A 72,089-nucleotide genomic window follows, 5' to 3' on the forward strand; every position below is an offset into this window, starting at 1 on the left:
GCCATGGGGCATAGTGTTTGGTTGGGGTGAGGGGGCCATGGGGCATAGTGTTTGGTTGCGGGTGAGGGGGCCATGGGGCATAGTGTTTGGTTGGGGGTGGGAGCCATGGGGCATAGTGTTTGGTTGGTGGTGAGGGACATGGGGCATAGTGTTTGGTTGGGGGTGAAGGGGCCATGGGGCATAGTGTTTGGTTGGGGGTGGGTGACATGGACATGGGGCATAGTGTTTGGTTGGGGGTGAGGGGGCCATGGGGCATAGTGTTTGGTTGGGGGTGAAGGGACCATGGGGCATAGTGTTTGGTTGGGGTGAGGGGGCCATGGGGCATAGTGTTTGGTTGGGGGTGAGGGGGCTATGGGGCATACTGTTTGGTTGGGGGTAGGAGCCATGGGGCATAGTGTTTGGTTGGGGGTGGGGGCATGGGTATGGGTCATAGTGTTTGGTTGGGGTTGGGGGTGGGAGCCATGGGGCATAGTGTTGCACTCCAAGAGTGAACCCAATAATAAAGCTTAAACAGGCACAGTTAGGAGATGTACATCCTTTGCTTTTTTGAGGAAACCTGACTCAACGAAGGCCATACTCCTCTTGGGCAACCCAAACAGCAAACTATAGCAGTCCAAAATAACGGAATGTCCAATCAAGTGTCAATAAAATATATATAATTTAATTAAACAGACCATATACACTAACTAAATCAAAATAAATTATAACAATGGAAAATGTGTAGTACAAAATGTAAGTTTGAAATGCAATAAAAATCGTTACCCCTCAAAAACATATTCTTTTTCCATTTGTTTGATATAAATTGGGGGTTGAAAAAGCCTCCTGCCACGCCCCGCCTACCGCCCTGCCCACATTTACTTTTCGGCCCACTGTAGCCCTCATGTAAGGTACTTTCGGCCCTCTGTCAAAATTAGTTGTGCACCCCTGTAGAGGATGTGTTTGTGTATAAATAGGCCAGGGCTCTTGCCCAACGTGTAATTAGGTCACATAAAAGAGATTATTGGAGGGAATACTACAGTACTCTTTCTGGGGATACAAGTATGGCGCAGGTATGGGTGAGATTTAAATGTATGTTGGATCAGACGAGACGTAGTTATCAGATCCCACTCATTACTGTCGACGGGCGTGAATTGGTAGATGATTGTAGTAAGGTGAATGCTTTAGGGGCACATTTCGTGGCTGTGCACAGTACGTGTAATAATTCCCGACAGCTAGAAAAGAGATGATCAATTTCATGATTGCAAAAGTGAGTGTGTTGAAGAATGCGGGGGAGTGGACGTGCCTTTCTCTAAGTGGGAGTTACAGAAAGCCTTGAAGGGGAGTAGGGACTCGACCCCAGGAGAGGTTGGTGTGTGATGTCTTCCTGCAGAAGTTACCGAATAAGGGCTTGGAGGTAGTTTCGAGACTGTATAATATGGTGTGGGCCAGTGGGACAATGTTGCTTGGGTCGGGAAAGGGCTATTATCCTCCCGATTCTGAAACCAAAGAAACCACCCTATTCCTGTGGGTCCTATCGACCCATAGCTCTGACGTCTGTCCTATGTAAAGTAATGGAGAAAATGGTATGTGAGAGACTGGTGTACTTTCTGGAGTCAGAGAATGAACTGAGTATGTTCCAGCATGGATTTCGGAAACATAGATCAGTTATGGATGCCATGATTGCTCTGACGACGGACATGGAAGTGCCCTTGAACTGCAGTGAAATGGTGGGCGCAATCTTCATAGACATGGAGAAGGCTCATGATATGGTGTGGAGAGGAGGTCTGCTCTATGCATTGCGGGAGAAAGGTGTTCAAGGGAAATTAGTTTCCTGGGTGAAGAACATTTGGAAGATAGTGTTTTGTGTGAAAGTGAGGGATACATTATCCCAGAAATTTCTGATGGAGAATGGGACGCCTCAGGGCAGTGTTATTAGTCCTGTCCTCTTTAATATAGCAGTGAATGGTCACACAGGAAAGGTCCAGGAGTGTGGATTTAAAGTCAGTTCTATGTGGATGGTGCAGTGCTATGGGTGAGAAACAAGTGAGGTGGTAATATTCAGGAGAAGTTGCAAATGACATTGGATGTCATGAAAAGATGGTGCACGAAATGGAGCTTTACAATCTCTAGCTCCAAATCAGTTTGTATGCTGTTTCCTAGACGTAGAGCAGGAGCAAACCTGGACCTGCCACTGCGTGGGATTGTGTTGGAACAAGTGACAGAATGTAGGTACCTGGGAGCGTCTCTGGATGAGCGTTTACATTGGAATACACAGGTGGACAGGACAGTAGCCAAGTGTAAAGGGCGCCTAAATCTGCTAAAGGAGGTTTCTGGGCAAGAGTGGGGGGATGTCAAAAGAGCATGAGACTGCTGTATGTTGGAATGGTTAGCAGTGGGTTGGAGTACGGGGTTCAGTTGCAGCCTAGTTACAGCAGGACTCAGCTTGTTTTGCTCGATAGAGTCCAGGCAAGAGCACTGAGAATTGTGACAGGCACAGTAAGTGTGTTACCTACTGATGCTGTACAGGTGTTGGCAGGGGTGTTGCCCTTGGAAAGTAGGAGGGTGGAATTGTGTGTTAAATACTGGTTTAAATGCCACTCCTTCAGGAGAGGCATCCAGTAAAAAAGTGCCTGGAGGTTAACTGGATGCATGTGCACAAAGGTGAAAGCTGGGAGAGAAGAGGGGGGTACCTTTGGGTTTCATGCTGATAGGTTAGTGAAGCATCTGGGGGTCGAGACGCTGTATATTGTTAAGAATGTCAACAGATAGTCGTTCACCATATGGATGTTGCACACACCAAAGATCTGTTTAGAACTGATGAAGAAAGTGGAGAAAAAGAAGCGTGATAAAGGGGAAATAAAAAAATTGGCGCTTGGGTTTGTGGGGGGTAAAGTAAATGCACAAGTGTATACTGATGGGTCCGGGGACCCCGATAGTCACAAAATAGGAGTGGCCTACTATTTTAAAGAAGAAGAGGAGTTTAAAAAGATGAGGATTTCAGATAATGTTTCCATATGCACGGCAGAGTTGATTGCAGTGGATATGGCAGTGGTTAGAGCTATGGAGAAACGGCTGGCAAAAGTAGTGTTATTTGTCGACTCGCTGAGTGCATTACAAGCTATAAAGGAATGGAGCGCTGATAGAAAAGACATAGGCCCTCATTACGACCCTGGCGGAATTCGGAAAACGATGGCGGAAATGCAATACCGCCATCGAATAGCGCTCGGTGCGACTATGACCCGTCACCGCAAAGTACGATGCCATTAGCGACACCGTAGTAAACGCCAACGCTAACTGCACCAAGCACGCGCGCGCGCGCCATGCCAAACCGTAAACACCACCATGGCGCAACGGTACGCCAATTCCGACCCTAGCGGACATGTACCTAACGCCATCAAGCATGGCGGAATGCACCATTCCGCCATGGTGAGAAGTACGGCATCGCGAATCAACCGTAAACGGCCCCACTGAGTGCCCGTACACCGCTCCCTGCCCACAAAGTACAACTCCCCGTAGGTGCAACGAAGCCACAATGCAACCAGTGAAATGTACAAGTCACCCATGCATGCCAACGAACAATAGAAACACAACAGGGGCCAATGGGAGCTGCAGGGCACAGATGGCACGAATACAGAAGCCATCCCAATGGACATGACCACAGTCCCCCACCAAGAAACGCACGCAAACACAGGCACCTGTGACCAGCAATATTCCGAAAATCACATCATTCCACCAGTCCACCTGGCTGACCGGCATCTGTTACACAAAACCCAATCCCCCGCCCCTGAGCATGACAACATTCAAACTGTCATATTGGCAGCCCCCATCCCTGACCTCACGGGCTTCGTAGGCAAACGCGCCCAGTACAGTACCACACAACTAAACTCCGAAGCTGGAACCCAGTGCAGATCTCCTCACAATACATCGCCCCCCAAATAGGCATATGCCACATCACTTGCAAAGAAGAACGCTACACGGGCCAAATCAGAATAGAATTTTAATGCACATCAAAATCACCAAGCCCATACAGCCATCAGGCCATGAACTCCAAAACACATTTCACCATTGTGGGCTGCATCCATAAGAAATGACCAGCCACTACTTGTGTGACGCCCTGTTCCCTCATGGTACACAGAGCCACATTCACGTACGAAAAGGCAACATGGAAGCGCACAGAACCGCAGGGCCGTCCCAATGGGGAGGCACTAGTCCAGCTGAAAGGCCGAAATGTTGCTCCGAGCCACCAGTACTGCGTAAGGGCATGTGGCCCATTGGCGATCGTCCCATAAGATCGTAATGCTGCTCCACTGATTAACACGAAGCAGCAGGTGTCGGGAGTAAAACCCATCTGCAGGAGTGGCATACAGATGGCAGTGGCAAAAGGGGAGGAGATACCTGTCAACCAAAAGAAAAGAAAAAGAACAGAATGGCCATCAGTACTACATTCCAACAACTCACTGCAATGATCACACTAAATCCACAGCCACATGCATGCTAGCCCACTCCAAAGGTCCATCACCACCCAAAAACCACTTGCGACTCATAACTATCTATATCGAGGTGTAAACACCATCACAAACGAGTGTACCTGTGCATGCGCCTGTGAAAACAGAATCCATCTGATGGGATTGGTAACGTGCATGGACACAAGTGTCTGAGGGCGCGTCGAGACAGGGAGGGCTCAACAAGACCAGATAGACGATGGTCCCACTATGGCAGCCCTGCATCACATAGCGTAGGGGAGGCGGATAGATCCCAAGAAGCCCTGTACATGGCAAACTCTGTATCAAATCACCTGCCCATGCATCCATTCATCATTCCCTCATCCCGGGATTAAAACGCCTGAATATTTACTCACATAACATTAGAAATATCCATTGAGTCTGTGCGTTATGCAGCCTGCAAAATCCACAGTGCCCCAGCCCGTAATTCCAGTGTAGTGAAGTAACATGTATTTGGGAACGTCCTGCCTTATCGTCCACTACGCTATTGCGCATCCCATACTATTCATATCAATCATAGCATTCTCGCCATGGCCCCTGTCCCAAGGACATTGAACAATAGAACGTTATATTTGCAGTCAGACCTGTGGGCATCTCCTCGCCGCTAGCTGAAAACCGAAAGCGCCGCCCTTCGAATTCCTCATTTGCAACATCACGTCGAAGAGGCATCTGTGGCCGTTTGAAAACACTAATTAATCCATCGAGTGCGGCTGTGTGTGAAAATGGCAACTGCCTTCACCCACGAATGGGACGCCCCGCCCGTCGTTGCAACTCGGTACAGTGATGAATGAGGGCCCACCGTTACTCGAGTACTACGTTCCACTGACCCTTCACAACTCTGTTCGCGACTGCACAGATAGTATGTGAAACAATGGGACCACAGCAGAATGAACATATCAACCAATGTTACACGGCCATCGGGTACAAATACATGATTGCAATAGCAAGATGCCATTCCACGAATTGCAGCGTTGTGCGCGGGACGTGCTCGGCCAAAGGGGAGAGCAGTTTGCACAGGTGGAATGAATCACCACAGGTGGAGGCCATTCAGCCTGAAAACACATAAATTGCACAGCCAGTCTCCTCCCACAACCACACCGAAATGCTACCGGCAGGACTCGCGATGTTGGCCCTGGGGGACCTGATAGCACTGCAAGTACTCCAACTCCAAGAAGAAGACGAACACCAACTACAACCGGCCGCACGGAGGAGACGCAGGAGGAGGAGGAGGCCAAGGCAGGGCCAGCAAGGGCCGCCAGCACAGCCACTACCACCACGCAGGCAGCCCGCAATCCCACGCCTCCGAGCACATCCGTTCAACCTCACTGATGAGCAGATCCACACCCTCTACCGTCTGGACCGGGACACCATAGCCGCCATTGTGGACATGACACAGGCTGACCTTGTCAGCATGATAGATAGCCCAACCGCCATCCCACCCCTACTGAAGGTGGTGTCTGTACTACACTTCCTGGCCACAGGCACCTACCAGCACACAGTCGGACAGTTGCATGGCATTTCTCAGCCACTGTTCTCACGGACACTATTGCAAGTGCTCGATGCCCTCCTGCAGCACGCAGACGACTACATCTCCCTACCACGCTCGGAGCAGGAAATTACCAACACAAAAGTGGGATTCCATGCACTTGCCGGCATACCGGGTTGCATTGGTGCCATCGACTGCACCCATGTGGAATTGGTCGTCCCACATGCCATGGAGGCCCAGTACCGCAACCGAAAACAATTTCATTCTCTGAATGTACAAATGGTGTGTGACTCCAACAGGATCATTACACATTGTTGTGCCCGATTCCCTGGATCAACCCATGATTCTATGGTCTTGAGGAACTCTACAATACCACGCTACATGGAGCGACACGCAGGGAACAGATCCTGGCTACTCGGTGAGTCTCATTACATGCATGATAATGTGGGGTATGTGATTCGGCAATGACCTGGCAGGAAGGGGGGGGGTGTGCGTACGTAGCAATGGCATTCCACATCATACGTTTCTCGTCCACATACAGGTGATGCTGGATATCCACTGAAGAGATGGCTCCTCACACCAGTCCGGAACCCACGGGACCAGCATGAGGAGGACTACAACCATGCCCACTCACGTACCCGTGTAGTCATTGAACAGGCATTCGGCCTACTGAAGGGTCGTTTCCGCTGCCTCAGCAGGTCTGGCGGGGCACTCCTGTACCGCCATGAGAAGGTTGCAAAGATGGTGATGGCATGTGTCATGCTCCACAACATGTGCGTACGTAGAAATGTGCCCATGCCCCCTGACGCAGAACTGCAAGCACCTGATGATGGTCATGATGAGGGTGGGGATGTGGCAGCACCTCAAGGAGTCTGCGAGGCACCGGAGGCCCGTGACATTCGTCAGCATCTCATTGATGTATGCTTCTAGCACTCACGCCTGGTGGCTGATACATGGACACGGGACTCGTGGCACTGTGTGTGTCTGGGACATGCACAATATGGACTGTACGCCTATGATGGCCTAGTACACAAAGATCAATGTCCACACATCTCATTGGTTGATCGTGCACTTTTTATGGCATATGTGATATCATGTTGTACACCCTATCGACCCGCCACCCAAGTGAGCCCAACACACCCCCTCCACCCTCCCACCTCCCCCCCGAACACCAGTGTCCAAAGATGCTCATTGTCAGTGGGCAGTCGCTATTGCAAGCCCCCTCTGCGGGTATCAGGGGCACCTCTGCCTGTGGAGCGCAGGTTCCTCCCAGATCTACGTTGGGGGCTGCCCTGGACGGAACTTGCAACGGATGATGTCTCTGCCTGCTCACGTCCATGCATGTCCCTAAGGGTTTGCGAGAGCTCAGTGAGCACACGGCGCACTGCGGCAAGTTCGGCACATACGTCCTTGGACGTCGCATGCAGTTCCCCCCTCAGGCTCTCGGTGCTTCTCTCCATTTGTGCTCTTAGTGTCTCTGTACCTCTCTCCATTTCTGCCCTAAGTGTCTCAGTTGATGTTTCTATGTCTGCCTTAGTGCCCCCACATTCATCGGCATGGTCCTTGAGGAGCGTGGCCAGTTGCTGCTGTTGCACGATTAACTGGTCGAGGGACTGTTGCCTCTGCTGGGCCATGGCCATTTGCGGGGGTGTCACAGAGGGGCTGTTGTCCTCATGTTGCCCTGCCACAGGGCTTGTGGGGGATGGCCAGTCGCCGTCTTGTGGGTGCCCCTGCGTGGTATCCTCATGTTGTACGGGATGGGACAGACAGGGGGATTGGGACAGGTCATGGATGGATCTGACTTCGACATCCCCGTCTTCTGTGTCGGAGCATGCTGCCATCAATGGGGTGTCACCTATGGTGCTGCTGCCACCGGAGGCAGTGCCTTCTGTGGCATCCGTTGGGGGGACCTGTGGTGGTGGTGTTGTGGGCATGCTGGCTGCTGGGGTGCCTGTTGATGTTCCCTCCTCTGTGCTGCCACCTGATTTGTGCTGCTGCCGTGTCTTGATGCGTGCAGCTGAGGTGGAGGGTCTTTGGCCGTTGGTCTTGGCCCTCTTTGCAGGTGTGCTGGTAGGGGTGTCCTGAAGCTCGTCGTTTGGATCGGACCCTGTGGTGGAGTAAAGGAGGGCGAGGGTTATTGATGGGTCTGTGGGAATTGGAATGGCATTGTATCACATGCATTGGGGTGGTACCTGTGGGTGATTTGGGTCGGGGCCTTGGAGGTGCTTTCATTTGTGTGTGGAGTGAGGGTGCAGTTGTTTGGCAGCCTGCAGTTAGGGTGTGCCTGCTGCACGTGTAGTGCGTGTTTTAGGGGTTTTTAATTATTTATGTATTTATTGTGGGTTTTAACGTGCGCTATCAGGCCGATGTGTGTGGCCGTTCTCCTGGACATGTGTTTCTGTTGCACTATGTGGACGCATGGTACTTCACATGGATGGACTTTGTGGATTTGGCATTGTTTTATTTGGCCCACCTACCTGAATCTTCGGATGTCTGCACTCCTTTCTCCATCCCTCCGACTCCCTCTATGCTCTCCATTCCGATGGTGGAGGCACAGATTTCTTCCCAGGGGGTCAACTTGATGGGTGATTCAGGACCTCCCCCGGTGGCTGTGGCAATGTTGCGGTTGGCAGAGAGTATGCTGCGGACGCGTATCCGCAGGTCGTCCCATCGCTTACGGCATTGCTGCGGGGTGCGGGGTGCGGTCCCCACCGCACTTACCCGCTGTGCCACCAGAGCCCATATGGCCTTCTTGTTTGCAAGTGCCGTCCTGGTCATTTGCGTGCAGAAGACGACGGCAGCATTCTCCTGGAGGGTCTCTGTTAGCACGGTGAGTTCCTCACGGGAGAAGTGGACCTGCCGCTTGCGGTCGCACGCTTTCTTCGCTACTTTTCCCATTTTTCTTGGTTTCGCTAGGGTGGATGACGGGTTGGGGTGTGTCTCGGGGTAGTGATTTTAGTGGTTGTGTGGTTTTAGTGGTTTTATAGGTGTACGGCGGGATGTTTCCCGTTCCGGGCCCATGTTTTAACTTCCGTTTCCGTATATTTCCGGTCACCGTACTTTCCGGTAGGCGCACACTGCGGTGTCCGCTGTGATGGGTGGCGGTATTGCACCTAGGGCGCCGTACGGCGGCGGTGTGGGCCGTTTTGGGTTCATTTCCGCCATCGCGGACTTTGCACTTCCGCCATGCCGTGGTGCTCGTGCCCGATGGGTCGGAATGGGCCGCACTTTGCTCCTTCGTGCAATGGCGGAAACGCTATTTACGCTGTGGCGGTCCGGTCAGTCACTTTCCGCCAGGGTCGTAATGAGGGCCATAGTGTTGAGTATAAGACAACAGCTGGTGAAATGCACAGTGGGAGGGATGGGGATTGAATTGGCATGTATCCCCAGTCATTGTGGGATATTGGGAAACGAGTTGGTGGGCAGGGCTGCGTATGAGGCCACAACTAGGGAGGTAGCAGATATAGAGATCCCCTTAAGTGTTACTGAGGCTCAGGCGGCGGTAAAAGGTGGAGCTAGGAGAGAATGGCAAAGCAGATAGGATACTAGCAGGAAGGGGAGGCATGTACATGCAGTACAAAGAACAGTTCAGTGTAAGAGATGTGGGGGAATACAGAGTTGGTACGCAGAAAGTAAACTATCTTGAATCGGCTAAGAGTGGGCCATGCAGGGTTAAAAAAGATGGAAATTTAAGATGGATAGAGTTACTTCTGAGAACTGAGAGGCGTGCAGAAGCACGGAAACGGTGGATCACTATAGGATGGAATGGGAAAAGTTCAGACTGTAGAGGGAATTGCTAATAGCCAGGATGAGTAGCATTGGAGTGTCAGTGAAGAGTATATCTGACTTGCTCAAAACAGGGGTAGAGGAAAAGCAGTGTAGGTTCCTCCTTGAGTATGTTAGGGAAACTGGGAGGTGGGAGGAGATTTAGTGGAGATGTGTGGCTGACAAGGTTGATTAACGGCAAGCATCATCTCCCCAGGTGGCAATCTATGTAAGCTGACAACATTTTAAGAGACAGCACCCAGCTCCCTGCTTTTTGCTTCAATATTATACTCTTTTCGAATTGTACAAACAATTCTCGCCTCTTTGATAGGTCCGCATTAATGACCTCTACTATTCCCCTTTCTATTTAATGTAATCACATCTCAAACAGGCCCTATAGCTCTGACAACCACCTCAAGGGTTGCCGACATCAACCACTGTGTGAAAGAAAAAGCTTTGTATGGCTATGAAGATTGGAATTGCTTAGGAACTGGATAGACCTAACAGACACAGAAACGCACAGCCAACTATACAGGATGTTCAAACTAAGTGTAACATTCTGGCAAGTATTGCTCATATGTGTACCACCGCCTGTGGTCAGCACAGTAAATATAATTCACACAAGCCCTTGCGATAAACGCTCAGTGTCACCCTTTCACTTCTTGCAGATACATTTCAACATAATCTAGCCAATCCTTTTTTTTTTTTTTAAAAAAGTTTATTGATTTTTCAACACAAACAACAATACAAACCAAACCGTAGTGCAATAATCTAGCCAATCCTTATTAACCATTTTCTGAAATAATTCTACAGCATCAATGAAGAAGTGTCACCTTGACTCCAAAGTAAGATGACGCGGCTCAATTACCAACCAGCATTCAATATTAGGATCATGTATCTAGACACATCACACTGTGGGCCTCATTACACGGAAGGCGGTAAGGGTTAACGGTCACCGGTAATGGTACCGGTGACCGTTAACCCTTACCGCCTTACTACGAGGTCCCTTTGCGGGTTGGTACTTTAACGCCTGCCTTTTAGCAGGCGTTAAAAACCAACCCGCAAAGGGACCAGGGTGCTAATTACGGTACCGGCATGGACCAAGGTGCTAATAGCACCTTGGTGCACCGCCTACCGTGTAATGAGGCCCTATGCCTTCTCCTAAAACACAAAGGGCCTCATTACGACCCTGGCGGAGAACCATGGTGCAATTTGCACCATGGTCCATTGCGCAAAGCTGCCAACTCCGCCATGGGGGTTGGCGGACTTACCGCCCCATTCCGACCTTGGCGGGGCGGTAAGTCCCCAATCCCCATTTACCCTTCCCCATTCCCATTTTTGCCCCATAGGGTATAATGGGAGTGGGGAAGGCGTTAATTACGCCACCGTAAATTACGGTGGCGTAATTAACGACAAGTCCCGTAGCGCCATGGATTTTTCCGCCTGCAAAAAGCAGGCGTAAAAATCACCATGGCGCTACGGGAACTCGTAGTCGGGCGGAAAGGTACGCCATGGTTTACGCTGGCGTAAACCCCTTTCCGCCAGGGTCGTAATGAGGGCCAAAGCCACGTCCCACTAAATACAGTAAGAAACAGTAATCACACAAGTGCATAAAATGGAAGATATCTTCGGTTTAGTCTGGTTAATAGAATTGTGTTTTCTTTTGTTTTACCTTTCATATGATTATGTCCCTTTCCCAACTAGAAACAAATATGATGTCTTGTTGGGCTTCACAGTAACATATCGTTTGTGTTTTTTCTTTTTTCTCTCCTCTACTTGTGTAAAATAAATGGGATTCTCATTCCACTTCATTTTACTACCGACTCATAACTAACTACGTTGTTTATGTAATGTTTGTAATGTGTTTTTCTGTGAATTTCTGTTGCTTAGGATTTATAATGCATGTTTTTCTCTGACTTATTTTTGTTTATTTAATTAAGAGGACAGGCCCTGATGAAGTTTTTTAGCGAAACACATCTAGGCTTATCAATGAAGGGTTTTAGAAATAATTATTGTTGCTAACCAAGTACTGTAAATAAATCACCTTGATGCAATACTTACTGACAAATCAGTTCATGCCAAAACTATGCAAACATTATTTAATGCTAGAATTCAATTATGCAACATTTGATGCAATGAAATCACTTTAAGGGAATCCCCCAACAACCTATATTATAGATACATGCACAAAGGGGAACTGGACACTCTTTAGAATGTAGTATTATTTAGCATTACAGGTTATAGGTGCCAGTCCAATACCAATGCTACAGTGTCAACATTATCAGTTAGGATTCCAAGCATCATGTTAGCCCCCCAATTCTCCCTCAATATACCCCCATGGCTTTAATCAAATTATTTTAGAGTTTGGTTTCCACAAATGTTTGGGCAACACATGTGAATGAAATAGCTATGCTAGGTGAGAAAATCAGGCCGCGGTTTGTCTGCATTACTAGCTTTGGTAATCACTACCATTCTCATACTGAGGAGCTTCTGTGAGGGTGTAGGAGTAGGACTCAGACACAAGGAAGTTATGTTGATTGGCAAATACTTTAATTAATAACAAAAACGGGACGGGGGCAGTTGGAGGAAATCCTAACTAACCCTACCTCTAAGAGGGGGTTCCCTGCCTCAACAAAACAAGTCAATGGAACTGTCTGTGTCAGAATGCCCAAAGTAAGGTTTGCCTCCTGTGTCCAAATCCTTACCTATCCCTCACAGGCTCAAGTTAACATAAGGTGAAAAGGGAAATGTCTATTGGCTGTCTGTCTGCAGCCCAGCTATGTAGTTCAAAACAAAAGTTCCAAGAAGGTGTAGAAAAGCAAACAAATGTTCCACAAGACTCAAGGGGTTGATTCCCTTTCCCCAGAGTCTTTCCAACTCTATCTAATATAGTCTCAGTGTCTTCAATGGTCAAGACAGGTCCTTATCTTTACTTGGTAGGCCTGACTCCCAGACCCTGCGACAAGGAAGAATGGCCTGGACACCTTTGCCAAGCCTTCTTGAAGGTTCCAGACCCTTTGTGAGCAGACCCGACTCTGAGGTGCTGCGATGAGGAAGAATAGCCTGGTTCTCTCTAGCAAGCTGTGCTGAGGGTCCCTGGCGCTTTCTGAGCAGATCCGGCTCCCAGGTACTGCGACGAGGAAGAATAGCCTGGTTCTCTCTTCCAAGCTGTGCTGAGGTCCCTGACCCTTTCTGAGCAGATCCGGCTCCCAGGTACTGCGATGAGGAAGAATAGCCTGGTTCTCTCTTCCAAGCTGTGCTGAGGTCCCTGACCCTTTCTTAGCAGATCCAGCTCCCAGGTACTGCGATGAGGAAGAATAGCCTGGTTCTCTCTAGCAAGCTGTGCTGAGGTCCCTGACCCTTTCTGAGCAGATCCGGCTCCCAGGTACTGCGATGAGGAAGAATAACCTGGTTCTCTCTCCCAAGCTGTGCTGAGGGTCCCTGGCGCTTTCTGAGCAGATCCGGCCCTGAGGTACTGCGATGAGGAAGAATAGCCTGGTTCTCTCTTCCAAGCTGTGCTGAGGTCCCTGACCCTTTCTTAGCAGATCCAGCTCCCAGGTACTGCGATGAGGAAGAATAGCCTGGTTCTCTCTAGCAAGCTGTGCTGAGGTCCCTGACCCTTTCTGAGCAGATCCGGCTCCCAGGTACTGCAATGAGGAAGAATAACCTGGTTCTCTCTCCCAAGCTGTGCTGCGGGTCCCTGGCGCTTTCTGAGCAGATCCGGCTCCCACGTACTGCGACAAGGAAGAATAGCCTGGTTCTCTCTTCCAAGCTGTGCTGAGGTCCCTGACCCTTTCTGAGCAGATCCGGCTCCCAGGTACTGCGATGAGGAAGAATAACCTGGTTCTCTCTCTCCCAAGCTGTGCCAAGTGTCCCTGACCCCTTTTCTCAGTACCCCCTCCTTGGTCCATCTCCTGCCAAGTAGGGTACTCAACGAACCCGTTCTCACTGTCTTCTCTCTCTGACTTGACTTCCACCCACAGCCTTGGTTTACTCTCCTTCCAGGTCCCTGAGTGTCACTTGTGCATGTAAGCTTTGTATTCCTCTTTATTACTGTTCGGGGTGCACCTCCCCAATGTTGGCCCCAGACCCGCTTCACTTGGTTAATTTCACAGTTCTCTTTATTTGCACAGTTCTCTAATTTCTCTTCCCACTATAGGCTTGGTTTACTCCCCTGCCAAGTGGGTGTGTCTCCTCTTATTATCTCTGTGGCTTTTAGAGTTCTAGACCCTCTCTGTATGTCTCATGTGGGTTTGGGTCCCAACAACCTGACACAATCTCCTGCCAAGTGGTTGTGCCTCTATTTTCTATCTTTGTGGTTTTTGGGATCCCAGACCCTCTCAGTATTTCTCTCCTATATGGGCGTGGGCCCCAGGCTTGCACTGTTTCTTTCTAAAAGGTGGGCTCCCTTCTCTGCCAAGCATGAGTTTGCTTTGTCTCTCTTTTTTCAATTCCCCATAACTCCCCGTGGCCTCCCGAACCTCCTGCACTCATCTCCTTGCCCGCGTACCTGTTGCTCTTCTGTGTTGGTCTTGGGCAATGGGGCTTCCTTTCTTCTTCAGTGGCGTTCAGATTCCGTGTGTTGTCGGCATTGAGTTGGATGCTTTTCCTCTCTTTGTTTTCCTGTGGACAGTCAGTCCAATCATTTGTTCTCTAGTTCCATTCTAGGAGTCCGCCTTCCTGTAGCGGGTTCTGCTAGAGACCGCCTGCCGGTTTGTGTGAGCAGCGTGTCTTGGAGGTTCTCCTCCTAGGGCGGGTTGTTCGCTTTCCTTTGTTAGCGTTCACAGCGGTGTCTCCCTCCAGCTACTCCGCTCTGCGTCTCCCGTGCTTTCGGACTGGAAGTGAGCCTCTCTGGTTCTGGCTCTGCCCAGCATATTTGTAGTTCCCGACAGCCAATCCATGATGGAAAGCAACTAGACCGTTCCCTCCTGTTTGAAGGTGTGATCATCATGCCTCTAGTTGTCTTCTTCATTGCAGTATTTCTAGGGTTATTAGACACCTCACTGTAGCAAATGGTACTACTGTCAGAGGGTATTGAAGGAGACTTTGGATTGTGGGAGGGGTGAGGGTTTATTACAGAGGACATATACTGTGTCTCCTGAGAATGGTCGTCCCTAATCCCATATGGGGCTTCCCTTCCCAGGTGATCCTCCCCTGTGCACCACCCCCAGGGTGGAATATTGTTCTGTGGATACACCGCCCTGGTCCTCCGGGAAAGGTCTCTCCCTAGGTGAGAAGGGATGACATCCTCAGATTCGTCACACTACTTTGCATGCATAATATTGTTGTGCAGCAGAAGTGAAACATGTACTTCTATCAGTGAATTTGCTTCCTCCTATTAATCCAGGTGCACATATATCTAGATCTCCAGATATCTGAGGCCAACCTGTATGTGCATGAATTCACGGAAGGCGGACCATGCCTTTAAATTCTTATGTAGTGATAAAATGAGTAGATATGGTGGGGCAATGGTAACATCTGTTATTTGAAATCCAATGAAACTAGTGGGACTCACTGTGACTTAGTGATGTGCTCTCCATGTATCAGATAACTTCTACACCACATGGGGGCCTTCTGGATTCTCTGACCCGGCAGACACTAGGTAGTACTTAGGAAGCCATGAAAACCTCTGGGTTGGAATCTCCGCATGCAAAGAACAAGACATCCTGTGCTCCAAATGTGATCCATCTTAACCTTCCGTGGGACCTTCGGAGGTGCAGGACCTCTGCTTTTAGCACAGATCGGAGTGGTGATAAGAGACTAGTGAGAGGAAAGGTACATTTCATAAAACGTGTGAGCGAGAATGTGTGTATGTGTGCGGGTGGGGGCATTTGCAGCAGTTTGTTGGCACAGAGAGACCTAAGAAAGACTGGGGTAGCTCAGACATATATTGTTGGGACAGACATTGTGATCTGTCTCGGGAGGATAGCTCAGGAGCAACATGCTCGCCTTGGGAGCAAGACGACACAGAGCAACAGAGGCTTGACCCCCAAGTCCCCGCTTAGAAAAAACTGGGTATTAAGTGCGTAATACATAACCTATCATATCACTAGCAGCATGAAGTGGGGGCAGCATGGCAATATTATTGGTGAGGCAGAATTCACGATTCGATTTGGGCTCCAGCAGCATGAAAGGGGTGAGCAGCAAGGTGTGAGGGGTCAGTAATGTGAGGCAGACAACTGCTTGTAGTTTTCTGAAGATTAGACATTTTAATAAAGAAAACGTTTGCAAATAAATCCTTGCTTGTCCTACTCTATATGGGAATTCCCTACCTGGTCTAAAGGCTAAGTGAATAACTCCTAACATAGACAAACTGGCCCTCACACTAAATAACAAAACATTCAAAGGTAATTGTGGAAATCTGGGTTCAGGTACAATGACTCTGACATCATGGTGTGGATGAGTAACTTCTTTATTAAGTTTCCAAGTGTAACATCCAATTTCTAGAGTCATATTTACAAGATGGTATGTTCCAGTTCACATAGGCAAGCACCGGTAACCTCTCTCTCAGGCTTACATCTCCAACTCCTTGCAGAAAACACCAGTCACACATAAATATTCTATCCAGCAGTATTCCACTGTCAGTCAAGCCTCTCTCCGTAGGTTCTACTAGAATGCAAAAGTAATACAGATCCTTACATATCTCCCTCCCTAAGGAATATTAACATCACAACAAACTGGCCTAACACACACACACACACACACACACACACACACACACACACACACACACACACACACACACACACACACACACACACACACACACACACACACACACACACACACACACACACACACACACACACACACACACACACACACACACACACACACACACACACACACACACACACACACACACACACACACACACACACACACACACACACACACACACACACACACACACACACACACACACACACACACACACACACACACACACACACACACACACACACACACACACACACACACACACACACACACACACCGATTTCAATGCACATGCATCATATCCTCAACTAAGATTATCGGCTAAACAACCTCCATAACTATGAGCGTCCACACTGCAATGGGGCATATCTTTACACCAATGCCCCTCAGTGAAGAAGAGACATCACCAACCACAAAATACCATAACCCAACTTTACACAAAATGAGGCACCCAAACCTCTCACCCAAATCCACTCTCCAGCAGTCCACAATGAAACTAACACTCACACTCCCTCACACCCGTCATTCACAACACCAAAGTGTGCCTAGACACACCACTCCCAACCAGGCTGAGTATATCGAATACCCGGTAGCTTTTTCACCAAACTCAGTAACTCCACTACCCCTAAAGTGCCCGCGTTGAAAGTACTCTTCACACACTCCCTCATCTTCATATATAAGATTTCTAACATCACACCTAGTCAGGACCTTGCACACACTACTTTAAAACTCTTAAAACTTTATCATGTACAAACAGACCCACCTGAAAATAAAAACATTTGTTAAGTCATAGCATTAAAACTACTATGTTTCCCACTCTCCCCCAACATGTCCAACTTGGAAAAGAAAATTATGATTGCAACAGACACATATCATATCCTTTAAACTTTGCTATTATCTTGACCAGTCTACCATGTAAATCACTTTAGAGTCCATCTGTGGAATAACTTTTGTTAAACTTAACATTTCTATTAAAACCAACATTGTCTTAAAATCATTTGTAAAAAAAAACACCATCTTTGCCATGTAATCACTATACAGAGGCTACAACACTAAAACACTCAACTCATGTTCATCATCAGTTACATCCAGGCCTCACACCACCCTCTTACATTTAGCTAGATACACAACCACTGAACTATAATTATCCAAAATCTGCCTCTTCGATTAACTCTTCATATGGCAACACCATACAGAACCAGAGTACCTTTTTTTTTTTTTAAACACGGCCCCCCTACCAACCGTCACGTTCCGAACTGACCCATCCAATCAGTTGCACGCACTACCAGATGCATCCGCCCTCACATTTACTATGGAATGTCAACCACATATTTCTAAATTACTAACAGGCCTCACATGACATCTTATCCCCAAACTAAACTTAAACTGCTATTTTACTAATAAACCAATCCTCAAAAGCCAAGAAAAACGAATGACTCCGTTCCATTGCTCCTCGTGTCCACATCTTTAAACTAACACTACCTTAGGAGACACGGCCCCTCCTCGTGTCCACATCTTTACTAAAATACCTTCGGGGACACAGCCCCTCTTCCTACTCAATGATGCAGTACAATCACATCTTCCGGAAAGCCGCTTGCTCCAAAAGCAGTCCATATATTCCTGTTAAGCTGATGACATAACTAGCTGCAGCCACGCAAGTCTCTTGTCACACTCCTACGCAGCATCGAATCCAGGAAACACCTCTGTTGCCAATTAGGCCCACATAGCAAGGTCCTTTACTTTAACCATTATCCGCTGTTTTCTGTATCACCGTCGTCCCTGACCACTGACGCCTCTTGACAGACCGATGCTCCGACGCTACCATTGAACGCCTTGTGCCGACATCATTCTATTAGATCACCAACACCTCAGGCTAACATAGTGATGTCACCAGTTCCACTTGGCAGACCTCCAGGCCCCCAACCGTCATCGCGCCGCAACAGCTTTCAACTTACTGCCCACATCACCTCCCCTGCAGCCCTGCACCCTCGACATGGATCACAGAGCTCCTACTGTGCCCTGCACTCAGAGAACAGCTGGCCCCCCACTCGCGCTGCTCCTCCATTGACCATGACATCAGGACACAACTCCATATCGAGGTAAGCATTATGTTCTTCACTGTAATTGTTAGATGAGCACCAGCCCCTCCAATGGGCTCCAATGGGCTCCAAGCTCCTCTGCAGCTAAAGTTAACCGCTTCCCAGTAGCTGTCCATGATCTCTGCAGTACTGTTAGGGAGAATTCTCATAAATGTTTGATTTCCCTTACCTACTGAGTCCCTCAGCAGCTTTGCTGGATTTCTAGGATTTATTTTTTTCACCTGGTAAGAGTGTGAGCCTTTTTTCCCACTCTTACATGTGTTTTGCTATGTGTATTTCTACTTTCCAAGTGTAACATCCAGTTTCTAGAGTCATATTTACAAGATGGTATGTTCCAGTTCACATAGGCAAGCACCGGCAACCTCTCTCTCAGGCTTACATCTCCAACTCCTTGCAGAAAACACCAGTCCCACATAAACATTCTATCCAGCAGTATTCCACTGTCAGTCAAGCCTCTCTCCCTAAGTTCTACTAGAATGCAAAAGTAATACAGCTCCTCACAGTAATCATAAACAGCATAACAGAATAAACATTAATTAAACATTATTCTAGATGACCTTCACCTGTCCTGGGTACATTCCTTCCCCAGGCTTTTCCAAAGTCAATTTCCCAAATGTTCAAAATGAAAGAAAAGTCTTAAACGAGTTCTTGTAAGTTCTAAGTTATAACAAAAGTTCATCAAACAAAAATCCACTGGTAACAATTCTTCAGCTTTCTGTTGAAAAGAGCACCTTCCAATTCCAGCCGAGAAAATAAGCACCAATGATAATTCTGGATATCTTCTTTCCAAGATTATTTGCCACAGCTCAATGAAAAGGCCAACAACTTCTTCTTCTACCATTTTACAATTGGTTAGAACCTCTGCAGTTTAATTGGTATAATTATCAGGATGCTTCTCTTTGGGTTGTTCCTTTCTCCTTGACAACCACCCTTTACTTCTATCACCTTGTGAACAGGCTCCTTTGTTCCACAGTATGCCACTACTTCAAACAACTTCAATGTGACATCCACTGACAGTTTTATTCACCACCATAGTTCAGGTACTTCTGCTTCAACTTTATACTTCAGAATTATTAGGCACATAAAGACAAGACACTTTGACCTCTATAGGTAGGCAAAACACTCTTCTTTCCTAGGTTCCAAGAAAAGGGCAGTCTTTTTGCCTATTCTATCTGCCTTACTGTCACAAGTATAACCTGCCTCTGCCCTAAAACTGACTTTCTCTCAACTTTAGCCCTCTTACGCATTACAGATTATTTTCTTAATCTTCCCTACAAGCACTCAGCTCCCTTCCCCAGCTGTGTTCACATCCTCTTGGTTCCAGTAACTACCCAGAAGCTATATAGGCACTCTTCCAGCTTCAGGTAACAATGCCACATTTGTATCAGCGGGCACTGGGCCTTTTTAACAACAACGCAGATCAGGTGAATAGATCTAAATAGGACTTATTTCACTATGGAAAGGGTTCATTTCTTGGCTTGTTGCTTGTTCTTCTCGTCAGTACAACAATTTCTGGACTTAAAGAATAATTGTTCAGAATACTATAAGGTTCAGTCTTCAAAGGTAAACCAGATTTAGACACACGCGCCACTCTTTAAGAATGATTTTTGTTAACGTTAGTTTTTTGGAAGTGTTTAGCAGGTGTTTCCTTTTTAATTAGGGACACGCAACTACTCCAGCAACAGTAAATTGTTCAACAATGGAAATAATATGCTTTTCTTCTTACGCGAACATTACGGCTTTCACTATTAGTGCGCATGCTACATCTCCATTATTAGAAAGGATTTTCACAACGACGAACAGTTTATACTCGCTTTTAAACTTACGCAAGTTACTTTAGAGCTGGTAATAGTTACCAGCAAGGCTTGCTGAGTGAACTTGAACGCCGAGCTTCGCTCACCGGCTCCAGGAACACTGCATTTGCGGGCTACTTCCACTTCCCGACTTCTTCAACTTCTACTACTGCTTAGGGCACACTTGGTACCCACACCCTTCTGCAGCACGGGTGCCTCCTGTCCGGCCATGCTTACTGGGAGTCTCCTTCACTCCTCAGTCCCTTGGCTTGCCTTCTGCTACACTGATTAAATGTTTATTTCAAGCACACTTCAGAGGGGGTGAGTCCCTGATTTAGCCTGTTCGTAAACACCTCAACTCAGCCTTTCACCCTTCTGATGTTGATAAATGGGAACCAAAACCGGTTGGGTGATATTGTATGTATATTTGTTCTATATAAAGTTCTTAAACGTAAGTGCTATATAATAACATATCATTATCATTTCGCCTTGAACGTCTGCTTGCATTCACAGTAATTTGGTAATATGGTCCTATACACACTGATATTAACAATACATATGGTGATCCATTCTTCTATGATATGTATATAACATTATAGCGATATCGCAACCATATTTCTCATAGTGTACTTAGTAACAATATGTGATGTCCCTTCCCGTTTTGTCAAGGGATGAAAGGTCGTGTTGCATCGCTTCTCGCTTCTCGTGATGTGACTTTGAGGTGGGGAGTATGGGGGGTCAAATGACATCACTTCCTGTGATGTCATCAGAGGTCAACGGTCATGTGATGTCACTCCCGCTACACCTGGCATTTTGGTGAAATGACGTCCCTGGTTCCTGCGTCCTTTCTGTGATCAAACTTACTTGTGAGTTTCCAGCCTCCTGCTCTTCCACCACTAATACTACTGCCAGCCTTCCAACTCCTGCTCCAGCTACTTCCTCCTCTCCTGCTGCAGCCTTTTATGTCTCACAGGTTTGGCAATTGGCTTCCAGTGTGAGCCATTAGTTCAATTGCCTGACCCTGGCAAAGGCAGTTGGGCCTAATTGTCTGATGACTACATCTACATGCCTCTTCGGCACCTCTTCTTCGTCTCAACCCCTCTAGGATTCTGGGACATGTATTTTACTTCATCAAAGTTAGGTTTTTACAGTTCTTTAGTTTGGCAAAAAGCCATGAAAAGGGCAGTCTTCCTGGTCTGTCCGCCCCATGTTATCCTCCCGCAGTACACCACTCCAGGGTCTGGATCGGAAAGTGTCTGCCTTTCCCTGGTCACATGAGGAGGGTCCCAGACCAGGTTTCTGGGGAGAACCCCATCAGATTCTTCACAAAGAGCATATATTATTGAGGCAGAATGCATGATTTGATTCGGGCATTAGCAGCATGGAAGGGGCAATTTCCTCACGCACATTCAGGCCAGCATGGGCATATATATTCTTGAAACAGGCCTCATATTTTCTTTGGGCAATGGCAGAATGAAAATGTGTTTTGCAGCAGCAATTGTAGCATGTATTGTCGGTCACCAGCATTGTGAAAATGTGATGTACCGGGGCAGTGCTGCCAAATTATTTTTTAGACACGCCTCATGATTTTCTTTGTGCACATGAAAAGGGGGCATCACTGGCAAATATTTCTGGGAAGCCTCATGATCTGCTTTGTGTACAATGAGCATGGAAGGAAAGTGGTGACGGTATAACGTGTTGCGTTCAGTTTCAAATAGCTCAACTCAAAAGAGCTAATCGCAAAATAGTGAAAGGAAATAGTATGCCTCAAAACAACTAACAATAAACAATAATGATTACTACCACATGGAGGCCCACAACAATCCACATTCTCTTTTTGTCAAAATTAAGCATTGTGAATTTCACGTGGGAGTCCCGCAGAATTTCCCCTTTCCCACTATACAATCACCTGCCATCCTCCCTTTCCCCTTGCAGTCATTAGAAGGAGCATGTGCGCGTAGCTCATCACTGCAATACAAGTGACAGCCCAAGGCCTCGTACCTGTGGCTTCATCACATACCAGCGGGAGAAGTGCCAACTATCAGGTTACTCTTTAGGTTAGAAAATAAGTTTGGCGATCCATACTTTATCTATTGTGATGAATCCTGTGGAGTTATCACTGATTCCCCATCAAAGATCTCCTCCCACATGGCCATGGGAAGGCAGCCGCTATCTGATCCTGACCCTGTGGGTGGTATTATGAAGGAGGATCATGTGGGAGGAGACGGCTGTCGGGGGAAGTTGGTGACCCCACCAGGAGAGAGGCAGTATTTTTCCCTTTCTGAGGAAAACCTCCTAATTCCTAGGTTCTTCATGGATTGCTGTCACTATACAAAACCCTCCCATTGTAAAACTCAAAAACCCCTTCCTACAAAACACTCAAGGCAGAATAGCAGTCATGCCTTATATACACATAACACACACCCAACATCTACTGTCTCTGATGTTTTGTTCTAAACAAATATCATACACAATATCACTGTAGAAGTCCCAGAAATTCTATTGACTCCCAATTCCCACAAAGCCTCAAGTACTGAGAAGAGGAAGATGATGTGTGCATTTGGAGAGAAGGAACAGAACCGAGGGAGAAGGCAGCAGCACGCGAAGCTAGCTGTGCTGGATAAGGCAGGTTCTTCCACTCAGCTGCTTGCAGGCACTACCTAGCGCGAGGCCAAAGAACACACAGCAGGCACAGTGGGAGAACTGACGAGGAGCTGGCCACAGCGCAGCTACCGGGGACGCGGTCATGCCGAGAAGCTGCCGTCTTACCAGCGGTTGAACGCAGAGCTGACAGGAGAGCTGGATGAGGGTACGCAGTGCAAGAAACGCCATTCCAGAGAGAAAGCTTAATTGCAGCATCGTGCCACAGGTCGGGAACACTACCAGACACTAGTGAATCTGCAGACAGATATTGGGGACCCTGGGTGCATGCCAGCAGGCATGTAAGCAATTAAGAAACTGTTTTGAATACAGACCAAGTAAAATACAAAGACAGAACTTCAGCATGGCGAGATTTGGGGCAAGTATTAACGCAAGCAAATGAACACTAATGAAGAAGTTAAAAGATAGAACTTCTCAATGGATGAGATATCACTGTGGGGAAAGTTGGAACAAGTAGTACCTAAAGCCAATGATGAATAGACACAGTGAAGGAATACAACTGTGCTATATTAAAGACAGTGAATTCAGAAAAGAAGTCCTGATGAAAGAAGCACATCAGGCAGTGAGCATTTGGGGGGGAGAGATACCTGACAGAGAAGCATGCCAGGGATGTGCAAGACTCCAGAAGGGGATTCCTGGCAGGGGGGTATACCAGGCAATCCATTCTAAATATAAGGAAGAATAAGTCATTGTAGCAAGATACCTGGGAGGAGAGTATACCAAGGTATCTAAGAACCAGATGAAAGGAAGTCCTGGCTGCCAGAACATCAGGCAAGCTGAAGTTAAGTAAAAACATTACAATTGTGGCAAGATACCTGGCATCTGATGAACCTAAAAAAGGATTCCTGCCAGGGGAGTATTCCAGGAAGGCCACTAAAGGTCACAGAAAGAAACCTACATACTTACTTTGAAAAACACATGGTAAAACAAGTATACCAGGGACTCTAAGAAAACAAGCCAGTTGTGAAAGTGAACAAAGGCGTTTTGCCGGTTCAAATCAAAATACTTGGTGGAAGGGTATAAGCAGAAACCTGAAGAGCTCCCATCAGGTTGTCCACCAAAATATCCAAGAGGTTGAAGAGAAACCTACGTGGAACATCTTATTGTAAGACCCTTTAGTTTGTGAACTGAGTGCAAAGAAACCTAAGAAGAGCTGAATGGTATGGAACATATTGTTTGCAGAGAAACGTCCTGAATCAAGTATAAGGAACCAAGGGAACTGTTGTTTGAAAGAAGCACTTTTCCAATACTTACGAAACTGCTGTTTGGAAAAGACACTTTTGCCATCATTAATGAACTGTTGTTGGAAAAGACGCTTTTGCCATCCTTAAGGAACTGTTGCTTGGAAAAGACCCTTTTGCCACCCTAAGGAACTGTTGCTTGGAAAAGACGATTTTGCTATCCTTAAGGAACTGTTACTTGGAAAAGACCCTTTTGCCACCCTAAGGAACTGTTGCTTGGAAAAGACGATTTTGCCATCCTTAAGGAACTGTTGCTTGGAAAAGACGCTTTTGCCATCCTTAAGGAACTGTTGCTTGGAAAAGACGATTTTGCCATCCTTAAGGAACTGTTGCTTGGAAAAGACGCTTTTGCCATCCTTAAGGAACTGTTGCTTGGAAAAGACGATTTTGCCATCCTTAAGGAACTGTTGCTTGGAAAAGACGCTTTTGCCATCCTTAAGGAACTGTTGCTTGGAAAAGACGATTTTGCCATCCTTAAGGAACTGTTGCTTGGAAAAGACGCTTTTGCCATCCTTAAGGAACTGTTGCTTGGAAAAGACGATTTTGCCATCCTTAAGGAACTGTTGCTTGGAAAAGACGCTTTTGCCATCCTTAAGGAACTGTTGCTTGGAAAAGACGATTTTGCCATCCTTAAGGAACTGTTGCTTGGAAAAGACGATTTTGCCATACTTAAGGAACTGTTGCTTGGAAAAGACGCTTTTGCCATCCTTAAAGAACTGTTGCTTGGAAAAGACCCTTTGGCCATCCTTAAGGAACTGTTGCTTGGAAAAGACCCTTTTCCCATCCTACCTGAACAATCCAAGGGAAGGGAACCACCCTCTGGATTAAAGGATTTCTCCTTGGAAAAGGCTGTTTTTGTTGGATCTATCTATTTGCTTTAATTGTGAACAAATTTTGCCAAGCCTGAGTCAGAAACATTGCCTTACACCCTTAGCTGTTCATTCTTAGTGTGAGGGTCAGAATATGTTTTGGACACAAGGCCAGTTTATATACTTTTCATGACAAAATACAGACTGATCTTTAGTTTCCTAGGTAGGAAAACTCTCTTTAGGTCTTTAGGATGGGGACAGAGAAGTCTTTATCCACCTGTAATAAAGATGTTTGACAATAAAAACATTATAACTTTGTGACCGCCTCTCATTTCGGACCCCTCAAACTATTCAGTGGGGCAATATGCACCATTTGGCATTACGATGATTGCCATTTTGAATGATAACATTATAAATGCTCTTTTTGTAGATGCACTTGTATGCTGTAATATGATGTGCTTCGATGCCTCATGAACTGCTTAGTGCACAACTAGGATGAAAATGTATCTTATAGTGACAATGCTGGCATATAACGTTGTGAGCCATATCATTCTTTTCTTTGAGCTCATGGAGATGGGTGGTTAGGTCTTCGCCACTACCCACTGCAAAAAAACAGCACATTTTCTATTGTTCATACCCCTACTTCTGCCATGCTTCATGCTCCCTGGGGTGCAGGCATAGATGAACCAATGCAAGTGTCAAGTGCAAGCACTGTGCACAGGAACAATCTTCTGACATGCACCAGTGTACAGTTACATCTAAAAACGGTCTGAAAAAACACATGCTAACGGTAGTACAACTTTGCAATCAGTCACTTCAACAGCACTATCTCCGCAGTCAACAGTACCCACACAGCATCCGGTGTAAATGATACTGAACAGACTCAGAGAAGGAGGAGAGTTAGGGCCATCTCAGCACACCAGGAAGAAAAATGAGTGGGCACCACTGGAACATGAATCTTCTTATTACTGGTATATAAAGTCTCTGAAGAATAACAAACTTTAGGAAAGTGGTTTTTCAGTGCAGGAGCAGGCTGTAAAAGGTTTGGAGACACCCAAGCCAAAAAAAAATAGTAGAAGCAAGAGACTAGGTAAAATACCCAGTCATACAGCTGCTCTCTGGAATCCCAATTTGGGTTTATAATTAGTAGCAATTCTTATAGACACTCAATGTAGACCTTAAAGGTGATTTGTAAAAAAACTCAAAAATACTGTTGTTTTCCAACAATGATTTATCTGTTAAACCACAGTTCATTTAAGGAACAAATAGAAAGTAGTCACTAATAGTGTTTTAGTGAGGAAGAGTTTGCCACACATCACTCCATCGACAGACTAGGTTTGTGCCAATGCATTTCGGAATAGACATTCCTTCATCAGGTCAAGTCTAAGCGATATGAACACAAGTTATATATTCATTTGTTTGAAATAAACAGTGCAAATAATATCATGAAAAACGTATGTTATCCAGCCCGAAAGGCATGGAATGAATGACAACATGACGAAAAATAGCAAGAACATCATGTAAAAGTAATGTTTTGAAAATAAATAAATATAACACATACCCAGAAGTAATGAGTGCAGAAGCAGAAGGTAGACCGGAAAGTAAAAATAAGAAAAACCAATCAGTTAAAAGGTGTGTACTGGTTCAGTATAGCCATATGAAGAGAAAGTAGTCAATTACCTGAATAAGGTAAATGTAATGTGGCAAACCAAATACGAGCTGAAAGCGTCAAAAACAAACCGCTACACCGAAATCAGCAATGTGCATAATTCAGTCGAGCAGTATCTGTAAACATGAGGGCATATTAGTATCTATATAGAGGCCTAAGTGATCAAGAGCATTGCTGAACGGATCGTTCATTGCAGAGCATTGTAATCCCGCTTACTGTCACGGAGAGCGGAGCGGAGTTGTTCTCTCTGAGTCTGCCGGTAGCAGACTGACCGCGCTGCATCGGGGCGTTGCCGGGCAACCATTCTATATATGACACGTGATCGCGGCTCCTCGAAGAGGGCGCAAGCTTCGTGTCAAAGCTGCAATCAAGCCAATAGGCTTGAATCTGATGGAGAAAATTATTTATGGGACCTTCTAGGCTCTATATATGAATTCTAATCATATGAAAAAATAAAAATCGTAATCCAGGAAATGCAGCATGCAAATCCAACACATAGAGATTCTTGCAAAATCGCAAATGCACGTGAAATAAAGAGTCTCAAAATAATTACAAGTTAACATCAACCATACTTATGGTACCTCTTCCACCTCAAAGTAAATCCAAATATGTTTCTTTCTCTGTTCATCCAAACAGAGAAAGAAACATACAATTAGAGAAAACAGTGAAAATTAATCTCCTCGTTCAGTCCATTAGGTACCAAACTGCCAAGTTTGTCTATCCAGAAAGTCTCTCTGCGATTCAGGCGTTGGCATAAATCCTCATGAGGACTATTTTTGGTTAGTACTTCCAAAATCACAAATCTTATCTGTGATACATTATGTCCATTGGTCACCCAATGATTTGCCACAGCTGAGTTGGTGTTCGCATTTCGTATACAAGACCGATGTTCACCCCACCTTAATTTAGCTGTTCTTGTCGACTGTCCGACAGAATTTACCACATGGGCATTTCATGCCATAAATGATGTTGCTGCTGTTACATGTACCAAAAGTCTTGAGCAGAATCTTACGTCCTGTTCTCGGATGATTGATGGTGTTACCTTTGATGACAAAGTTACAATTGACACAATGGAGGCAAGGGAATGTTCCAGTACATTGGGTTGTTGGCTGTATGACTGGGTATTTTACCTAGTCTCTTGCTTCTACTATTGTTTTTGGCTTGGGTGTCTCCAAACCTTTTACAGCCTGCTCCTGCATTGAAAAACCACTTTCCTAAAGTTTGTTATTCTTCAGAGACTTTATATACCAGGAATAAGAAGATTAATGTTCCAGTGGTGCCCACTCATTTTGCTTCCTGCTTTTCTTCTTTTCCCCTCCATTTTGGTGAGACACACAGCAGTGGTGGCACACAATCTTGAGAATATTTTTTCAACGTAAAGAAGAATATGTCATTTGAGGACATTGAAGGTTTATCAAATAAATGTGCTGAAACCCTAGGTTTCTCATCTGAGGAAGCATCTGCCATTCTTGAACTCATTAGCGAAACATCTATTGGTGCCCATGGTACCACGCCAAAGGATCCAGCCAAACGGATTAAACAATTAGAGTACCTCATATGGAAGGAAATCAACAGGAAGTTACATGCAATTACTCTCGGACGATACTTTAAAAATCAACGCATTCCAAGAGGTCTTCGCATACAGCTCCGACCAACCTTGTGCAAGGAGAGCAAAAAGTTTGTTCGCAGGTGGGAAGCTATTCTGAACAAGTGTTCACTGGACCTCATTCTATTAACCATCCAAGAATTATCGAAGAATTTGACAACTCTCAGCACAGAAATTGAGGAGATAGAAAAGGAGTTGGTTAGCACACTTGGAAGGGAAGAATTTGATTCCATACTATTAGAAATCAACACGAAGCTAGAGGATTATAAGTCTGAACTTGAGCAAAAGAAGATTAAAAAATTCAAACGTGACACTTATGACTACATTAACGATGAGGTATATACCTGGAAGGACAGATATGGTCCAGTAGCGCCTAAGAAACTGTTTAAATATGCATCGGATAATACTTCCAGTTCCGACTCAGAGGCCCAGAGAGAGTCTGAGACTTCAGCCGAACAAACTACAGATAATCCAGTACAGATTACTAGTCTGTCAGCACAAGCACCGTCTGCTTCATCTTTTTTAGGCGCTCGCCGAAAAGAACCCGCAGGGGGAGGAGGAAGCATAAAAAACAAACCACAGACCAGACTGCAGCAAAAGAAAATTTAGTTATAAATATTTCTGAGAGGAGACTAAATAAATCTGAGGAAGAGACTCTTCAGAAAGGTCTCAGTTGCGTACCCACTTACGGAACCACCTTGTTTGATACAAAGATCGAACTGTACAAGTTTGTTCGCAAGCTCAAACTTAAAGTCTTCTTTGAAGAATTGGAAACACAAGATAGTCCGGCCAAGATTCCAGATTACCAGGAATTCAGAATTAAAAGTGGATTTGTTCCACCGATTACAGTACCATCCATTGAAATTTTCCAGAAATTGGTAACTCGTGACTTAGAACGCATCTGCTATAAAACCCCTCCACACAGGAACCTAAGACCACACGAGATGAGATTGATCAGAGATCTGTTCAGTCACAAAACATTACCATCCGTCGAGCAGACAAAGGGGGAGCCTTAGTCATCCAGAATACAAGTGACTATTGTGCCGAGTGTACCAGACAACTCCGAGATCATACCACATATGCCACTTTGGACCATGACCTAACCATCTCTATTAAACAGAACCTGGAGAGCCTCTTGGCTAAAGCATTCGAATTGGATTGGATCAATGAGCATACACAGAAATTTCTCTCTAAAAGTCACCCCAGAATACCACATTTTTACACGCTGCCAAAGATCCATAAAGATAGCACTAAACCACCTGGCAGACCAATTGTCGCAGGAATAGAGTGCATTAATCAACCTCTGGGTATTTATATTGATTTCCTCCTGCAGCCTCTTATTCAGAAAACTTGTACCTACACTTGGGATACCACCCATTTCCTTCAAAAACTCAACTCCTTGACACCTCTACAAGAAGTTCTAATGTTCACAATTGACGTGAAATGTTTGTACACCTCTATACCGCATGACTTAGGGATAGAAGCTGTGGAATGGCTTCTGCTTGAAGCACCTGAAATACGTGCCCAGAAGGAATTTATACTTGCTCTTTTACAATTCATTGCTGAAAACTCATATTTTCAGTATGACAATCAGTTTTATTTACAAACTGCAGGGACATCTATGGGGGCCACTGTAGGGGAGGACTGGCCGCGAGGCCCTCCTCACCTGCAGCCTTCTCCCCAGGTGAGGACCATGACTCGGTGGCCGTCCCCTCATGCCACCCGGGCCCAGGTGGAGGAGGGGTCACCCGCCGACGACATTGCCCACACATATCCGTTCCCTGCATATACCTAAATTCAGTTAGGCCTAGAAGCCATCTTGTTTAGCAAACATGGCGTGAGTTCAGCACACTGTAACAAGGCCCCCACCTTTGGAGGACCTTTCATGCATCTCTGCCGCCGCAGTAGCCCTGGTAGATCCGCTGCGAGCGCGTTCCCATGAGAAAGTCGGATATGAGCTAACCCGAGATGCTAACACTGTAACATTATTTTCGTCCACAATGTAATATTGCACCCTGCATGACCTGGTCCGCGAGGCCGGGGTGACGGGAAAAAAAGCTGAAGCATCACTATCTGAAGAAAGTAGAAAATAATTCAAGTATTGGTATTAACGAACTACCTCGGTTTAAACAGATCCTGTAAACTGTGAATAAACCATAAAGATGTAACGTTACATGATACCACCCCAGGTCTGGACTAGTGCTGCTACAACCACAGAGAAAGATGTCGACCAAATGTATAGCCTTTATTTACTCATATATGTTTTCTTAATCACCTAAAGCAGCGAGCATCAATTTCTGTAGGCCATAACCTAGAACGACCTCGTGTAACGGTTAATGTACATAAAATAATCACATCATGTAGTAAATATAATGTTAGGTAACGAAAAGGTACTCGGACCGACTGTATTAAAGAAATGTGTAACGAAATGAAAATATATATGTGTGTTTAAATAACATCAAAATAAGGCGGAACGTTATAAAAGTTCTGCATTCAAAAGTTAGCAACGCACGAGGAAAAAACCTTTTTGAGTATATGCAAGGCCATTCTCCCTCCCACCCTGCCAAGCCCGCCAGATAAGGAAGCTAAGGCCTGTGCCGCGCTCCCTCACCTCCCCCAACCAAGCTGGAGCCGCTTCAGAGAGTCAGAGGCCCCGGTACCGCACCCAAGGCCACAGCCCACCACCTGTGTTATTTACAGCACGGTAATAAACCCACGTTTTGAATCCACTGATCTACCAGCACCCTCTCGTAAAGTCCACAACCCTCCCCCTAGACCACCCCAAGGACGACCCCCATCACTGGGACAAGACGCAGAGACCCATTTATATAATAACTTCTAACGCGGCAGACAGGCATGTACCAGTCGGCTCAGGCCCCAGAACTCAGCCCCTCGACCTAAAATACCGGTCAATAGGACGCAGGTAAATCTCACCCTAACCGACAATCACCGGACCTCTCAAGAGGTGCATTCCTCATGTGTTGCGTTTATTTTATAAGACAAACTGCCGAGCGATTTATTGATGAACTTAGATGTCGTTTCTTGAATAACTGCAGTGTGCATGGCCTAGGGCAAACGAGTCAGGAAAGGTATTCATCTTTGTCACAGGCTGCCCCAGCATACCAACACCGCTCGGATGACCTCAAGCTGGCCTGCCAGGCCCAACCCAACCCACGAGGCTGACCAGTGACGTCCTCACGCCAAGACCAACCACGCTGCAGCAACACCTATAGTTAGTCGACGCCACCCAATCCCAATTAACTTGTGCCCCCTATAGTGTGTAGGTTTTGATGACGTTTTTTGTATTAGAAATACGCCTGTCTTTGCTATTGTCAGACAGAGCGCTCTCGGAGGTTGCAGAGTTCTTTGCATGCCCTATTCTTTGGATAAACTCCCACTTACGCTCACCCGCACTCTGTCTTGATCTTATTCCCACTACGGGAGAGTCCTTATTGTCTCTCATTGCGGGGAGGATCGTGCTGAAATTGGGGGCGCTTCCTTTCAGTGGTGACCCCGATAGCGTGATATCTCCAAATTATTTTTCCTAACTCCTTTCTAACGACCCCCTTGTGGCACGAGAATCTCCGGTCGAGAAGGGATACGCACGGTGAGCCGGCTCCGGGAGGCCGCCCGCCAACGGCGACCGGCACAATAAGAAGTGCGCACTCAATGAGAAAGGGTACGGGATCCCGATTGGAAAAAATCCCCTTTGAGTGCCGCTCGCCGGAGCCAGGGGCTGACCGTTGAGTTACCGGTGACACCGCCTGGACGGACCCAGTTTCGGAGACTATCGGTTCAAGACGGGCACGTGAGTACTGAGTGCGAGCGATCGTAAAGGGGAAGGGAGGGGAAACTGTGAACAGGAGAACGGGGACAGGTAGAGGAGAAGAATAATGGGGGTCTACTAAGGACGGGTCTTGAAACTTTCTTTATCTTTTCTTTGCATATGGCCATTAGGAGTAAGAAATAAGTGAAGTGGTAGAAGTGACGGAAACCTAGCTCCGAAAGGGGGTGGAAGGCGGCGCCGCATAGTGCTATCTAAACTAGTACTGGGAATATATGAAGAAGTAAGAAATAAGTTATTGGTGTCTGGCAAAAGGAGACACCGGGAATATTTTTTAGTGATTGCTACTCTCTCTATTTCTTTTTTCCATTCCACGGGGCAGGGGAAGAAAGCGAAAAGGGTATAAGATAAATATACTTGTAGAAGAACTATAAAATAGGGAGCACATTTTGAGGAGTGGGGACTAAGTAGTGGCACGTACAGACGTGAACATAGCAACCTTAGCAGAAAAACAGGGACAGCTGGCCAGGGAGGAAAGGGAGGAAGTAAGACGAGGTGTGAGTGGAAAGGCATTGTGATGGGTGCGCGCACCGTGTGAGTGTTGAGGACGACCGGTTGACCGCGAGGTGGCGCCAGAGAGTGTTGACCATAACTAGTACTTGATCAGTTGCAAGCGGAATCACATGAGAGTGTATGGGAATGGGAAGGAGATGAGCTATGGTGAGTGCGAAAGGATTTGCGCAGTGAATAAACTTGGGTGATAATATTTGAGACGTCCGCTCTTGTCTGTGCCATAAAGGTATACATACACATATCTACACCTAACTAAAAGTAAAGAAGGTGGACACGGCTGTGTTAGTAATTTAGAGGATGGGGGCCGAAACTCCCTTGTCACATATTTGTAAGAGCTTACCGGGATACGCTGAACGAATAAATAAATATCACGATCAATGGGTAACAGAATTGAAGGGGGAGGGTCTGCCCCAGATTTGGCCCGAGGGAGGGTCTTTTGACAAAAGCGTTCTTGATATGGTACGAACATGAATTAGCCTCAAGTATAAGGGGAAACAGTGGCAAAATAGGAAGGAGATACTAGACCTCTGGAGATTGTTTGAGGAGGTACCCCCACCCAAAGCTCCGGCACCAAATATTGATCTACCTTCCACCACAGATAATACATTGATGATTCCAAGAGAAGAAAAGGAACAGCTAAGTACAGCACAACCTGCGGAGGTGATTAGTTTGTACCCGATATTACCTAAACCAGCCCCCGCAGCAGGATACAGCGACCCTACGTATGTGCCTCCCCCCACAACTGGTACACCACAAAGACCAACAGCCCCCCCGCCATACGAAAGCACCAGAGAGCGCGCCCAGGGAAGCACACAGAGGGTGGATATAGAGAAGCTAACGAGTGACTTAGAGTCGAGGCTTACTGTGGCAAGGGATGAACTCTCAAGAATAAAAGACATATGTGAGCGCACAGCGTGTGCCCCCACACAATCAGGACGCACGTCTAGAGCGTCGAGCGAAGGTAGACAGATTGAGGAAGGATGGAAAAAGGGGGAAATACTGTTCAGGATTGAGGAAGAGCCGACACGAATAATAGAGGTAGGAGCAGTAGAAGGGAGCATTGGTGATGTATCACGAGAGAGAGGGATCAGAGAGGACTTGTTATGTGATGTCAGAGGAGGGTTGGATGACAGTGATAGGTTGAGTATGGCAGTGGGAGGGGAAAGCGAGGAAGTGGACGGCGCATGTTCACTAGGGACTATAGACGACGAATGGATGGGACGACTGAGAAATAGGGTGGGGAAGATGGCGTCATTGGAGTCAGCAGCGACTAAGGAAAGGGAGGGTGCAACTGCAAAAGGGAAGTTACAACTTCCATTGATACACAGAGGGGGGGGGAGACCAAACTATATACCATGGGCTCAGATGGATAAGGCTAATTTAATGAAATTATTGCCCCAGCTGTCAGGAGGGGCGAGCAACTGGATATATGCATTTGAGAAACATACCGCCGGCATACCGTTGGCAGTAGGCGATGTGAAAAGCCTACTAGTAACCGCAGTAGGAGATCAAGCGGACAGAGTATGGGCTAAGGCTGGTTTCCCGGCCGTGACGTTAGATTGTGATCGTCATGATGGGGCTTCCTTTAATACAGTACGAGCAAGGGTGTGGGACGCGCTGCGGGAGACATTCCCAGATACCCCTGATTTACAGTCAGTAATGCAATGTACAATGAATGACGGGGAGGATGCTATGGATTACATTCTCCGGGTGCAGGAGATGTGGAGAGCGGAAACGGGCACGCCCTGGCACCAATCCACATCTCTATTTTATTTTATCATTAAGAGAGGGCTCCCAAAAGAGGTGCAGAAGGCACTCGATAAGATAGCGGGCGTTGAGGCGAAGGGGTGGCCAGAGATCCAAAGTATAATAGTGCACCATTGCAAAAGGATCAAAGAGAGAGAGAGGGAAGTAGCACAGAAAAGGTTGGCAGACGAGGCAAAGTTGGTACAATCAAAACTAGTGAAGGTTGCAGCAGCGGTAGCAGGACTCCCACTCATGAGGGAGGGAGACGAAGGAGAGGAGGGGCAAATAGCAATACAAGGAAGAATAGCAGCAAATTGGGCAGGACAAGGACAACGACAGTGGGCTGAGCAGGAGCAGAACGGAGGTCCAATGTGGCAAGAGTGGGCCCCAAGAGGGGGAAGAGGTGGGTACCGGGGCCGAAGAGGAGGACAAGGGTATGGAGGAATGGGAGGTAATGGGTGGCAGGGTCCCAGAGGTCCACAGGGGAGCTGCTGGAATTGTGGGAGATGGGGGCACTACTCAAGAGAGTGCAGGAGCAGACAAAACAACGGGTTCCAGGAGACAGAACAGTACGGTCACCCCCACCCAGGAAGCCCCTACGGCCTCCCCATGGGACAATACCACCAACCAGAAAATGTAGGACAAAGAAGTAACGCACAACTACACGGACATCAGTACAGGACACAAAACCACCCACAGAATAATGACAATATGGAATACACGCCAGGTAACACTTTCGCCACAGTAGCTAACGGAGCACCTGCTCCCGCACCTTACAGCGGGGTGTCAGTAGTTTCGGGGAACATTTTTGATCAGGGGGGGGCAATGAGACACCCCGCATAGGACAGCCCACAGAGAGCACTTGCGTGTCCAGTACTATCTACGACCCATAATGCATCAGAGGAACCATTGATAGGAGCGCAGATAGGAGACAAGCAGTTCATATTAATGGTGGATTCGGGAGCGGAGAAATCATGCATTAGAGAGGGCCGATTCCCGTTATCTAATAGAACGTTAGAGACGCAGGGGTTCTCTGGGGCTGTAATTGAAGTTCCTTACACAGAAGCATTGGATGTGACAGTGGGGGGTAAAACAGTGAAAGCACCCTTATTGTACTATGAACACTCTCCCATTAATTTGCTGGGGAGAGATCTCTTAAGCAAACTAAATATGACAATATCATTGACAGGGAGCGGTATCGTATGTTCGACGCCAGGCATATGCCCCCTCCGCATATTAGCAGTAATACACGGCCACACAATCATGAAAGAGATCAGAGGGTTACCAAGAAACGAGGAGATGTTTGTGGAGGGCATGAGAACATTGGCTCTCATAGTACCAGAACTAAAAAGGATGGATTGGAGGATTCCAGCCGAATTCCTCTTCCGCCCCATAGCAAGCCCCGACACTGCTCTCGGGTCAGTGATATCGTTGGATTTACACGCAGTACACGTGTCAGCAAACAGAATATGTGTGATTGGCGTTGACATGGAAGGATGTGAGTGGCGGACAGTACTGTGTACAAATGCAAATATCCCACTGAGGGAGCTCTCGGACGAGGAGCTATTTTCAGACACTGAGACAGATGGCGAAATAGTGATGGAACTAGCAATGCCGTGTGACATTGTAATTACAGCCAGAAAAACTCAAGTTGAATTAATGGCAGTAGTAGGAGCACCACATGCATTTTTTGATGACGACATGAGGTTAGTACCCACCAACATATGGACAAATGGCCCCCATGACGTGGGGTTATTACATGGGGTTCAGCCTGTGGTAATAAAACTGAAACCGGGAGCAATTATACCCCGGGTAAAACAATATCCGTTGTCACGCGAAGCAGAAGAAGGGATCCGAGAGACACTAGATGCACTGCTAGCACAAGGAATAATAGTGCCCTCAAACTCCCCATGCAACACATGCATTTACCCGATTAAAAAGGCAAAGGGAGGTTCATGGAGGATGATACAGGATTTACGCCCACTCAATGATGTGATTCAGAAGGAGTTCCCTTTAGTGCCGAACCCATCAACAATACTGTGCAACATTCCGAAAACGGCATCCCACTTCACAGTTATTGACTTAAAAAATGCATTTTTCTCGATTCCCTTAGCAGAGGAGAGCAGGTACTTAACTGCGTTTACACTAGGGGGGAGGAGGTTCGAACACTGCAGACTACCACAAGGATATTGCGAGAGCCCAAGCATATTAAACAGGGTACTACATGAAGATCTGGGGAATTTGTCTGTAGAAAGCACAGTGATTCAGTACGTTGATGATTTATTGATCTGTTCACAAACGGAGGAAGAGTGTAGAAAGGACTAAGTAACACTCCTGACATTATTGGCCAATAAAGGGTACAAGGTGGACAAGGGGAAGTTACAATACTGTCTGACAGAGGTCCTATACTTGGGACAGCTGATATCAAAGGATGGCAAACGGATCATACCAGACAGGGCACAGGCGATTAGAGCAGTTGGGGAGCCCAAAACAGTAAAAGAGATGCAGAAATTTCTGGGTATGTGCAACTATTGCCGAGCATGGATATTGGATTATGCAGCATACACGAGGCCCTTGTTACAGGCACTAAAAGAGGCACAGCAGGAAAACAAACACATAGAATGGACAGAAGAGATGAACACAGCATTTGACTCACTAAAAGAGCTGATATCAAGCGCTCCAGTACTGGCAAATCCAGATTATGGGCGCGAATTCTTCTTATTTTCACACTGCAAAGGAACACTGATGACAGCAGTATTGACACAAAAGACATCGTTAGGGCACAAACCACTGGCTTACTATAGTGGCACCCTAGACGCAGTAATGCAAGGTCATTTCGCGTGCGAGCAATCTCTAGCTGCAGCCGCGTTCGCGATTGAGAAAAGTGCCACGATAGTGATGGGCTGTCCTGTGACACTGTTTGTAGAACACTCACTCTTTGCAATATTAGAGCGATCAAAGAGCACATTGACAACACAACGCGCCACAGCATATGAAATAATACTGTCCAGCGCAAACATCCACATAGTAAGATGTAAAACAGTGAACCCAGCCACATTCATCACAGAGGCGTGCACCGTAGAGGACATGCAAAACCACAACTGCGCTACGTTCACAGGTGACGAAGGTCAGGATCAAGTGATTTTTGAGAATGCCCTGAACGAGGGAGAGGTGTATTTCGTAGACGGGTCAGCATCAATAGATATGGAGACAGGAGAGAAACATGTGGGTATGGCAGTTGTACGATTAGAGGAAGATGAATACGAGACACTAGTGCAACACCGCCTCCCATCCCACTATTCAGCCCAAGCAGCAGAACTAATTGCGCTAATAGAAGCATTGCATGCCGCCAAGGGGTGCGCAGTGACAATATATACCGACTCAGCATACATGACAACGACAGTACACGGCGGGTTGGCACGGTGGGGGCGGAGAGGGTTCCGACGAGCAGATGGAACACCAGTTCAGCATGCAGAACTATTGAAAGAACTGATTGAGGGTCTGCAAGACCCCACGGCAGTGGCCATTGTAAAATGCCAAGCCCACACCACAAATACAGATTTTATATCTTTGGGGAACGCGGCAGCAGACGCCGCTGCCAAAGAAGCTTCGTATTTACAGAAAGGTGTAGTAGGAGAATACATGTTGCACCACACAGCAAGCCAAGAGGTCCCCACAGGATACAACATGATGCCCACACAGGAAATAATAGAGCTGCAAGAGGGAGCTAGTGCAGAAGAAAAATTGCTGTGGACTAAAAGGGGATGCAGCAAATCGCCGACTGATTTGTTATGGCGACAAAAAAGTTCAGGAAAAGCGGTAATGCCAGTCACATTGTTAGAAATAGCATTTCAACAACTACACTTTCCCGCACATAACGCAAAGCAACACATAATGGCAGAGATACAAGAAGATTGGTTTGTACCTTGCCTCCATGAACACGTCACAAGACTGGCTTTAGAATGCATGACATGTCAGATTTACAACTCAGGTATGACATTGCGCACACTGAGAGGAACGATACCCAAACCAAATGGCCCATTCAGAGAGCTCCACATTGATTATGTAGACATGGGAGAAAGATGTAACGGGGCTCGCTACATGATTGTGGTTGTATGTCCATTTTCGAGATGGGTGGAGGCAGGCCCCTGTGCGCGCCCTGATGCGAAGGGCGCCGCGAAGTTCCTAGTGCGGGAAGTGTTCCCGCGCTGGGGGATTTGCGAAGTTATTAGCTCAGATAACGGCACGCATTTTGTTAATGAACTATTCAAGGAAGTGACTACCCTATTGGGAATAAAGCACAAATTATGTTCAATTTATCATCCTCAAAGTAATGGCGTAGTGGAAAAGATGAACGGTCTGTTAAAAAGTAGATTGTCAAAACTGTGTTTTTCCCTTAAAAAGACCTGGATGTACTGCCTGCCTTTGGCCTTGTTCGAGTTACGAAATAAGCCAAGTAAGGACCACCACTTGTCCCCGCATGAGATCATCACGGGAAGGAGAATGCACACAGCGCATTCACCTCTCCGTGAACGTTCTGATGCACACAGAAGTGCAGCGATATTAGGAGAGGAGTTCACAGAGTACTTGAGAAAACTGACACGGGCAGCGCGCGTAATTGCAAAGCAACTAGCCCCCCCCTCTACAAGGGAGGAGGGGAACACAACAGAAACAGAGACAATGCCTGAAAAACCATTACAACTAATGCCTGGTGACCTTATATATGTCCGAAGTTTTGTGCGAAGGTGGAATGCACCACGTTTCCATGGCCCTTATGAGGTAGTGTTTTGCACACCTACAGCAGTAAAGGTAAAGGGCCTACGATACTGGGTGCATTTGACAGACGTACGCAGAGCTTATAGCGCCGTGGAAGGAGAGGTACAGGACGAGGCACAGACAACTGCGGACAATGAAGTTGTGCAGAATGGATGATGGGAATTTTTGTGTGCATTAAGTGATGAACACTGAACGCGAATGGCACACGACATGTGTACTGAAATAAACCTGTGTATATACATATATATATATAATTTTTTACAACTTTTAAAGGTTTTTATGGTCCTTTTTGGGTTTTGGAGAAGTTTTCTTTTTTTTCTCTCTCTCTCTCTCTCTCTCTCGACTTATCTCTTTATGTATGAAATAATGTACTGATAGTAATATTTGTAAAGTTACCTTGTCTGTGGACATACCCCCTCCCCCACCCACTCCCATACCTTGCCGAAAAAATTTCACAACGTTCTAAATGTTTACATGTTTGTACTTAATGCACTTTTATGTCTCAAACAGGATTTACTATGGCATCGAATGGGCAGCCTGCAACTAATAGATTTGTTAGATTTAGAGAAATGTTAGTAGATAGATTGACATATTCATATGAATGGGGTTATCAATGTGTGTTATTGTGTTCTTCATCTCAATATTTTGCCTAATGACACATTGGGTCATAGCGTTCATCTCTACTGAGATGAACGAGGGGGGAGGGGGGAGTAACACCACCCTTGCCCCTGGCACGAATTCAATTACAAATATGAATATTAAAGAAGGTGATTTTTTGATCTGGGATGGATCCCGCCTTGTATGGGGCTACTACACTGCACCACCCACTGCTGCCCTGTCACGATCAAAGGATAAAGATATGGAAAATGACACAATGTCCCTACCTGAAATATATAACAGCCCCACTACCCTTCCCGCCCCGATACAAAACAGCGATTTGTTGTTTATTGAGGAAAATGGAAAAGTAATTACAATGACAGAACACAAGTCCCTATCTGAAGAATTGGAAAAGGGGGGAGGGAATGAGAAAGGGGGGCCTATTCTTTCACCTATCGAAACTATAAGGTATAGGAGGGGGGAGAGAAGTAGGCGAAGAAGAGAGACAAGCAGGAGGGGGTATGATGAGTATTATGGGTTAGGATTAGACAAGATGGAAGACCCACGACACCCCCACCAAGCAAATAAATGGTATGCAGATATGAGTACAACAGCTAAACAGACAACTAATGAAAGCTGTTATGTCTGTTCGCTCATCCCCCATGCATCAGGTACACCCAAAGTGTTGTTGCCAAGAGAATTGCCCATTGTGGATGCCCAATGTCTCCTTCATCTCACACTGTGTAGAATAAAGAACACCTTTCAAGCACACGATGTCTCTTTCAAAATAATACAGGACAACAAAACGTGCTATTGAAAAGCGTCTGGAGTGGTCTGTCCTAAAGAACCTTTCTTTGCAATACAAGGGACGCTGTTTTCAGAAAACAAATGGAGAGATGAAGAAGTACTGTGCAAAGCGGAAGCACTGAGAGGTGTCCAACCAGACAAGCTGCGATGGATGGAAAAAACGTGCTTACCAATATGGAAAGAACACATCTCTAAACTAACATGGGTAACAGCGATGGAGAAACCCTTCAAGCTACAAAGTGAAATACAAAACGAACTATGTTTCAAGGGAGAAGGAAAAGTGGCAATGGGAACGAACAAAAACTGTAACAAAACTCTCACCATCCCAGACATGAAAAAAGGAACAGCAGCACTAATGGACACATACTGGGTATGCGGGAATCAGGCCTACTTGCACCTTCCCCAGGCATGGAGTGGCAGCTGCTCAATGGCCACTTTGCATTCGGCCCTAATGGTGATTCCAGAAAGCCACGTCGACGAAAATAAAAGGACGCAAGGAAACATGAACAAGGACGAGACGTCTCCCACTGCAGAAGCACACCTCTATGTCCTGTCCTCCGGAGGGAAAGAAGAGGAGCTATCACGGAACAAGCGAGCATCAAACTACATATCACAAGCGTCATCCGATTTATTGGCACAGATCCCAGACAAGTATCGCCTGTTCAGCTCCGTGGAAACATTTTTTGCCTCACTGGTTTCAAGTGTACAAGCAAGAGCAAATGCAAAATGGCTTCAGATCACACGGTGGGAACTGATTCAGCTGGCCAATGACACTGAAGAAGGGTTCAACATAATAAAGGTGGAACTACGAGCTCTGCGACTAATGACCATGCAGAACAGGTATGTTCTGGACCTGCTAACAGCAATCGATGGAGGTGTTTGCCGAAAAATAGGAAGTGCGTGCTGCACGTTCGTACCTTCTGAAGACGCAGAAAATGGGTCCCTGTCCCACGTCATTGAAGCAGTCCATAACCTGGGAGAGAAAATGAAGCTGGAAGGTGGGGCTCAAGACAGCTCATGGTTTGACAATATCTTCTCCTGGGTTCCCTCCTGGCTTGGAATGACGATGAAATTATTGATACCAGTTGCGGTGGTCCTCCTTGTGGTGTTCTGCCTGTGCCAGGTGGGCCTTCGATGTTGTGCTAACGCAGTCCCTAACGGTGCGATGATGATGGTGACAATGGGCAACTCTGGTGGTACAATTAAGGCGACACAAGAAGTACATGTACAGACAGGACCAGATAACACTCCCAGATACCAGTTAGTGCCTATGTGCCGTGATAAGTACATAGTAGATAAACTATGGCACACCACTATCAAGGAACCCCGAGATGTGGAACTGGAATGGTATGAGGAGGTCTGGGTAGACTTGGACGGGACGGGTGACTGTATATATTTAACATGTACCCCAGATGAGTATGGTAGAAGAGGTGAGAACTTGAGGGGGGTATGCAGAGCCTGGATGCCTAGAAAAGGAACACCTGCATGGGATGACGCAGTGATAGAGGAGCAAGAATGTAGAAGATTAGAAGAGCTAAAGAATTGGTTACTTTAGTAACGAAAGGGGGGAAATGTAGGGGAGGACTGGCCGCGAGGCCCTCCTCACCTGCAGCCTTCTCCCCAGGTGAGGACCATGACTCGGTGGCCGTCCCCTCATGCCACCCGGGCCCAGGTGGAGGAGGGGTCACCCGCCGACGACATTGCCCACACATATCCGTTCCCTGCATATACCTAAATTCAGTTAGGCCTAGAAGCCATCTTGTTTAGCAAACATGGCGTGAGTTCAGCACACTGTAACAAGGCCCCCACCTTTGGAGGACCTTTCATGCATCTCTGCCGCCGCAGTAGCCCTGGTAGATCCGCTGCGAGCGCGTTCCCATGAGAAAGTCGGATATGAGCTAACCCGAGATGCTAACACTGTAACATTATTTTCGTCCACAATGTAATATTGCACCCTGCATGACCTGGTCCGCGAGGCCGGGGTGACGGGAAAAAAGCTGAAGCATCACTATCTGAAGAAAGTAGAAAATAATTCAAGTATTGGTATTAACGAACTACCTCGGTTTAAACAGATCCTGTAAACTGTGAATAAACCATAAAGATGTAACGTTACATGATACCACCCCAGGTCTGGACTAGTGCTGCTACAACCACAGAGAAAGATGTCGACCAAATGTATAGCCTTTATTTACTCATATATGTTTTCTTAATCACCTAAAGCAGCGAGCATCAATTTCTGTAGGCCATAACCTAGAACGACCTCGTGTAACGGTTAATGTACATAAAATAATCACATCATGTAGTAAATATAATGTTAGGTAACGAAAAGGTACTCGGACCGACTGTATTAAAGAAATGTGTAACGAAATGAAAATATATATGTGTGTTTAAATAACATCAAAATAAGGCGGAACGTTATAAAAGTTCTGCATTCAAAAGTTAGCAACGCACGAGGAAAAAACCTTTTTGAGTATATGCAAGGCCATTCTCCCTCCCACCCTGCCAAGCCCGCCAGATAAGGAAGCTAAGGCCTGTGCCGCGCTCCCTCACCTCCCCCAACCAAGCTGGAGCCGCTTCAGAGAGTCAGAGGCCCCGGTACCGCACCCAAGGCCACAGCCCACCACCTGTGTTATTTACAGCACGGTAATAAACCCACGTTTTGAATCCACTGATCTACCAGCACCCTCTCGTAAAGTCCACAACCCTCCCCCTAGACCACCCCAAGGACGACCCCCATCACTGGGACAAGACGCAGAGACCCATTTATATAATAACTTCTAACGCGGCAGACAGGCATGTACCAGTCGGCTCAGGCCCCAGAACTCAGCCCCTCGACCTAAAATACCGGTCAATAGGACGCAGGTAAATCTCACCCTAACCGACAATCACCGGACCTCTCAAGAGGTGCATTCCTCATGTGTTGCGTTTATTTTATAAGACAAACTGCCGAGCGATTTATTGATGAACTTAGATGTCGTTTCTTGAATAACTGCAGTGTGCATGGCCTAGGGCAAACGAGTCAGGAAAGGTATTCATCTTTGTCACAGGCTGCCCCAGCATACCAACACCGCTCGGATGACCTCAAGCTGGCCTGCCAGGCCCAACCCAACCCACGAGGCTGACCAGTGACGTCCTCACGCCAAGACCAACCACGCTGCAGCAACACCTATAGTTAGTCGACGCCACCCAATCCCAATTAACTTGTGCCCCCTATAGTGTGTAGGTTTTGATGACGTTTTTTGTATTAGAAATACGCCTGTCTTTGCTATTGTCAGACAGAGCGCTCTCGGAGGTTGCAGAGTTCTTTGCATGCCCTATTCTTTGGATAAACTCCCACTTACGCTCACCCGCACTCTGTCTTGGTCTTATTCCCACTACGGGAGAGTCCTTATTGTCTCTCATTGCGGGGAGGATCGTGCTGAAATTGGGGGCGCTTCCTTTCACCACCATGGCACCCTCATACACCAACAGCTTCATCCATAAATTTGAGACTGATTTTGTATTGAATAGACACGAATGGAACAAGGATATCCGGATGTGGACAAGATATATAGATGATATCTTTGTAGTTTGGAGAGGGACCAAAGAATCTTTTGAGACATTCTTTGAACATTTAAACAACATTGACCAAAGGATCCAGTTCACCAAGGAGATCTCATATGACACCATAACATTCCTAGATGTCCACGTCAGGAAGCAAGCAACCAGTTACAGTACCTCACTGTTTCGTAAAATGACTGACCGTAATAATCTCTTACATCGCCTCAGCTTTCATCAGCCGAGTCTGCTCAAAAACTTGCCATACAGTCAGTTACTACGGGTGAAAAAGATAGTGAGTGATCCTGAAGACTGTAAAATACAACAGATGGAGATGAAAGAAAACATTTTGCCCCGTGGATATAAGCAAAATGAACTGGATTTAGCATCTGACAAGGTCAATGCCCTGTCACGAGAGACTCTATTATCAGCACAGAACCCCAGGAGTAAAAGGGAATTGAAATCACCAGTATACGTATCTAAATTTTCCATCCAAAGTAATAAAATTAAGAAAACCATCATGAAACACTGGGAGATCTTTAAGAATGACATTAGAGTACAGAATTTGTTCAGTGAAAGACCAGTTTTTGCATATCAACGCAGTAGGAACCTAAGAGATTAACTGGTGCAAACCAAACCAACAGCGAAGGGACCCACAACCCAACGTACTGGAACATTCCCTTGCCTCCATTGTGTCAATTGTAACTTTGTTATCAAAGGTAACACCATCAATCATCCGAGAACAGGACATAAGATTATGCTCAAGACTTTTGGTACATGTGACAGCAGCAACATCATTTATGGCATTAAATGCCCATGTGGTAAATTCTATGTCGGACAGTCGACAAGAACAGCTAAATTAAGGTGGGGTGAACATCGATCTTGTATGTGAACACCAACTCAGCTGTGGCACGTCATTGGGTGACCAATGGACATAATGTATCACAGATAAGATTTGTGATTTTGGAAGTACTAACCAAAAATAGTCCTCATGAGGATTTATGCCAACGCCTGAATCGCAGAGAGACTTTCCGGATAGACAAACTTGGCAGTTTGGTACCTAATGGACTGAACGAGGAGATTAATTTTCACTGTTTTCTCTAATTGTATGTTTCTTTCTCTGTTTGGATGAACCTGCTTGGATTTACTTTGAGGTGGAAGAGGTACCATAACTATGGTTGATGTTAACTTGTAATTATTTTGGGACTCTTTATTTCACGTGCATTTGCGATTTTGCAAGAATCTCTGTGTTGGACTCACATGCTGCATTTCCTGGATCCCTATCCAGGACCCAAGGTGCCGTCCTGTAAGGCGACACCACTGGCAGTATCAATACACACCCGTTTAGAATGTACATTGTTAAATGTGAGACATTGGCATGAGTTTTGCCACATATTTTCCATTTTCTATATTCTGTTCTCTATTTTCTATTCTATCCTTTGTGTTCCCCCTTGTAACAATATATCAGTCCACTTGACCCAGGACTTTGGGTTTGAGTATTTCTTCTATATTTATGATTTTCGTATTTACGATTTTTATTTTTTCATATGATTAGAATTCATATTTAGAGCCTAGAAGGTCCCATAAATAATTTTCTCTATCAGGTTCAAGCCTATTGGCTTGATTGCAGCTTTGACACAAAGCTCGCGCCCTCTTTGAGGAGCCGCGATCACGTGTCATCTATAGAATGGTTGCCCGGCAACGCCCCGATGCAGCGCGGTCAGTCTGCTACCGGCAGACTCAGAGAGAACAACTCCGCTTCGCTCTCTGTGACGGTAAGCGGGATAACAATGCTCTGCAATGAACGATCCGTTCAGCAATGCTCTTGATCACTTAGGCCTCTATATAGATACTAATATGCCCTCATGTTTACAGATACTGCTCGACTGAATTATGCACATTGCTGATTTCGGTGTAGCGGTTCGTTTTTGACGCTTTCAGCTCGTATTTGGTTTGCTACATTACATTTACCTTATTCAGGAAATTGACTACTTTCTCTTCATATGGCTATACTGAACCAGTACACACCTTTTAACTGATTGGTTTTTCTTATTTTTACTTTCCGGTCTACCTTCTGCTTCTGCACTCATTACTTCTGGATATGTGTTATATTTATTTATTTTCAAAACGTTACTTTTACATGATGTTCTTGCTATTTTTCGTCATGTTGTCATTCATTCCATGCCTTTCGGGCTGGATAACATACGTTTTTCATGATATTATTTGCACTGTTTATTTCAAACAAATGAATGTATAACTTGTGTTCATATCGCTTAGACTTGCCCTGATGAAGGAATGTCTATGTCTATTCCGAAATGCATTGGCACAAACCTAGTCTGTCGATGGAGTGATGTGTGGCAAACTCTTCCTCACTAAAACACTATTAGTGACTACTTTCTATTTTTTCCTTAAATGAACTGCAACAAGCACATCTTGGCAACTGCCACATATGCCAAAAAGGTGCCTTGCGAGGGTAAGCCAGGTACCAATTTGTGTATCTCTTCCCCGTGGGCCTTATATGGTCCTACTTGCTTGATTAAAGGAAAAATGAAACAGGGCATTTTGATGAACCTGAAGTTAACATCCCTTACTTCTCAGGGAATATCAGTTCCCAGAAGGCCAGCGAAGGTCAGAAACTGCCTGACACCAATCTTGGGGGGGGAGAGACCAACCCCGGGAAGAGGAGAGTTCCCTATTAGAAAAGGAAACATACAATTTTCCTCTAGTTCAGAATAACAACTGTAACCTTACACTAGCCTCTGTGTGTATGTCATATTGTATGATAGAAGATGCAGGGGAAACTCATCATTGTGATTATATGTGTCAGAAAAAATGTACTGAGAGGAAGAAGAACAACAGAGTAATGAAGATTACTCCTTCAGAGAAACCACTGTCACATACTAGTTTTCATCATGTGATCAATACCGGGAACTTTAAAAATGTGAGAGAACCGAGAAGCAATGGTGCGGCGTGGAAAGGCAGATGGAAGAGAAGAGAACCAGAGAAACCCTATCGCGAAGAGTCCTAGGCAGAGAGACCACAGTCACAAGACTGGGAGCAGCGGAGACACCAGAGTGAATGCGAAGGAGTGAGTGGACCGAAAGAGGCTGGAGCAGGCGCTGCATGAAGTAGGAGGTTCAAGCTGCAACTCTCACACAGAGGAGGACGCAGACGTCACCAAGAAGGTCCGGTGCTTCAGTGCGTGTACCGCGAACCAGCAGTAGAAGTAACCCTCCACACGACGGAGATAAGTAAACAAATGAACAATCACTGTCAAAAGTCAATAATGATAACTTGAAGAGAGGAAACAGAGTGGAGTGTCAAATGCCAATAGTACTGACATAAAATATATATGTAAAGGAAGGCAAATAAATGAACCAGCATTGTTAAAAAACAATGCTTATAACACTGAAAAGACAGCGCAGATAAATTAAGGAGTTGAACAAGCATTGGCCGAAGACCATAACCAACACATTAAAAACTTAAATAAAGTTATCCAAGATGGGAGAGAACCCTTGATAAAAGACATTTGTGAATCCATTAAAAGGTGGAAACCGCTGAGAAGAGTAGAGAAGGACATTGGAGTCATCTTGTCAGACGTCAAGAGAGAAGGATCAGGGACCCAATATTGGAGAAAAGTAAAACTACTAGTGGTCTGGGCTAGTTCTGGCAGGCGAGTATACAGGCACTTTGAGAACAGTTACAAAAACCTGGTAGGCGACTATGCCAGGCCTTGCGAAAGTGAAATTACTTAATGAAATACAGGGAATCCTGGAAAGATAGTACACAAGGTATTCCAAAGTAAACTGAAGATTGATTATTGTTTAATAAGGAACTGGGAATCCTGGCCGGAGAGTACACCAGGTATTTCAAAGGAAACTGAAGATTGTTTAATAAAGAACTCGGAATCCTAGCAGGAGAGTATGCCAGGCATTCTAAAGGAACTTTTAACTGTTTAAAGAGAATTGGGATTCCTGGTTGGAGGGTACACCATGTTTTCTTGAAGGAGGTGGAACCTAATAAGCATCTTGGATTCTTAGAAAGTCTGAAAGCTGGAACACTGTAGAATATTCGTGGGGAAGGGAAAAGTCCTTGCTTCCTATTTTTCTGGGACCTGTTGCACATTTATACTTTGTTTTTATCACGTTTGGAACTTTGTGTTTGATCTACTAGTCTAAAGCCTTAAAAGGGTGGCTAAAGATGGTTATCCCTATCATGTCGTGTTATGCTGTAAGTGTTAGGGTCAGATTAGAGTTTTGGACATGCGACTGTTCCCTTTGTTAGTTTTATTGTCGCAGGGAAGCCCCTAATAGTTGTAGTGAAAGATAGGCATGTGTCCAACCTTACTTTTGTTTATACAAGTTTATACTTACAAAACCATACCGTTGTGTCTGACTCATACTCATGACTCGCCGCAGCATCCTCCTACCACTCAAATGTAGGTAATGGGCACATTTGCAGCACAATCCTGAACCACTGCACCAGAGAGTCATGCAGAGTCACTGGCCCTCATTACGACCCTGGCGGAAAGGGGAAAACGATGGCGGAAATGCAATACCGCCATCGAAAAGCGCTCGGTGCGACTATGACCCGTCACCGCAAAGTACGAAGCCATTAGCGACACCGTAGTGAACGCCAACGCTAACTGCACTAAGCACGCGCGCGCGCACCATGCCAAACCGCAAACACCACCATGGTGCAACGGTACGGCAATTCCGACCCTAGCGGACATGTACCTAACGCCATCAGGCATGGCGGAATGGACCATTCCGCCATGGCTAGAAATACGGCATCGTGAACCAACCGTAAATGGCCCACTGAGTGCCTGTACTCCACTCCCTGGCCACATTGCACAACTCCTGGCAGGCGCAATGTACTCACACCATGCAACCAGTGAAATCTACAATTCACCCATGCATGCCAACGTAGAAATGCATGCAGGTGTTCGAAGCGCCCCGTGAGTGGGCATCCATGTACGGCATTTCACCATAGCCGTACTGATGCAGCACAGGCATGTGAAGGTACAAGACATCAAAATGGAAATCAAGAACACATGACACAAAACAACAGTAGTCCCCCATCGCTTGCCACCAGCGCAAGGCAACATCCAAAACAGCATCCTGAGGGGGATTGCACCAGACCTGTACTCTTGCCAGTAAACAAACCAACCATCAGCAGAAGCATGTACCACACAAGTTGGCAGAGTGACTGAGCAGCCAGGCACATCCCAAGAGGGGCCGATGGGAGCTGCAGGGCACAGATGGCATGAATACAGAAGCTATTCCAATGGACATGACCCCAGTCCCCCTCCAACAAACGCACGCAAACACAGGCACCTGTGACCAGCCACATTCTGAACATCCCATCATACCATCAATCGACCTGGCTGACAGGCACCAGTCGGCCAAAAGCCAATCCCCCGCCCCTGAACAGCACATCATGTAAACAGTCACAATGGCAGCCCCTATCCGTGACCACACTGTGCTACGTAGGCAAAAGCGGCCAGTACTGTACCACACAACTCAACTCAGAAGGCGGAACACAATGCAGATCATCTCGCAATACATACCGCCACAAATCGAAAATCGCCACATCACCTGCAAAGAATAACGCAACATGCCAAATATCGGAATACAATTTAAATGCACATCCAAATGACAAAGGCCTCACAGCAATTTGTAAAATAACACCAAAACATCCATCATCACCGAGGGCTGCATCTGCAATAATTGACCAGCTTCCACTTGTGTGACGCCCTGTACCATCATGGCACACAGGGCCAACATCAACGTTCCAAAAGGCAACATGGAAGCGGCAAGAACCGCAGGTCCGTCCCATGAGGCAGGCACTAGTCCAGCTGAAAGGCCGAAATGTTGCACCTAGCCACCAGAACAGCGTAAGGGCATGTGGCCCATTGGCGATCGTCCCATAAGATCGTAATGCTGCTCCACTGATTCACCCGAAGCTGCAGGTGTCGAGAGTAAAAACCATCTGGAGGAGTGGCGTACAGATGGCATCTGCAATAGGGCAGGAGATACCTGTCACCAAAATGAAACACAAATTAACCGATTGCACTACATGACACATGATGCATCACTATCTTCATTCAACACACCAACTCCACACCCATATGCATGCTAGGCCACTCCAAAGGAATATACACACCCCTAAATCAGTATCGATACATAACGAAACCAATCGAGGTTAATACACCATTGGCAACGTCGGTTACTGTGCATGCGTCCGTCAAGATAGAACCCATGACATGGGATTAGTAACGTGCCTAGACACAAGTGTATGAAGGCGCGTCGAGACAGGGAGGATCCGACAAGGGCAGATAGACGTAAGTCCCACTATGGCAGCCTTGCATCACATAGCGCAGGGGAAGGGGATTGAATCAAAAAACACATGTACATGGCAGACCCTAAATGGAATCATCTGTCCATGCATCCATTCATCATTCCCTCATCCCGCAATGAAAACGCATGAACATTCACTCACATAATATGTGAAACTTCCATCGCGTCTGTGCGTAATGCAGTCTGCAAAAACCACTGTGCTCCTGGCCGGATCTGTAGTGTCGTGAAGCTAGATGGACTTGGGAACGTCCTGCCTTATCGTCCACTACGCTATTGCGCATCCCATTCAATTCATGTCATTCATTGCTTGCTCGTTATGGGCCCTGTCCCAAGGACATTCAACAATAGAACGTTACATTTCCAGGCAGACCTGTGGGCGTCTCCTCACCGCTACTTCGCAACCAAAAATCCTGGCCTTCGAATTCCACACTTGCAACATTACGTCGAAAAGGCTTCTGTGAACGCTTGCATTCACAATTACATCAATGTAGTGCGGCTGTGTGTCATAATGCTAACTGGCTGCAATCACAAATGGGACGCCACGCCCGTCGGTGAAGTACGATACTGTGCTGCATGAGGGTCGGCCATCGATCGAGCCCTACATACCACTGACTCTTCACAGGTATGTAAGCGGCTGCAATCATAGCATGTGTAACAATGGGAGCATAGCATGAAAATCAGTCAAAGTACATCACACTGCCATCGGGATTTGATACATGATTCCAACCCCAAGATGCCATGCGGCCAAATGCAGCCTTACGTGCGGGACGTGCTCGGCCAGAAGGGATTGCATCTGCCACAGATTCATTCAATCAGCACAGGTGGAGGCCATACAGGCCGACAGCACATATATAGCAGACCCAAACCCCTCCCACAACCACTCCCACTCCAAAATGCTACCGGCAGGACTAGCGATGTTGGGCCTGGGGCACCAGATAGCACTGCAAGTGCTACAACTACAAGAAGACGACGAACAACAACAGGTACAACAACCGGGCGCACAGGGGAGACGGAGGAGAAGGAGGAGGAGGAGGGCAAGGCAGGGTCAGCAAGGCCCACAAGCACTGCCACTACCACCACGCAGGCGGCCCGCAATCCCACGCCTCCGAGCTGATCCGTTCAACCTCACTGCTGAGCAGATCCACACCCTCTACCGTTTGGACCGGGACACCATAATCGCCATTGTGGACATGACACATGCTGACCTCGTGAGCATGATAGATAGCCCAACCGCCATCCCACCCCTACTGAAGGTGGTGTCTGTACTCCACTTCCTGGCCACAGGCACCTACCAGCACACAGTGGGACAGTTGCATGGCATTTCACAGCCACTGTTCTCACGGACACTCTCCCAAGTGCACGATGCCCTCCTGAAGCACGCCGACGACCACATCACACTACCACGCACGTACCAGGAGATTACCAACGCAAAGGTGGGATTCCATGCACTTGGCGGCATCCCGGGTTGCATTGGTGCCATCGACTGCACCCATGTTGAATTGGTTGTCCCACATGCCATGGAGGTCCAGTACCGCAACCGGAAACAATTTCATTCAATCAATGTGCAAATGGTGTGTGACTCCAACAAGATCTTTACGCATTGTTGTGCCAGATTTCCAGGATCTACCCATGATTCTATGGTCCTGAGGAACACAAGAATACCACGCTACATGGAGCGACACGCAGGGCACAGATCCTGGCTACTCGGTGAGTCTCATTCCATGCATGACATCGTGGCCCATTTGATGCGTCAATGACCTTGCAGGAGGGGGGGGGGCTACTTAGCACTATCATTCCACTGACACCCTTTATTCGTCCCATACAGGTGATGCCGGGTATCCACTGAAGAGATGGCTCCTTACACCAATCCGGAACCCACAGAACCAGCATGAGGAGGACTACAACCATGCCCACTCACGTAGCCGTGTGGTCATTGAACAGGCATTCGGCCTACTGAAGGCTCGTTTCCGCAGCCTCAGCAGGTCTGGCGGGGCACTCATGTACAGCCATGAGAGGGTTTCTAAGATGGTCATGGCATGTGTCATGCTGCACAACATGTGCATACGTAGGAATGTGCCCATGCCCCCTGACGCTGTACTGCATGCACCTGAAGATGATGATGATGAGGGTGGGGATGTGGAGGGACGCCAGGGAGTCCATGAGGCACAGGATGCACGTGCAATCCGACAGAGCATCATAGATGCATGCTTCTAGCAACCACGCATGGTGCCTATTACACGGAAAGGGGACCTGTGGCACTGTGTGTGTGTAGTACACGCACATAGTGGACTGTACGCCTATGAAGGCCTCGTACGCAAATATCAATGTCCACACATGTCATTGGATGATAATGAAGTGCTGTATTGTTAATGTGATTTGATTCATACACCCTATGGACCCGCCACCCAGTGAAGCCCAACACACCCCCTCCACCCTACTTCCTCCCCCCCCAACACCAGTGTCCAGATATGCATGCTGCCCGTGGGTAGACGCTATTGCAAGCCCCCTCTACGGGTATCAGGGGCACCCCTGCCCGTGGAGCGCAGGTTCCTGCCAGATCTGCGTTGGGGGCTGCCCTGGACGGAACTTGCCACGGATGACGTCTCTGCCTGCTCGCGTCCATGCATGTCTCTGAGGGTTTGTGAGAGCTCCGAGAGCACACGGCGCACAGCAGCAAGTTCAGCACAAACGTCTTTGGACGTCGCATGCAGTTCCCCCCTCAGGCTCTCGGTGCTTTTCTCCATTTGTGCTCTCAGGCTCTCGGTGCTTCTCTCCATTTCTCCCCTGAGGCTCTCACTACTTTTCTCTATTTGTGCCCTGAGTGTCTCGGTGGATGTTTCCATGGCTGCCCTGGAACCCCCGCATTCATTTGCATGGTCCTTGAGTAGCGTGGACGCTTCCTGCTGTTGCTCGATCAGCAGGTCGAGGGACTGTTGCCTCTGCTGGGCCATGGACATTTGCGGTGGTGTGACAGGGGGGCTGCTCAACACATGTTGCCTTGGCACAGGACTTGTGGGGGTTGGCCAGTCGTCGTCTTCAGGGTGCCCCTGCGTGGTTTCGTCATGGTGTAGGGGATGGAACATGCAGGGGGATTGGGAAAGGTCATGGATGGTACCTACGTCGCCAGCACTGTTTTCCGTGTCGGAGCATGCTGGCATGACAGCTGTGTCACCTATGGTGCTGCTACCACCAGAGGCAGTGCCATCAGATACGTTCTTTGGGGGGACCTGTGGTGCTGGGGTTGTGGACTTGCTGGCTGCTGGGGTGCCTGTTGCAGTCCCCTCCAGTGTGCTGGCACTTGATTCCTGCTGCTGCCGTGTCTTGATCCTTGCACCTGAGGTGGAGGCTCTTGGGACGTTGGTCCTGGCCCTCTTTGCAGGCGTGCTGGTAGGGGTGTCCTGCAGCTCGTCGTTGGTATCGGACCCTGTGGTGGAGTAAAGAGGGGCGAGCGTTAGTTATGGGTCTGTCGGATTTGGAATGGCAACGTGTCAAATGCATTGGGGTGGTACATGAGGCTGATATGGGACTGGGCCTTGGAGGTGGTCTCATTTTCGTGTGGATTGAGGATGCATTCATTTGGCTGCCTGCAGTTAGGGGGTGCATGCTGCACATGTAGGGGTTGTTTATGGCATCTTGATTAATTTGTTTATTCATTCTGACTTTTAGAGGGCGCTGTCAGGGCAAAGTATGTATTGCACTATGGGGTCACATGGTACTGCACATGTTCGTGGTTTGTGGATTTCGCATTGTTTCTCTTGGCAAACCTACCTGATTCTCCGGATGTCGGCACTCCTTTCTCCATCCCTCCGACTCCCTCTATGCTCTCCATTCCTATGGTGGAGGCGCAGATCTCCTCCCAGGGGGTCAACTTGATGGGCGACTCTGATCCCCCCCCGGTAGCTGTGGCGATGTTCCTGTTCGCAGAAAGTATGCTGCGTACGCGGATCCGCAGGTCGTCCCACCGCTTGCGACATTGCTGTGGCGTGCGGGGTGTTGTCCCCACCGCACTTACGCGCTGTGCCACAAGGGCCCATATGGCCTTCTTGTTGGCAAGGGCCGTCCTGGTCATTTGACTGGAGAAGACGACGGCGCCATTTTCCTGCAGGGTCTCGGTCAGCACGGTCAGTTCCTCTCGGGAGAAGTGGACCTGCCGCTTGCGATCACACGCTTTCTTGGCTACCTTTCCCATATTTATTTTTTGAACTGGGGTTGCTAACGGGTTGGGATGTGTGTCAGGGTCGGATTTTTAATGGTTGTGTTGGGATTCGGATTTTATAGTTGTGCGGCGTGCTGTTTCCCGTTCCGGCCACATGCTTTTACTTCCGTTTCCGTATATTTACGGTGCCCGTAATTTGCGGTGCCCGCTCATTACGGTGCCCGCTCATTACGGTGACCGCTAAGATGGGTGGCGGTATTGCACCTGGTGCAGCGTACGGCGGCGGTAAGGGCCGTTTTGGGGTCATTTCCGCCATCGCAGCCTTTCGGATTCCGCCATGGCGTAATGCTCGTGCCCGATGGGTCGTAATTAGCCGCACTTTGCTCCTTCGTGCAATGGCGGAAACGCTATTTACGCTGTTGCGGTCCGGTCAGTCAATTTCCGCAAGGGTCGTAATGAGGGCCACTGATTTTACATCGATGTCCTTCTGAAAGCACTGCACTGCCTCTCTCCCCACCACAAAGCCTTGAGAGGACCCCCTCCAGCACCAACGCTGTAAGGTAAGCCCTGCTGGGCCCTGAATTCTTTTTTAGCACCCCCAGCTGGAGCGTAGTATTTTCGCATTAGCGCTGACAAAATTGAAATAACTGTATTCATAAAAAAGCATTTTTATTCTGAAGTAACTTAGAAATCTATCGGCAGAGTTCCTTGCCGCACATCTGGCAGTGTGTTCGAGTTTGCACAGTGGTGTGATTGAAGACTTCCTTTCCAGCATGGCTGCCGCTGGAGCTGGTGTACCGGAGGGCCTGCCTTGCTTGGCTCCCCTGATCCGATTAGGCCCTGCCTCTATCTTAGGCCCAATCAGGCGCACCAGCAGGCAAAAGCCGGTCCACACCCAATACCCACTGCTTACGGACCTCTCTGTGCCTGTCCGGCAGAGGAAGGCCTGCAGGTCCTTCTCTGTACTTTGTCCCCTCTCAAAGTATGATTCCAGCTCCAGGCGTCATGACTGCTTCTCAAGTGACATTGCAACTAGGGATCACCACACTTCATGCACAACTTCTAGTGAGTGATGGCTGAACTATCCCTTTGCCTCCTCCACGAATTGAACTTTGTCTTGTGCCTTTGTTCTCTGCCTTCCTGCCTCCCTTCTCACACCTAATCCTACCACTTCTTTCACTGCATTTGCATTTAGAAATCGTTTTTTGCTGTCCCCTTTCATCTGTGCACCATTTTTGCATGCTTTTAAGGCCTATGTTTGAAAATCGAATTTGGCATTGTGCCTGCTTTTAAAGCCTATGTTTGAAACTTGTTTTTAGCTTTGCTTTTTCATCTGTGCACCCTTTTGCTTGCATGTAAGGCCTATGTTTGAAAATCAAATTTTGCATTTTGCCTGCTTTTAGGGCCTATGTTTAAAAATCAAATTTAGCTGTACCCTTTCATCTGTGCACCATTTTTGCTTGCATTTAAAGCCTACTTTTAAAAGTCACTTTCCTTTTGAATTTCATTTTCACCTTTTCTGTCTACTAGGACCCATGGTGAGTTTAGCTAGAAATGTGCAGTGCAGCCACTCTTCCTCATTCCTCTACTATCCACGTTCGCCCCTGTGGCTCTCACCCATCTTGTCTAACTGCTACACTATCACCTATCTCCCGTCTCTCTTGAAGTCAGTTAGGAAAAAGCATAAAAAAGAAATTTTGAGTGCAAACCCTTGGGCTTTCCATCGCAGAAACCTATGGCAGGGCTTCTTCCAGAGAGGCTTTCACTGATATCCTCTTCTCTCCAGACCTATGGGCCCCTCATCTCATCTCTACTCTCACTCCTTCCTCATCCTCTCCCATTAACGGTGGTTCCAAGTGGGAAGTCCTCTTGGCTGGCTTCTCATCTTCACTTTGTTTCGTTCATGTCTACCACACAGGCACTATCGTGGTTCAGGGTCCTCAACCCAACCTCTTTGTCTTTGACTGGATCCTGCTGCCTCTCCTCCCACTATTCTCTCTGCCCATCCCCTTCCTACCAGTGTTCCACACCTTAGTAACCCTCCTCAAAAAACTTTCAAAGACAAAGACCTCCTTCACCTGGCTCCTCTTAACACCCGCAGAGCCAACAAACACTCCGCTGACATCTGCCGCCTCCTTGAAGAGATTGACCTCAACATTCTTGCTCTTACCGAGACTTGGTTGAATGCCAGCTCAGTCACTGCTTTTGTCTCGCTCCTCCCCGATTGTTGTAAAGTAATTTCCAAGCCTCTACCTCACTGGGCTGGCGTTGGGGTTGCCTTAATCTTCCCTGAGTGGGTTCCTTCCACCATCTTACCCACTCAGCTCTACTCTTCCTTTGAGAGTCTGGTGTTCAAATTGGTCAACTCACCCTCCTCCACCTTGACCTTTGCCACGATTTACCAGCCTTCAGGCACTACCACCATGTTGCTCTCTGAATAGGCTGATTTCTGTTTTTCCTTACTTTCATCCACCTCCAATCTCCTCCTATTGGGTGATTTCAACATCCAGTTGGACTCCCCTGTCACAGCATCTACTCCTTTCATTGACCTCTGCTCCTCTCTATCTCTATCCCTCTCCACTCTGCTGGACACACTCCTGATGCCCTCATTCACTCTGACCTTTCTGTCTCCTAATCACTTGTCACCCCTATCTCTTGGTCAGACCATTCTCTCCTCCCCTCTCATTTGAGGCCCTTTGGCCCTCTGACCGCACCCCCAAAAGCTCTGCCAACTTCATACACTCGCCAGTCTCTGTGCAGTCTCTGCCTTGCCCTCCACATTCATCCCACCTCACCCCCTACCACTGACTCTATCACTGACTCTGCTCTCAGTAACCTCCATTTGTCCATTACCAATACACTTGACATTCTTGACCCAGTCATGAGGATCCGCCTGAATCCCACCTTTAAGCGTAACACCTGGTACGACTCTGAACTTGCCGCCCTGAAATGAAAGTGCAGAGCGGCCGAACGTAGGTGGCAAACCACTGACGCATCCTCTGACAAACTGGTCCGTCGCCTGCTCGAAAGGCAATACAGACTCTGTCTGTGCCAAGAAATGAGCCCACATATAGGCATGGATTTCCGGTGCATCCAACAACACGGCAGAACTTTTCAAGATCTGCAGGGAACTAGCCAACCCTTCCATAGTCTCCTCCTCCCCTCCCCCTTCCCAGGCTCTCTGCAATAGACTGGCCACTCACTTCTCCACAAAAATTCAGGACATCCTGAACACCATTGTTACTCACCCTTCCAACCCTTCCAACCCTTCCTACTCCCCCTTGCCTCCCTTGGATCCTCACCCTTCTCCTTCAACCATATCCTTTCTCTACCCTGTCACACCTGAAGAAGTTACTAGAGTTGTCCGCTCCATGAAGGTCTCTTCTAAACACGTTTCCCCTTGCTCATTCAGAACCATTAAGGACAACATTGGATCTCTTGCTGCACTGATGGATTTCTGTAATCATTCTTTTGCCACTGGATCTTTCCCCTCCTCCCTCAAGCACTCCCTTTTGCACCCCTTCCGGAAAAAAGCCTCAGCATACGCTAACTGTCCGGCACATCATCCTATTGGATGGGGAAGCGCCTGCGTGGCTCCGCCCACGCATTCAGTAATTTAGAAGAAGAAGAAGAACTACCACCCAATTTCCACCCCCTCACCCTTCCTGGGGAAACTGCTGGAGACAATGGCCTTGCCCCAACTCAACTCGCACACTGAACTTGTTGGTTCTCTCCACGACCATCAATCTGGATTCCGAGCATCCAGAGGCATGGAAACTGCTCTTCTGAACACCTGTAAAGAACTTATTGCATCTCTTGACTCCAACTCCCCAGCTGTACTCATCCTACTCAATCTCTCCTCTGCCTTTGACACAGTCAACCATTCCATCCTCAAACAAAGGCTCCACGATACCCTTGGTATCTCGGAGTGGGCACTGGAATGGCTGACATCCTTCCTAACTAACCGCAAGTCCCAGGTCATTCTGGGCGCCTCCTATTCTCCTACTTCCTTCTCCACCTGTGGTGTCCCTCAGGGCTCTATCCTCACCACTTGGCTCTTTAACATCTACCTTGCTCTGCTCTGCTTGCACGCCTCATTTCTTCCTTCTCCCCCAAATTCCAGTGTTATGCTGATGACCCACAACCCTTTTTCAAACTGCCTGCTGACCCTTTTGCACCTTACATCGTCCCTGACTGCCTATCTGCCATCCAGTCCTGGTGCATCGTCAACGATCTCTGCCTCAATGTCTAAAACTGGGTTCCTTCCCATTAGGACCCCTGTTCCCTCCTTCTCACCCTCACTCTGGCCTTCCTCCTTGGGCTCTCCCCCTGCGCCTTCCACTGAAGCCAGAAACTTTGGAGTCATCTTCGACTCCTCTCTCTCCTTCCTCCCTCACACTCAGGACATTGCCAAGAAGTCACACTTTTAGCTCTTCCTTCTCAAAGGACTTCTTCCTTTTCTCACTTTCCCCCAGAGGCTCAATGTGACTGAAGCCCTAGTTCTCTCTAGGCTTCACTATTGCAATAGCCTCCTCCTGAATCTACCTTCTTCCACTCTGTGACCCCTCTGGTTAATCCAGAATAGGGCAGCAAGACTTATCCTTGGCCTTAAGCCCAGGGACCGCATTTCTCCTGCCCTAAAAAGTCTTCACTGGCTCTCGGTTGCTGCAAGGATTAAATTCAAATCCTCTGTATCATCCAGAAGGCTGTTTGGGCCCGGGTACCACACTATTTTCAACTTCAACTTTATCTCACTAAATACTCTCCTTCTAGACCTCTACTTTCCTCTGGCACCAACTCTATGTGTGTAACAGAGAGTAGGAGGTCAATCACTCTCCTCCCTTGGCTCACTCCAATGGAACAGCCTCCCCCTCTCTCTGTGCCTTGAGCAGAACATCCTTAAATTCAGGAAGCTCCTCAAGGCTTTCCTCTTTACCTCCTGCTTCCCTTCTCTGTTAATTTGCACAGCTGCTGTGATTTGTGTCCTTGGCCCTCATGCATTCTTGTGGCCCCTGACCTCCCACACCCAATTGTCCCAGCTCCTGTCTACCCTCAGCACTTGCTCTTGCACTTCCTCCGCCTTGGAGGATCGCACTTAGCCATCGGGGCCCCTACCTGTGTATCACTCTCCTCACCATGCACTTTTACTGTGCACTCATCTGTGGCTCACCCACGAGCACAGACACTTCAGCACTTCCCTGATTCCCTTCTCCCTGCTGCACTTGCACGTTCTGTATACTCACAAGGCACAATAGGTTTGTCCTTTCTTCCCTTTTTTATCCCCCAGTTTTAAATAAATGTGTGTTTACTAATGTGTTTTACATTCTTTTTCCACCCTTTGCTCTGTGGACACTTTGAAACAGTATTTACTTGCTGTATAGGCACCTAACAAGTGAACAATAAATAAATACATGTTTACAAGCCCTGCTGTAACACCATCTCTGCCTGTAGATCCAACAGCATGCAGACAATGCTTTTCCCCATCCAGGCACCAGACTGCTATTGCTAAGGATTTTGGGCATGTTACAAAAATCACATACACAAAAATCTCTGTCTATTTAGTGACAACCTTTCTGTAATGTTGGCAATAGGTTTACTGGCCTATTTCTTTGTAGAAAACCATGAATTCAGACAGCTGATTGGCCTCTTTGATCATACTTGGAAATTATAAGTTGGAACTACTTCATGTGAACATCAGTACCACGCGTCTGCCACCATGTCATGAAAGCAGTGGGAATGGCACTGGATCAGTACAAGGATAACAACATCCACCTACTCATGGACATATGGAGCAGTGCTGAAGGGACAGATCTCTTGGCTCTCACTGGACACTGGGTCAGCATCACCCCTAACTCTTGTGAGCAAAGCCCAGGGCAGCAGCCACAAAATGTCAATCACCAACATGCCCGCTTGTGCATGGAAAGGTTTAACTGCAGGTCCCACAGGTGAGTATATCTTTGGGTGAAAGTAAAGGAGATTGTGGCACATGGGAATCACTCCTCCTGGTTTACAATTGGGCTTAGTGACAGACGACAATGGGTCCAAAATTGTTGATACCATGAGGATAGGTGAGACCATATATGCACCCTGCTTTACTCATGTTCTCCATCTCGTGGTGACCTGCTTCATAAGCCAATAGCTGCATCATGATGAAATGCTTGGTGTGGACTAGAAGATCTGTCCCCACTTTAGCCACTCCTACAGTGCACAACAAATGACAACACCTCCTGTGACTGGTCAGAAATGTGAGGCGACCAACTTTGTCAAGGTTTTTTAAAAGATGCAATTTTATTAACTCAAAAGGTTGGATGACGCCTCATATCCCTATCCTGACAAGGATTTCACTGCCTAAAATAAACTAAAGGACACAACAACGGTATTCTCTACCTCACACTTAATCATACACACTTTAACAAGGCATATATATGGCAATTTCAACAGCAGCAAATATAACAGTTAAATTCACTTCATAATAAATGTTTCCTCTTCTAATCCTGGTTAATCCCCTTTCCCCAGATTCAAGTAGGATTTTGTGTAACAGTTCCAAAAAGGTTTAGGAAATCCTGTATCATAACAATGTTCTCTTTGGTTCCAATTTAAGAACACACAATTCCAATTTGATAACACCAAGTCCTTGATAAAAACTTCTGAACATACAGTGCCAATTTGGTAACATCAAGTTCTTGAAAATAACCTCTGTGCATCAACTCAGAATATGTCCTTACTTCATTGGTTTCTACAAAAAGGTCTTTGTCAGGATATGTCTGCACCAGTTCACAAAAACAATTTTTTGACAATATTAAAGACTTCAGTGGCAGTCCACATAACACTTGCTTCAATGTTATTAATTTGTCAGGATGATTCTGCATTGATTAACAAAACATTTGTGTGGTTCTTCAACTTCTTCAAGAAATTTAACCATGCCACAGTACTTCACAGGATTCCACCTGGTCTACTCACCTGCCAGGCTTATTAAGACAAAGTTCTCTGCTCTGGTGTACTCCCTTGCCAGAACAGAGCGATCTACTACAACAGTCTCTGACCTGGTGTACTCTCCTGCCAGAATAAATTGCTGGTTGTCAGTACTTTAGTTGGACCTCGACCAAAACAAATGAGCAATGTATTTTGCTCCACAACTTCAAATATAAGAACCACTTCAAGGGAAACAATAACCACACTGATGCTGTTTGTTACATCTCGGTGGTCACCACATTCTCTGCAGGTTATGCTCCACACCCTCTGGTCATCTTCCCTCAGAAGGGCAGCCTTCCTGCCACTCTTGTGTCTTCCCTTTCCCACTAACCAACCACTGATAAGGGTTCTGTTTCAATGTCATGCTTCTTTGGTAATATGGGTTCAAGTCCTTCTCTCTTGGACCTCCTTTTCATGTGGGCAATAATTTGTATCCACATTGAAAATACCAACTGTCTTCTTTCGGCTTTGGCAATTATGGTTCTTTCTTAATTGCTTTGATATATTTCTTTTTTGGCTTTGGCAATGAATATTTCTCTTTTCTATCGTAGATATTGCCCCTTTTCATTGCTGGTTCTTTTTATGTCCCACAATGTCACAATCACCTGCTTCTGATATGGCATTCAGATTCTTATGCTGCCATCTGTGCCCTTGTAAATCAGCGTGGTTGTTAAGATAGGAATGAACTCGTTTTCTATTAGTTCAGTATTTAAAATGGCTCTTTTCCACTTGTTTTACTTCACTTATTACTTTACTATAGTTGGGGCCCCTGAACTTGGCCAGCGGGAGGATACGGAGGCCTTCGGGATCACTATCTAACAGTGAACTCGCTGGGTCTGGCGTGCGCATCCGTTTATCGTGCTGCCTCCAGGTCCTCTGCTTCACTCTCCCCACGTGGTCCGGGAATCTCTTCTCCACAGTCCTCTGCTAGTGTTTACTGCCAGAAGGGCTTTCCTGGCTCCAACAGCACATCAGTGCTTGCCTGCAACCGGTGTTTGGAAAACAAAGGGGAAAGTTATCAAAAGGTGTGCTTTCCATTATGCAACCTCTTCAGCTGCGTTCCTCAGGGGCAGAGTCATCTCTCGCAATGCTTCCCGCTGTGCCAGCTCTACAATTATGGCCTGAGCAATTAGGACCCTCTACAACCTCACCTGCCAACGTGGTCCCGGCATCTGTGCTCCCACACAACCTCTGCGCCACCACGTGGCAGTAGGAAAACTACCCCACCTTCTACTGTTACTCCTCTCTATGGCCTGTACTTGAGGGGGCTTTTTATGCCTCCCTGTCCTCCTCAGGTGTGGGTCATTATTCTTTATTGATTGCGACCTGCAGTCCTGTTCCCCTGCAGTCTTCTTCCTCATCCCAGTACTTGTGTTTTATGGGATTTGTAGTCCATAATATAGAATTCAGCTTCCTTAGTGAAGTTATCATTATCACGTTCACTTTTCATTTTACATCTATTCCCTAAAGTTCTATGAGGATTGTAAGTATTCTTTGACTTTGCAGGAATTAAATTGGTACCATTTAAAGACTCTTTTTCCTTAGTTCTCTGGGACTCATGGGGTCTTTTATTTTGATAAATGTCATTGACTTTAAGAAAGATGTTCTGGCTTTCAGAATATGACTGCTTGTAGAAATCTTCATCTATATTCCGACAGTCAGTTTGGGGAAATAAAAACGCTCTCTGACAGCAAGCCATTGCATATTCCGGCCAAATGACACAAAATCCCTTCTGTGCAATCTAAAAGACTCTGCTCAATTCCAATCACAATTCACAGTAATACTATGAAAAAAAACATTTCAGAACCTGCTCTGCGGTTACCCAGCTAAACCTAAAGTTCGGATCTATAGTAACCCGCATGAATCAATATACTTCCATCACATACAATGTAAGCACATTTCTGCTGCATCAAAATAAAAGAGGAGCATACTTTAAAGCACAGAATTCAAGTCAGCAAAACCCACTGCAAGTAAAGTGTAGCCCAAAGGCAAAACACCCCCGGTAATTAGGCCCCAGGGCTGCAGGACATCAGGACCTCTGCACACAGCAAGACCCCCAATCAGCCAACGCCCATGTGTGGGCTTCAGGAAGTTCTTTTAGGGTAAATGTGGAAAGTCCCTAATTAAAAAACCTACTTGTCACTTTATAGACAGTCTCCCAGGTTCAAAGGCAGGTTCAATGTAGCAGGGACGTTAAGGCCCTGCCCTAAAGGGCGATGTGTATCAACCACTTATTTGGTACATCCCCTCAGCTTTAAGTGTGGGCAAACAATTTCAATGCTCAGTGACTTATTTGTCGTGCGCAAAAAACTTGCATGGTCTGTCTGTGTCTGGATATCATTCAATAGCAAAAAGTGTCTTACGTGGCTAAGGCCAGGTTTTATCTGTGCCCGGAATAATATTCCTGGGAAAGGCCGTCCTAAAACAATTATGTGTTTTCTATATCAGTTGCCCGCGTTTTGCTTCTGACGACTGGTATCCTAGTCCTGTTATCATAGCGCAACTAAAAGCTTGTATGTATAAAGGGCCATCAAGGATCTTTGCACAGTACATCTATTCCGCTTTATGGGGAATTGAAAAACATTTCACTTGCATGGCTTTCTGGCTCAGTGTGTAAGCTTATATAGACTATGCAGAATTGGATATGCAAACATGGCTGCTTGCATCTATGTCTATCTTAACTACCAATCATTAAACTAAAAGGAATGGCATATATATATATATATATATATATATATATATATATATATATATATATATATATATATATATATATATATATATATATATATAGACATGAATGTAAACACCTTACAATGCAGTATCTACGAAATTAGGCTTATATAGGCCACTACAAGCATATAGTACATTGAGTGCTTCTTGCTGAGTGAAGCGCTATATTGCTATGCAGTATAGACTGGCTTTTTATCTAGGCCCTGTAGTCCAACTATGCGCATTGGCACCTTGCTTGCTAACTTGCTTCAAGGCACTATATGAGGGGAATGCTGACACGAAATGGGGTCTCATGTGCTATAGGTCCTATACATGACATCTCCCCTTGAGATGCCCCTGAAATGGAAAACGTATCCGAATCATAACTATTAATCTACATCTTATTAGAGTTTCCAAACATCACTGTTTTGCACTTCTCCCCTTGCATTGTGCAACCTCATTTCTAGGCGCTTCTAGATCACATTGGGGGATTCATCTTCTCCACTGAAAGGGCCATTAACATAACAATTGTTACACAAATATATGCCTTAGGGTGTTCTCTGTTGATTAGAGGCTATGGACCTCATTACGGGTCTGGAGGGAACTGTGCCGGTATAACTGGCAGGTTGCTGCCGGACTCGTAATGAATTACCAACGCCTGACTTCCCAGTAACACCAGGGTATTCCGACCCTGGCGTCCGGGAATTCAGGCACCAGTGATTTTGTAAGTACCCATTCCCATGGAGTCCAATAGGACTCCATGGGAATGGAGACCACGGAAGCACCGGCGCCATTAATAACTGGTGCTTCCGTGAATCTCTGTGGGCGGGTGCCGTTCCGCCCACTAGGTCTGACCCTGGTGGGTGGGACGGCACTCGCCCACAAAGTCGTACTATGCTGGTCCGGTAACAACGGTGCCAGTAGGCTTACCAGCACCATTGTTACCGGACTGGCATAGTTCGAATGATGCCCAATGACGTGCATATAGTCATGCTAATGCCACACAGACACGTGTGAAGTAGGACGGTGAAGCTTTGTAAAGAGCTTCAAAGCCATGCATCGCCAACACCACGTGGAAAACCTAGGATGTTCAGGTGTTTAACCTTTGCCAGGAACAATCTGAAACTGCATATGGGTGCAATAGTTACTGTGCAATCTCCACTGGCCCCCCAAACATCCCCTGGTTAAATGTGCATTTGGTAATGTTAATTTCTATTGCCTCTCCAAGCCCAGGGGTGCAATGCGCATCTGCAGGCATCGCAGATCCGAGACTCACTGCAATCCAAAAGGAAACATGTACGGAAAGGGGGAGGTAAGGCCTTGGTCTAGCACAGGTAATATCTCCATGCAAAATCGTGCATTTCATTACAGTGCTGGGTCATGTATAATACCCAGTCCTTTGCAGGGGAAATACAGAGTGTACTGTCCCCTATTGGGAGTATAGCTCAATGGCTACGAGCTCGCCTTGGAAACAAGAGAACACGGAGCAACACAGGTTCGGTCCGCGCTTAGAAACCTCTGGGTATTAAGCACGTTATAAATAACCTATCATATCTATATACATTTTGTGCAAAGGGTACGGCCCAATCTGGGGTGTCATCATTATCACGTGTCCCTTCTTGGGACCGTGTCAGTCACCCTTGGCTCTGAATTTGCAGGGAACTGTCCCTCTCCTGGTCTAGCCGAGAGCAAATTCTAGCCTCTTGGAACGAAAAGCTGGAGCTACTGACACTAAATTAGAAAATAGTGAACGTCTTCCCTCACCATCATTCAGCTCTGAATGTGCGCTCACTACGATTTACATTTATTTATGTGGGCCTAGAGATGTTTCCCCTACCAAGCCCGTTAGTCACCTGTTGCAGTACTGTTTAAATAACAAACCTTGCTTGTAACAGTGTTCTGCTCATTTTACAACCTACCAACCAACCAACCTAGCTGAGTTCTTATGAGCTCTCGAACTCTGCACACCCATTTATGGGGCTGTACCCAATGCATACAACTGATGGATAGATGGAGAGAGAGGAAGGTTAGAGACGCTTAATCAGCATCACAAAACGGTTAATGGTGTGTGTGTGTCATTTCATCAGTATACTGGAGTCACAAATGAGCATGTTATAAAAAAGAAAGACAGATTATTTACATATCAAATCCTCAATGAATTCTCACTTCCATAAATAATAAACCTATTGTTATAACACATCTTTTTGTCATCAGGCGTCTCTCCAAAGTTCTCTATTTGCACATAAGATCAAACACCATTGGCAAAAGGCTGACAAGTGACGTCACTGTACTTAAGTCAAGCTACAAAAACCCAAACATGGGCTTCAAACCACATGAGCGTTTCAACACAGCCCAGTCTAGCCCATCATGGGCTCAATGACACAAAATCCCTTATGTCCAATCCAAAGACTCTGCTCAATTCCAATCACAATTCACCGCAATACTGTGAAAGACCTTTCAGAACCTGCTTTGCGGTTACCCGGATAAACATTAAAGTCTAGATCTATAGTAACCAGCCTGAATCAATATACTTCCATCACATATAATGCAAGCACATTTCTACTGCATCGAAATAAAAGAGGACCATACTTTAATGCACAGCATTCAAGTCAGCAAAACCCACTGCAAGTAAAGTGTAGCCCAAAGGAAAACGCCCCCGGTAATTAGGCCCCAGGGCCACTCCTAAAAGCGTGTAGGTATAAAGGGCAAGCAAGGCCATTTGCAGAGTACATCTATTCCTACTCGGAATCCTTATAGTACTTGCATGGCTTGGTGGCTCAGTGTGTAAGCATATATAGACTGTGCATAATTGAATATGTACACATTGCTGATTGCATCTATGTATATCTTCACTACCAAGCATTGTACTAATATGTTTCAAATAATGTAAACACATTACATGGCTGCATCTACAAAATTAGGCTTATATTGGCCACTAAAGGCCTATAGCGCATTGAGTGCTTCTTCCTGAATAAAGTGCTATATTACCATGTAGTATAAACTAGCCTTGTCGAGGTGCTATATTTCAACTCTGCATATAGCACCTTGCTTAATAACTTGCTTCAAGGCACTATATGAGGAGAATGCTGACATGAAATGGTATCTCATACCCTACTTTACCCCCCTGTGGACAGAATGGGTCCTACCGCATGCCAAGGGATTAAGGCAAAGGCTGACGTCCCTCATCCAGTCCTGAGAGTCTGAGATGGGGTTGCTAACAGAGGCAGGACCGTAGGAGATGGAAGGCAGTCTGAAAGTCACCAGCACACATTCGGAAAGGGATGGTGAATGGAGAAATAAGGTCAGCCAGCAGGTGTCTCAAGTAGGCGTTAAGAAGCCAAGGGGAGTGTGTGGAGCCCCGGGGGACACCACAATGCTGAATGATAGATTTAGAATGGAACGCTCCAGTTTTTTATCTGGATTTCCCTATCAGACGGAAAGGGAACAATGAAATGCAGAGCAACACCTGAGATGACACATGATATTTCCAAATGGGGGGGGGGGGGGTGTGTGACGTGGTTAACTGTGTTGAATGCCAGTGAAAGGTCTCGAAGGACGACGGCAGCCTGTGCAACCTGTCTTAGCATCAGCTGAGTTTCCCGAGGCCTTTACTATGTGTCCTGTGATTTTGATGAGATGCTGCCCATACTCTCCAGCGCCTGCATCATTTCCGTCTGATTGAGCTTGGTGTGAGAGCTTCCGTTTGGCTGTCAAGGTCAGTGATGACCTCATACCTCTCAGTGTCTGTCGCTAGTCTCATGTGAAACCCTTGCAGTCGCCTGGTGGTGGAAATTATGAGAAGGCTCACAGATCATTTTTGATAGCGTTATGGTGAACTGATTGACTCTCTACTTATAAATGGTTCAATCTGGTCATCATGAACTGGTCGACAGGCTATACTGGTAGACAGGCCTGGTCGAGCGGTTAGGCGGATTGACCAGTTCATGATGGGGGGATGGACATGGCTTAATTTGGGGGTGAGGTGGGGGGAGGGGATGGCAGCTGAATGATGGGAAAGGAGAAGGACAAACCCAGCGCTGAGGCATCGATCAGGGTCAGAGTGCAATTCTGGGGTTGGGGGAGCAGGGGAGTTTGGGCTGAGGATAAGGGGTAAGGACGGGTAGTAGCATGGCAGGGGACAGGGGGCACAGAAAGTCGGGAAAAGATAGGGGTGGGGGAATACTGGGGTAGGGGGAGGAGTGGAAAAAGATGTATGGGAATAGAGATGGAATGACAAGTATCATGGGGGTTAAGGAGGGAGCTGGAAAGAGGGTACAGGGGGAAGGAAGGAAGGAAGGAAGGAAGGAAGGAAGGAAGGAAGGAAGGAAGGAAGGAAGGAAGGAAGGAAGGAAGGAAGGAAGGAAGGAAGGAAGGAAGGAAGGAAGGAAGGAAGGAAGGAAGGAAGGAAGGAAGGAAGGAAGGAAGGAAGGAAGGAAGGAAGGAAGGAAGGAAGGAAGGAAGGAAGGGCACAATTCAGAAAAAGAGAAGAGAGAAAGAACAAAAAGAAAACGGCAATGAAAAGTGTAATGAAAAATGTAATCAGTAGAACTCTATACAACGTTAACAAGGAAAAAAAGAAAAACGTATTCAAATCTCACTTACATTCGTGAACGTATTAAATAGGTAAAAACTGTAAAGGGAACAATTATTTCAGAAATCGCAGAGCGGCTAATTGCCATGAAATGTGCGTGCCCGCTAACATCTTATGCCATAGGAGCTCAGGAGCGAGTATTACACGTTGTCCAAAACACTGGGCTCCGAGGTCCCTGAAAGCACTACATTCAATAAATAAATGGTACAACGTTTCCACTGCAACAGAATGTGGTCAAATGCGACAGCTTCGATTAGACCTGCCTATGTTACTCTAAGCAGCCCACGTTTCATAAATTGGATGGAGGATGAAACGTAATCTGAGAAAAGAATTTCTAGGCGCGTTATGTAGGAACAGGTTGGATTTCTTACAGTCGACAGTAGCTAGTATCCAGTCGTTCCCCAAAGTCTTGTTTTCGCAATGTAGGGGGCCGATGTGAGCATTTCCTTGGTGGCCGCCAGAGTGCTCAGACTGCACTGGCATTAGTTAAGCCACTTATTAAAGATGTCATCCAAGTTATTATTTAGGAGTATTCAGTCTCCACCACCGTGCACCTCTAAAAGCAAGTGACATGTTCCTGAGCACGTAGAGGAATTGCCACGTAAACATTGCCTCTAGCAAAGCGCTATATAAATACATGGAGAAAAGCGCTATGTAAATACACGCATCATTATCTAGCGAGAAGAGGCCAGATTAGTAACAAACCGTAGCGACTGGAACCCCCAGTGACAAACGCAACAGTCGCCCCCAAAAGCGACCCTGCAGCTTAGACCAGCGCCTCGTGTTGTTTAACGGGGATATTTCCGCTCCATGGGTCGGGGATAGGAGCACTTTGGACTAAATAAACTTTATAACTGGGAGAAGGGAGACGCACCCATTGTTACCATTAATGACATTAGCCTGAGAGACTAGTTAGACTGTCTAAGTTCTCCTGTCCCTCGTTTAGGAGAAGCCTAAATGCGTAAAGGACTTAACACCGATCCAAATAGCATTTGAAAGCAAAGAAGGATTTATTATTCAAAGATCTCTGTCTTAATATTTTCTTCTTCTGGAGATTGATCATTACGTCATTTCCTTTAGCATATATGATTCTGCAATGCTGCACGCTGCCTCTGCAGACCCATAGGGCCTGGTCTAGTAATGCCAGATCGTCGGTATAAACTAGGAACCAAAGAAAAAGCAACACATGTCTTTGACGGACTTTCAATATTTAAAGCTGCAGACGAACAATACATACTAATAACCACTAGGTGGCGACCAGTCACCATGTTTCTATTAGAAATAACATATGTCGTGCAGTGTAAAACTACCATCACTATGGAAGGAAGATCAGTAGTTGTAGAACCGCAGTAAGTACACAGGAAGAACTTACTGATAGTTCTAGGTGTTTAGATGGCTGTTCCACTGACTTTTGTTCAGATTTTTTTTTTAAAACCTCCTACTGACCTTGTTTTGTTACCTGGAGAACTAATACCACATGTTATGTGAGGGTAGAGGGGAATTTTCGAGTGGAGCATTCCTGTATGAAGTAGTTTTTTTGCCAGATGTATGTATCTGAGTTGATGTCTGCCCTGCAGAACACCTCCTTCTTACATCGGTACAACGTCCTTTCATTGCGGGATGTTTTTTCGATGGGTTTTTGACCACAAATTTTTCAACGAATAAATCCATCTAATTTTTTAGGGGGGTGGGGGATTAGAACATTATATATATGGGGTGTGGGTGTAAGAGAATACATTAAAAAATAAAGGTAATGGGAGCTTGGGCGGGAACCCCCCAAAAATAAAAAAATAAAAAATTTGATGGGTTTTTTCATTAAATAATCTGTGATAAAAAAAAACCCTGCGAAAAAAATCCAGTGATGAAATGCCATGGAGCCCTTACATCATATTTAGGGTGGCGTTTGGTTGAAAATTATTGAACTGATACAGAGACAATTGTAGCTACCCGCGACTTCACTAGGAGTGTGGGTGAAAGGGGTCTTCTTCTAGCATTAGACCAGTGGTGCTCGAACAATTTTCAGAGTTGGGGTGCTGGCCAGTGTCACCACCACCCTGAAAGCATTGCGGTTGTGTTCAAAGCAGGTGCTACTGAATCACTTATGGCCGCAAATGACCCCAGCACTTTTAGCAGAAGCGCCTATAGGTTCCCCGCAACATACTTCTACATAAAAAGTGAGGTGGATGTGGGAATTTTACTTCATACTCACCAAATATATAAATAAAGGTAGGTAGAAGGCCATATTGCCGTTCCAAAAAACACATTTCCTGTTCAAATTAATTCATTATACTAGGAATTTAATATAATCAACATCTGAAGAGCCACCTCAGCATATGACAAAGAGAGCCAGGCCTTAATCTCTTCATGCTACTTTCAATGACTTCTTTCAGAGATGCCTCTATAAAGTTATCGTGGGTTTAAAATGGCTTAAAAAACAAAAACCTTTCACCTGAAATGTGAAAGTAAGATAGTCAATTTGAGCCAAGTCACACATTCCACATCGCCACCTAGTAGCCATCGCTGTAAGTACACCTACAGTTCTGAGCCACATCAGCAAGGCATTGTGGGTATGCAAATTAGCCCAAATGCAAACCCTTTTCTCAAGGAAATTGTCTTTGTCTGCTATCAGATTACCCAGTTAACAACTCTGGATGCAGTATATGAGCATTTTGGTTAATTAACATATATTCTACCCAGTCGACACCAGCAGCCCCACCCACCCCTTAGCACAGCCCGCTGCGGTCCTCCTGTTTGATGGCTTTGCATCCCATCCTGGGATTCGACTGCCCTAGCACTTAGCCCAACGCTCTCCCTTGGCTCCATAGGCCCAAGAGGCCCCAGAGTAGTTATGCGATCCCCAGCACAAGGGTCATATACAACCGTTTAATTGTGAATAGGCTGTATACCAGGGAGGACAGGATTTATGTTTTGAGAGCAAAAATATGAACCAGGAGGTAAGGTCTTAGCGGGTATATGACCAGTGAGTAATTCTTCTTTGATCTGAGTGATGTTACAGATTTTTTGTAATCTGCACTCACTCTCTCATATGTTATGTATTTCAGATCTGATCCCTCGCAAACAGGGGCTCTCAGCCTGTTGATAGAACATTGTATGCCAGAAAATGTATTGTGTCAATGTGATTTCCTGAG

This window comes from Ambystoma mexicanum, chromosome 10, assembly GCF_040938575.1.
Source record: "Ambystoma mexicanum isolate Mex_15411 chromosome 10, UKY_AmexF1_1, whole genome shotgun sequence".
Taxonomy (NCBI): domain Eukaryota; kingdom Metazoa; phylum Chordata; class Amphibia; order Caudata; family Ambystomatidae; genus Ambystoma; species Ambystoma mexicanum.